Here is a 71,906-nt window from a genome sequence, read left to right on the forward strand (position 1 = left end):
AAAGCCCCTCATAGGGACGGGCTGAGACCCGGACTCTGGCTCATCCAGAGTGGAGACCTGCCATCTCTGCTCCAGCAATCTCCAGTGTTCTCAGGCATCCAAACATCTCTATTCTTGAAGACAACCTGGAGCTTGTGGACTTTTCTGTTAGGTTTAGTCACCTAAGTTGAATGCAGCCCTGTGTAGAGTCTGTGGATGCTGGTCTGATGTTCTTTTGGCTCAATTGTCAAAGTCAACACAGATCATGTTCTGGAGAAATTTGTTGTGGCCGTCTGATGGCTCCTTCAAAGACACTGATGATGATGGTTTTTTACTCACAGCAGAGCATGGTGCCCCCTTCTGCATAAATCCGGCAGCGTCCTCAGAGCTGGCAAGCCAATTGGAGCCTAGCCTGGTGTCGAATGATGGACGGGTAGCATTCAAGGAACAAGCGAACATCAGCTACACCTCCACAAGGAGCAATGCTAATGTCAGCTCCAGCACTAACCTTGGGAGAGCTGACAGTAACCAGCTCCAGGTGAGTACACTTCACTACTTCACTACTTCTTCACTACTTCAGCTCTCTGGATACAGTCTCATACTTGCTCACACTTTACCTCTTAAACAGTGGAGGACCATCATACCTCCAACAGCACAAGTATCCACACATGTGCAGCTGTCATCTAACTCCCAGTGTGACCCACAACCACTCCTACTCATGCATCCTCATTAAACTTTCACATCCAACTAAATATTTTAGCTCCACATGTCAGAGCTGTAGAGGGTGATGAAATTGCTCATGCCCACCAGAGGCTGCAGAGTGATTGGTCTTGTCCTGGTCCTGGTCTGCTCGGGTCTGAGGACTCTTCCCCCTATGCCCTGAAAATCATGGCCCCTGGGCTAAAGGCATGTGGAGCACTAACCCACACAATCCTAATGATTAATTTCAAATTAATCATTAGGATTGAACAAAGTCATATTATTATAATACTAAGTGTATATTTTAGGGCCACTGTATGCAATGTTTTGGTCAAAAAATAGACCAAAATAAAAGCATGTCTTCATTTTGGTTGTTTATATATATATATATATATATATATATATATATATATATATATATATATATATATATATATATATATATATATATATATATATATATATATATATATATATATATATACACCCCCCACACCCACACACACCCACACACACACACAGTGAGGCTAATAAGTATTTGAAGACCCTGTGATTTTCCCACTTAGAAATCATGGAGGGGTCTGAAATTTTCATCTTAGGTGCATGTCCACTGTGAGAGACATAATCTAAATAACCATGACGTCTTAGTGTATTACTAACAGTAACCTTGGAAACGGTGGTCCCAGCTCTTTTCATTGACCAGCTCCTCCCGTGTAGTTCTGGGTTGATTCCTCACCTTTCTTAGGATCATTGAGACCCCACGAGGTGAGATCTTGCATGGAGCCCCAGTCCGAGGGAGATTGACAGTCATGTTTAGCTTCTTCCATTTTCTAATAATTGCTCCAACAGTGGATTTTTTTTTCACCAAGCTGTTTGGCAATTGCCCCGTAGCCCTTTCCAGCCTTGTGGAGGTCTACAATGTTGTCTCTTGTGCATTTTGACAGTTGTTTTGTCTTGGCCATGTTAGTAGTTGGAGTCTTACTGATTGTATGGGGTGGACAGGCGTCTTTATGCAGCTAACGACCTCAAACAGGAGCTTCTAATTTAGGATAATAAGTGGAGTGGAGGTGGACTTTTTAAAGGTGGACTAACAGGTCTGTGAGGGTCAGAATTCTAGAGGATAGACAGGTGTTCAAATACTTATTTGCAGCAGTAACATACAAATAAATTATTTAAAAAATCATACCATGTGATTTCCAGATATTTTTTTTTAGATTATGTCTCTCACAGTGGACATGAACCTAAGATGAACATTTCAGACCCCTCCATGATTTCTAAGTGGGAGAACATGCAAAATCACAGGGTGTTCAAATACTTATTTGCCTCATATGTATGTGTGTGTGTATATATATATATATATATATATATATATATATATATATATATATATATATATATATATATATATATATATATATATATATATATATATATATATATATATATATATATATATAAAATCCAATCCACAGAGGGTGTTCTGAAGTATGTAACTTTCTTGGGGGGACATGTTACCTGCATGATTCCATGGAAATGGAAGTTAAAACCATACTATAGATTACAGAGAAAGTTGAATACTGTATGTTTTTGGACTAAATTATTCTTTTGTCCTTCACATTCAGTAAAAGGAAAATTAAATGACCTAACATTGTTTCTTATAAGCATTGTCACATTTTAAATGTGACACATTTTCTTTTATTGGTGTCGAAATGCTTTACTGTATAATTTTCTATAAGAAATTTCCACCACCATAACAGATGTGTACTGTATGGTGCTCACTAGCACCCAGAAAACCAGATTCCGAATCTATGGTACTCTGCTGGTTATTTACTCTGGTCTCTGAGGATTCCTTATGTGTTCTGTTATGTACCTGGCCTATGGAATGTCTGCAGCTGCACCTTTGTCGCAGTCCCTGTGGCACAGTCAGAAGTCATTGTTCCATCAGAGTAGGTCTACTGTCTGTGGATGGAGTCTGCTGGAGACATGCTGGGCCTGCTTTCCGTTACTACAGTCACCATGGTGATCAGGACATGCTGGGGTGTAAACACAGAGCTTCAAGTCAGAGAAATCTCACTGTAACACTGTTGTTTTCCCGGTTTAGTCCTGGGGTTTCATTTATAAAGCTTTTTTACATACATTTAACATGAAAATTAGCGGTTCACTCCAAAATCTCTGAACCTTGTGTGCCAGGGATATCATTGTTGATACAGAAGGAGGTCTGTGCTCAGAGAGATGAGAAGTGAGCAAGTTTGAGAAAGTCTGTGGAAATTTGCATTTTGTCTGTATGTACACTTTTAGTAATATTTTTTAAGTTTTATAAATGAGACCCTTGGTCATTATGAGCAAGTATTACTAGGGAAATGTTCTAAACTTCTCACTGGTTGATTTGGGGTCTCAGGCAGACTTGTGTCCCCTTGACCTGATGTGCTTGTCCTCCCTTGCTGTCCGACTGTTGGCATAACATAAACATAGGGTACAGTAGGTCCATGAGGGTGAGAGTAGCTGAGTGCAGCCGGACACACACTCAGAGGAAGGACCTATCGACAGGAAACAGCCTGTGTTTATGTCCGCATCATTTCCTGTTCCCACACTGCTCTTTGGTTCTCTGCTCTCTCACACAGTCTGAGACTCTCTGGGTTTGGGGATTCTGGTGCCTGGATTTGGATTTATCTGGAGATTATGTGGTTTGGTTTTTCGGAGTAGCGCTGCTGAGCTGAGACCCCCCTCACACCTTTAAGACTGAGGGAGCTGTTGGAACTTTGCTGGATCCTGGATGTGTTTTTCACTGAATATGAAACTGCTGTTCTGAGATGTACACCCTGCACCGCCTGTGTCACACCTGCATCAAACAGAGCCTGCCTCAGGTTTGCCCTCACCAGCGGAACAGCGGAAACTTACATAGCATAGGTTCTTCAAGCTCATAGGCGCAGTAGGCTCAGTACACTTTATAGACTGGCCTGTAGGCCTCATGGGTTCTGTAAGTTATGTGTTCTTTGAGTTCTGTAGGCTGTGTGTTATGGGCTTCATAGATTCTGTTGGCTTAAGGCTCTTTAGGTTCTGTGGTCTCTGTAGGCCTCATGTTTTTCAGGTTTTGTATGATTCTTAGGTTCTTCAGATTCTATTTCTCCTTAGGCTTCATAGGTTCTGTGAGCTCTGTGGGTCTCATAGATTCTTCTGGTTCTGTAGCCTTCATAGTTTTTTGAGATTCTGTTAGCTCCATAAGTTCTTCTGGGGATGTAGGCCTCATATATTATGGAGGCTCTGTAGACTATAGGTTCTTTGGGTTCTGTAGGCTCTGTTGGTCTTATAGGTACTTAAAGTTTTGTAGGCCTCATACTTTAGTTTCTGTAGGCTTCTGAGGTTCTTCAGGTTCTGTAGTAGGGATGGGACGATATAAAAATTTAGACTCACGATTATTGTGACCAAAATAATGACGATTAACGATATTATCACGATAATTATTAACCTATTAACATTCTGACGGCCCGGGCCTACATTACATCTCTACAGCAACACAGTGGCTTGCAAAAGTATTCATACCCCTGGAAGTTTTTCACATATTGTCACGTCACAGTCACAAATTTAAATACATTTTCTTAGCATTTTATGTAAATGGGCAACACAAAATGGCACAAGTGTGAAGTGGAAGGAAATATTTGATAAGATTTCCAATTTTTTTTTTAAATATAAAAACGTTGCCTGATGATTTTTGAAAGATTGAATGTTGACCTACCTACCCTTACTAAAAAGAGTCCACCTGTGTGTCATCTTGTCTCGGTATAAATGCAGCTGTGCTGTGAAGGCCACAGAAGTTTGTTAAGAGAGTGTTGTGGCGCAAACCACAAAATGAGGTCAAACGAGCACACCAAACAGGTCAGAGAAAAAGTTGTGATGAAGTTTAAAGCAGGGCTTGGATCTAAAAAGATTTCCCAAGCGTTGAACATCTCAAGGAGCACTGTTCAATCCATCATCCGGAAATGGAAAGAGTATGGCACAACTGCAAACCTACCCAGACATGGCCGTCCACCAAAACTTACAGAACAAACAAAAGCACTCATCAGAGATGCAGCCAGGAGGCCCATGGTGACCCTGGAAGAACTGCAGAGATCCACAGCTCAGGTGAGGGAATCTGTTCACAGGACAACTATTAGTCGTGCATTACACAGATCTGATCTTTATGGAAGAGTGGAAAGAAGAAGCCATTGTTGAAAACCATCCATAAGAAGTCTGGTTTACAGTTCACTAGAAGTCATTTGGAGGACACAGCAAACATGTGGCAGAAGGTCCTCTGCTCTGATGAGACCAAAATCAAACTTTTTGGTCTAAAAGCAAAACACTACGCGTGGAGATAAACTAACTCTGCACATCACTCTGAACACACCATCCCCACAGTTAAACCCGGTGGTGGCAGCATGGTGCTGTGGGGGTGCATTTCTTCAGCTGGAACAGGGAAGCTGGTCAGAGTTGATGGGAAGATGGATGGAGCTAAATACAGGACAATCTTGGAAGAAAACCTGTTGGAGTCTGCAGAAGACGTGAGACTGGGGCAGAGGTTCACCTTCCAGCAGGACAACGATCCTAAACATAAAGCCAAAGCGACAATGGAATGATTTAAAGCAAAATATATTCATGTTTAACAATGGCCCAGTCAAAGTCTGGACCTAAATACCATTAAGAATCTGTGGCAAGATCTGAAAACTGCAGTTCACAGTCTCCATCAAATCTGACAGAGCTTGAACTGTTTTGCCAGGAACAATGGGCAAAAATTTCAGTCTGTAGGTGTGCAAAGCTGGTGGAGACATACTCCAGAAGACTTGCAGCTGTGATTGCAGCAAAAGGCAGTTCCACAAAGTATTGACGCATGCTGCACTTTTCAGTTTTGTATTTTTTTTTTTTTTTTTAATCTGGAAATGATGTATAATTTTCTTTCTACTTCACACTTATGTACCATTTTGTGTTACTTGTTCACATAAAATTCAAATAAAAAAATATTAAAATTTGTGGTTGTGACTTGACAAAATTTGAAAAAGTTCCAGGGGTATGAACACTTTTGCAAACCACTGTACTGCTGCGTCACCAACACAAACAATCTACACATCAAATGAAAGCTACGGTGCTCGTCTTTCCAAATATGCAAACCATTTACACCTGTAATCACCACAGTGCTGACAGGAAAGTAGTTTTTACAGAAAAGTCAAAAATTTGAATTTGGAGTTCACTTAACTTTGAGGACTCTGGTTCTGTCAAACATCAACATATTCCCAGAAAGTTTGTCTCATCCATTCCATATAGGTCCAGAGAATAAAATCCAGTGAAGAAATTATGTCCACAAAATAATTCAGTTCCTCCATGTCCAATCTGCTGCACTAAATTATTTCAAACGTGAAATCTGTTTTTTGTTGTTGTTGTTGTTGTTGTTGTTCTTCTTACAATGCCAGCTTTGTTCCTCAGTGCTAAACAAACATGTTAGCTTGTGATTGACACCAATGTTGGCTAATAAAATGGGGGTTGTGGGTTGCTGGAGTCTCAGACAGCAAATCAGTGCTACAGATGACTTAAAGTTTACGCTCCACTCTCCCCCTTGTAGAATCAACCAATTACGTTTCACACATTTAATGACATTTTCTCCTTACAGCCAATGAAACGATGTATGGCATGCCATGCTTTTCCATAAACAGACAAAGTATGACAAAAGCCAAGTAGATTTGTGCGTAATGCATGCGCATTTTATGCACTGTTGTTTTGCGTTCTATACATGACGAAACGGACAAGACAAGCACGTACGAAGTACGTGATCGAGGACACTGTGGATCCTTGTACAAGTTATACTAGAGGCATCTCTGACCTGGAGCGTTTAGTGGCAAAGAGTGAAGATGACTGAGGACTCAAGGGGTAGAGGACCTTATTTTTTGATGGATTGGATGCTGTATGCGATCAGGAAGCGTGGTTTATTCTGCTATTGACATAACTGTAGGTAAAATATATTGCGTGTGTCTGTAAAATGCTGATGATAGCAAAGTCCACACAAACATGTGTCATTATTAATACAAATCCAAACTGACACAAACTGCATTCAGTAGTTTATTTCACATGGCATGTTACTTACGATGGATATTTTCGGCTCAAGTTTGGCAAACAATGCAGGATAGTTGTTTCGTAAATGCGTGTGTAAGTTGCTCGTGTTTACCCTCAGAACTACAACTTTTTTTTTTTGGCTGGGTCATCCATCAGAATAGGCGCAGACGCTAACACTATGGCAGAGGCCCCTCTTGTGAGCGATTATAATCATGCGCGATGATCACAATTATTAAAAAATGCCACGAACGATTAATTGCGGACCTAGCAATATTATCATATATCATCCCATCCCTACCCTGTAGGCTATAGGCTCTTTGGGTTCTGTGGTCTCTATAGGCTATGCTCTTCAGATGCTTCAGGTTCTGAAGGCGCTTTTGGCTGTAGTCTCAGGTTCTGTAGACTATAGGCTCTTAAGGTTCTGTAGGCTCTGTAAGCTTGTCTGGTGAGATCAGTCCTCACTGTTGGATGGATCTGGTCTGGGCTCAAACACATGCAGAAACATCCATTTGGTGCATGTGTTATTCATGGTGCGAGTGCAGGAGCAGGGACAGCGGTAAATATAGTGACACAGGTCAATGTTTGATGAGCTGAGTCTCCCAGGAGCCCATGAGGCACTCAAAACATGCACACACGCACACACAAACCTTGGAGGTGGGACTACCTACCGTCATTGGACTCTTTGACTTTTCCACTGTTGAGGTAGAAAAAACTGTTGTAAAATAGATTCTCAGGATATCCACTGAAAATTATAGTTACAATTATTTTGCCAACTGACCAGTCTTAATGCAAAGATTTTCAATTATACAATGGGATCTGATGTGATGGGATATAAATTAAATGGAATTTAATTTTCTGGTAGGGATCTACTACCTGCTTGTCTCCATGGAGATGTTCTTGCTTTGTCTGGAGTTTTCCACAGTATGGCATTAAATCCATTTATTTTGCATGTGTTAAATTCCATGTATTTTTATTTTTCAAAAATACCTTGAACAACATGCATTCCTATTGCGAGTAGGGCTGCGTTGTCAAAAGTATTGAAAATCAGATTCCAATCCATGCTACAACTAGTATTGAAACTAAATATTCATTTGAACAAGTAGCAATACTAAATAAATCACATTCACAGGACACAGAAATAGACTCTTCCTGAATAATTTTAAAATGATCTTGAGCCGTATCAGAACAAGTATGAGGCAGCATATACTAGTATACACTTATGGACCACTATGGAATGTACCTGGGCAATTGAGGAATTACACAGATATACGGCCACATGGTAATATAAAAAAAAAAAAAAACCTTTTTATTGACGGGTACAGTCCAAAGCCACAATAAAACAGAGACAAGTTAGCGCCACCCTTTGCTGATCCTTGTGATATTGGAATGGAAAAATATTGTATATCAAGTCTCTTCCCTAATATTGAAATAGAAAGCTTCAAATTTTAGTATCTGTTCGCCTCTCCACAAATCTGACCTGTTATTTGTCCTGGTGACATCATCTGCTTGTCTCTGTGGGCAAAGGTAAGTTGTAAGTACTGTGGAACATTCTAGGCAAGGCAATAACATTTGCATGGAGACAAGCAGAAAAGTTGCATAGCCCAGCTTTAACAAATTCTGGTTTTAGGATTAAGATTATGATGGCTGTGAGTGCAGTGTGATGTTTGTAAATATTTATCCAGGCTGATTCAGGGCTGCTCAGAGTTGTGTTGCCAGTTTGGGCCTTTTGTAATGGTTTCATACACACCTGGCCATATCCTTCTTAAATAGATTGTAATCAGTTCTCTCCCATCCAAAGCTGTGTGGGTCATAGTTTACTCTCTTCAGGTCCGTTTAAAACCATGACCTGAGCAGAGGCCACTCCTCTGGCTCTATTCCTCTGGCTCCGCTCCTCTGGCTCCGCTCCTCTGGCTCCGCTCCTCTGGCTCTGCTCCTCTGGCTCTGCTCCTCTGGCTCTGCTCCTCTGGCTCTGCTCCTCTGGCTCTGCTCCTCCGGCTCTGCTCCTCTGGCTCTGCTCCTCTGGCTCTGCTCCTCCGGCTCTGCTCCTCTGGCTCTGCTCTTCCTCCTCCACGCTGTCTCTCACCACTCAGGCTCCATTGTTGAGGAGTTGAGTATGTCATGTTTGTGTCAATTATTCATGTGCTTTTTTCTCACTTGAATAAACCCATCACACACACTTTACTGTCCCACCCTGAGAGAGCCTACAGCACTACAGGCTCAGAGGCTCGGGAGGAAGAGGCACAGAGACAAGAGCAGCCTGGATATATTACTGCAGGTTATTTGGTTTGTGCTTGAAAGGAGGTGTATGGGCCATAGAGACAAAAATGTATATATTCTTTGAAAATGTAGAGGTTGAGGTTCAAGTATTACACAAAACATAACTCATGACTCATGACATTAAGTGGTAATACAGAAAAGGCTTAATACACCTTCACTATAATCATTTGGATAATTTGGGCAAACGGGAGCAAATTTTGAAATTGAAAAATTGTATTTAAAATTTCAGGGGTTGAATTCTTCCTCAAAGAGCAGAAGAGAAAGAATAATAATAATAATAATAATAATAATAATTATTATTATTATTATTTATTTATATATATATATATATATATATATATATATATATATATATATATATATATATATATATATATATTTATTTATTTATATATATATATATATATATATATATATATATATATATATATATATATATATATTTTTTTTTTTTTTTTTTTTTAGCAAAAACAATATATCTGTTAACATTACAATGACATACGTTTTTTGAAAACTCTCAACGTTACTGTGGCATCACCGTGGGGTCAATGGCGACATGACACATTAGTGTTTGTGGGCTTCGTCCATTGACTCAATGTTAACAAAAACAAATATGCATATCCCATGCCTACGGCATGGTGTGCTTGGATACTGCAGTCAAGGCGCGGGGTGAGATAGGGGGCGAAGTTGCATGCTTCACGTGAGTGAAGATGTTTTCACTGCTCATCCAAGCCGCTTCTTCAGTTCTGGTTAGATCACTGGTGGACCCTTATATCTATCTGAACAGAGGAGCTAACTACACTGAAACTAAAAACATCTATTGTGAACAGTTTCTAGGTAGCTAAGTCTATTGAGCTATACTGAGTGTGCGCTGTGCCTGAGTCATACTTGGCAGAATCATTCAAGCCCCTAATGGGTGCTTTCATAACTAACGTCCTGGCTAGCCCTATGGTTTTCTTTATTTTGATTTGGGCTTGAGTATGGAGTTAAAAATAGGAGATAGATGATGCCTAAGCCCCCCGATTCCTGTTCAAGGAAGGGCAAACAAAAATTGCTTCTTTAACTTTTCTTTTCTTTGGCTAAGATCTGTACCTCACTATCCTCACTATCTTCATAGATAAATTTAAACCACAATAATGATGTAAATCTGCCTTCCTCATTAGAAAACTACAGTGCCCAATGGGAGCGAACGTTGCTGTTGGCATCTCCTACGGATAGCTGCAGATCATGCTAGCAGGCAGGGGTTTTTTTTCATTTGTACAAACATGACTACCCAATTCTGCTGAATCCTGCATGTATCACCAATTAAAAAAATTAAATTGGAGAAAGAAGTACAGAGTAGTGGGTGCGTACCAGTGGCAGTGAAAACGGGGATTGATGGACTATATGAATGAAAATAAGCGATTGAAAGATTGCTCGTACATGCATGAATCATTCCAATTATAACTCTGAGAGGATAAATGAGAAGGAAACAACTATAACATGGTTATGCTTTCAAATGTCTATTTTGCAGAATAGGGTAGCGTTAAATAAAACAAGTAAAAGTAAGTAAGTAAAAAACATACTGTTCAAAGCAGACAGAGTTAGAGGGAGTAGGCCAGTCTAATAAATATATCAGACAACACAACTTTAAGATGCAATAGAAAAAGGCTGAGTAGAAAACCACAGTAAAGACAAAATAACATTTACATAGACTCAAATGCTTGTGTTACTTTTGGCTCAGCTGCCCCTCGGAGCAGGATTATAGGTCAGACTATTGTCCTGGCCTTAAGCACAGCAGCAGTCCACACAGTCTCCACAGAAACTACACAAGTATCTGTGTAACCTTTAGAGACAGCTGAATCTCACACAGATCAGGAGCAATAAGCAGGCATCTGTCAGCTGTACTCCAGTGGTGAGAGCCAGAGGAGCAGAGCCAGAGGAGCAGAGCCAGAGGAGCAGAGCCTGCTCCCTCCATCCCTCATGGTAGAGACACTTTGGTCTCTCCTCCATCTAGGATCCTCCTCCTCTCTCTGCAGCACAGGGCCTTAGACAGAGGCCACAACATTCATATGCTTTAGGTGACAGGATAGAGAGCAAGCATGTGGGATCCTTTCACAAACACTATTACTTGGAGTGCTCTGGAGTACTGGGTGACCATGCACACCCCTGAGTTATAGGTGGTCAAAAAACACATTAAAAAAATCTACATTAAAATAAAATCTATTCTAATATTAAATTTAAATATAATATTATATTGTATTATAACATTACATTACAATATAATATAATATTGTATTTTCTCCTCTCTATTGTGAAATACCTTGAGTACCACACTTGGGTGAGACATTTAACCTGGTGTCTGTACACAGGTGTGTGATTGCATGAGTGAATTTGTGGTATTGAGCGCACAACAGAAAAGCACTATCAAAATGTGACCAGTTGACATTCCTTTAGGATCAGAATGTAAGTAAGTGTAAGTAAGGATTGGGATATTAGGAAGAATGTATTTTAGTACTTTATGAGTATGTTTAAATTCCCTCCTCCCGCTTCTGATAGTTCACATGTCATGGTTATTGTGAGGCTAACAAATAACAGGAGAGGGGAAGTGTCTGTAGCAAAGGGCTGTTTAATACAGAAAAGCATAAAATAACAATCTCACAACATCACCTCGAAACTTCTGGTTTTATCATAGTATAATGTGTAACTGTACTTTCTTCAGTCTCCTTTTGTGTTTCAGATGGTCATTGGGCGTGGTCCAGATGGGTTTGGCTTCACCATCTTCTCGGACTGCCCAGTGCGTGTGCAGGACGTGGACTCAGGTGGGTCCAGTTCACTTCCGTCTTCAGCTTGTGAACCTGTTTGTGTCGGCGCCTGCTTTAGTAACAAGCTTGTGTGGTTTTATTCCGCCCAACCCACTTTTGCCTCTAAATGCTCCTAAACTGCAGTTTCTTTGTGGTGGCACTTCCAGGTAAGAAGGAATCCCATTCATGTTAATGGAAAATTTTTGAAGTTTTTGTGCTAAAATATGATATACCTTAGTTTGATTTGTGTCAAATATTGAATGTTCCAAAGTGATCAACAAGTCAACACTGCACTGATTCTCTAGGAGGCTTTAAAACAGCTTTGGAGTCCATATTGAAGATGAGATCAGCCACCCCATGCAAAATAATACAACCCAAATGACAATGGCGGTGCTCAGAATTGATTCTTTGCAGCTGATGTCATCAACATTCCCAGGGGGTGTGACGCTTACTGAAGATGCTACTCAATCTGAAGTTCTGTGACCCAAATTAGATTATAATCTGTCTCTCACACGTAAAATTACAGTCAGCAGGTTTTCAGTCACTTTCACCTTTGTGTGTTGAAACTCAAACCCCTAACATGGATACAAGACTGTATTGGTGACCGGGTACTGAAAATGCATTTCTTGCATTTTCAAACACAAAATCTTTTTTGACCGTGTTTGTTAATGTGTGCATTGAGTCACATGGTAACTACATTTAGAACAACCTGTCAAGATCCTAGTCTACCTTGTGTTGTATGCTGTTTTTCCCCTCCCTTCTGTGTCAAAGCCTGGAGCTGGGCAGAGATTCGGGCTCCTTCCATGCACAACTGTAAGTAATTGTTAATCAAGTTGGACCTGGGGAGGACAAAGGGAGCCAGGACCTGACACTCAGTGCCAGACTGTCCATGTATCCACAGTGGTGCAGCTCTCCTTGGCTCAGTCTTTTGTTTTTATATTGGCTAATCTTTTCTAAGTTGGATGTTTTTGCTCCTTGTCAGATTCTGCTCCCTGGACCCGCTCAGCTCCTCTGTCTCTGACCCAGCTCTCCACGACCAGTACAAACCTCACACCCCCCAACCCAGCTCACCTCAACCGGTACAGCTTATCTTGTCTCTGACCCCGCTGCCCATGATTTACTACTGCAAACAATCATGCTCTCAACTACCTGATAAAGCTACCTTCATTTGCACATGTCAAGCTATAAATAAGCCTTGTTAAATTGTTCCCCGATTTCTGTATCTTTGGTCTCCCTGTCAGTCGTTACGGCAGAACGATCTGGCCAACATGGACCAATCAGACTCATGGCAGGATCAAACGCTACACCGGGCGTTTTCGCATCACGGAATCATCAATGGGCAACATGAATAAACCATCCAGACCCTTCTTGAATCTAACCACACTGACCCACCATCTTCTCGGACTGCACGGTGAGCGTGCAGGACATCGACTCAGGTGGGTTCAGTTCACCTTTGGAGAGTTATGCAGCTCTCCAAACAGGTCTCTGCTCTGCTCAACTCTGGCCTGCAGCTCCCACAGCCACCACCACCACCGTCTCCGGGACCACCGCAGCGCTGCGCCCTCAGGAATCGAGAGGCATATTCAGGTCAGCCCAGCCTCTGACGGGGCTTCCTTTTTCAATGCACCTCCATGTTTCAACAATGTCCAGCCTTTTTTACATCAGACGCTGCGAAAATACGGTACATGTGTGGATTATTGAGGGGGAGAGCACTCCAGGGGGCAGAGGCAAAATTTCCGAACGCTATGTTAGAGCCTGTGACTTTTGATGGGTTTGTGGGAGAGTTTAAATTAGTCTTTGATCAACCACAGTATCAACCTGATGCCTCGCTACACCTATAAAATGTGGTCCAAGGTTCCAGGCCTATGGCAGATTATACCATTGATTTTTGGACACTGCCGGCAGAGGTGGATTGGACTGACAGCGCTCTGAACGCTGTCTTTGTGAAAGGATTAAGTGACAAATTAAAGGATGAACTGGTATCACGAGATGACCCACCTGACTTAAAATCTTTGATTTCCCTCGCGAAACGTGTAGACAGTCATTAAAGGGAGAGACGCCGTTTCCCTGTCTGTGAAACATTCCGCCCTGCTGCCACCAGTCAACCTTCCCCCAGCAACACCCCCAGCAGAGGAACCAATGCAACTGGGTTGTGCGCATCTGACTGCAGAGAAGCGCCTGCGACGCCCCCAGGCTGGTGAGTGCCTCTATTGTAGAAAATAGGGGTGTTTCCTCACAACCTGCCTGGTTCGCCCAAAAGGGGGCGGCCATCAGTAGGACTGGGAGTGCTGGTGGGTCAGCAACACATCTCAGAGAAGAAAAATAATAGATTTCAGCATGATGCTACCTTGTGCTTTTGTACTGTTACTCCTGTCTTGGCCGTCATTGACTCTGGAGCTCCCACTACGCCGCTCATTCTGGGTCACCCCTGACCTACAATTGACTGGGTTAGGGGAAGGGTGTTGGAGTGGAGTCCCTTTTGGCATGCGAACTGCCTACATTCTGCCCTGGCTCGAGCTGGGCAGTAACTGAGTGGCCTACGCCCAACAAGACGAAACAGCTACAAAGATTTATTGGGTTTGCTAACTTCTACAGACATTTCATCGTTGTGGTTGCTCCCCTCACTAAACTCACCTCTCCCTCCAGACCTGGACCCAGGAAGGCCAGTCTGCCTTTGAGAAACTAAAAGACCTATTCACCTCTGCCCCATTTTACGCCAGCCTGATCCCTCCCGCCAGTTTCTTATGGAAGGGGATGCCTCAGACACAGGTGTTGGGGCAGTCCTCTCCCAAAGGTTTGAACCACACAATGGTTTATATCCTTGTGCCTTGTCCCTTTCACCAGCTGAGAGCAACTACGATGTGGGGGATCGAGAACTGTAGGCGGTCATGCTTGCCCTGGAAGAGTGACGCCACTGGTTGGAAGGGACAGGGCATCTGTTTCTGGTTTGGACAGATCACAAGACCCTAGCTTATATTCAGCCAGATAAACATCAACACCAGGATCCCACAACATCAAGCCGGATGCACTCTCGCACCAGGGACGGATGCTACCACCCCTCTGGAGCCCATCATAACCCCTACCTGCGTGATCGCAGCTGTCCGCTTGGAGACTGAGGATCTGGTCTGAGAGGCTAAACACACTCAGCCTGATCCAGGTACTGGCCCACCTGGTACTCTCTTTGTTCCAGATCCTGTCCGCTGGGTCCACTGCACTCAGTTCGCCTGCCATCCAGGGGTCAATCGCACACTCTCCCACCCACTGTTCCCTCTAAGCTGCACACGTGCACAATTGCGCACTGCTGACACGGTTTCCGCGCACAGAAGATCTGTGCTGCGCACAAAAAAATCAAACCGGAGTTGAAAATAAAATAAACACACAACAATTCATTCTGCGCTATTTTTCAGTATGAGTCAGTGAGTGTGACCGGGACGAGCTGCTCCAGACAATTATATGATTCACATACGGATTTGCGCAGCTCATCAACGTCATTGACAGGCTCCTCATGGGCCGCTATCAGAGTTTTAGCCGATGTGGCCAACATGAAGTGAAGACTCGCTAATGATTCTAAGGCCATGTCCCAATTCGCCAAACTGGCCTTAGGATCACCATTGGAAGTGTGTATCAAAGGGCAGTTACGTAATTTCCGGCGCGACAAGGGCTGTCCCAATTCAACGCACCCTACTGAATGCACCCGACAAACCTGCCCTTCCCTTTCCACCGTTTCCATGGAGATCGGACGTACCTGAAGCGTGCATGTGTGCACACTTCACGCACTTCTATATCCCATCATGCACCGCGACTACGCAAGAAACAGAAGAAAATGGAGTCCGCTGCGCAATATACGTTCAAATGTTCGTACTGGTTTACCTCATCTACAACAGAGTGACATGAAACTGTTAAATCTGAATAAAGATCTGTACAGTGTGTGTGATGATTAAAAAGGAGGAGAGTTACATGGAATAAAGGAATGTGCAGTTATTGCTAGACAATAAGAAAACATTATTATCATTAGAAATTATTACTGCAATAAGAATAATGTAAGAATGCTTGTTTCTATTGTAAGCGTCAAAGACCAAGAGACGTCAGAAGAGTTTAATGAGTTGCACACAGGTAATGTGAACAATGAAGCAACGGACTCTGAGGAAAGGACAGAACAGAGTCCTGAGACGGGCACAAAATCTTCATGTGTTCCGGTACATTCCATAGGTCTGCGCCCCCTGGTGGGCACGTGTCATTTACCTTAGTGTTAGTAAATCAAGATACTAGATTGATGTAGCGCTGCACTGCTAGAAAATCCCTCACAATAGTAATATGGAAAGAACTGGCACGGCATAGAATGGAAACAGCGCCCTCTACTGTTATTAAAGTGGTGTAGCCACTGGCCAAAATACCGAACCATTAAACTGCAATATCCCACTATATGTACAACTAATCAGTGTTCTCTGGTTTATAGACTATGAATGTGAAAATGATATTTTTACCTCTGTCTCTGTTCTTACGTTTTCACAAGGTTTATTTAGTTTAAGTTATGAAGTAGCTACAAATGAGAAAAAAATCACCTTGAACGTTATAATTGCCTATTGATATTCAATCTAAAAAAAAAAAAGAAACGGTTGTGACGACGACATCTTGACTTTTCTTCTATTAAATAATACATCATTAAAAAATAACATAATGTGTGTATCGTACGTTCAAAGACAGAGGTGGAAGTGCGGTCCGTGGTGTAGACCTGTCCCACTTCAGCAAGATGGAGACTACACTGAGGAGGGCAGATTCTCGACCGGAACCTTCAAACTACACTTTGAAGAGTACTTCGAAGGGACCCTTCAAAAGGTGCATTTGGCGAATTGGGACACGGCCTAAGTGTTTAACCCCTTAACGTTCCGACGGCCCGCCCTCGGGCAAAGATGCGCACGTAAAATTATGCACGCGTAATTTTACGCACTGTTTTGCAGCAGTTTTGCGTTTTAAACATGACGAAACGGACAAAACAAAGGAAGTACACGACCGAGGACACTGTGGATGTTTGTACAAGTTAAACTAGAGGCATCTCGGACCCGGAGCGGTTCATGGAACCAAGTGAAGATCTCATGATGGACTGAAGAGTAGAGGACCTTATGTTTTGATGGACTGGATGCTGTTCAGTCTTTCTGTGTGGAGTTTTTCATGTTTCTCCCCGTGTCTGGATGGGTTTCCTCCGGGTACTCCGGTTTCCCCCATCAACCAAAACATGAACGCCCTTCGAGACAACTGTTGTTGTGATTTTGGGCATTACAAAAATAAATGAATTGAATTGATTTTGAATTGTTCCTGATCGGTAAGCGTGGTTTATTCTGCTATTGACTTAATCATGGGTCAAATGTGTATCATGTGTAATTATTAGCATTGGCTAATGCCAATCTGTGCCCCCCGACCACCACCAATCATCACGCACACACCACTTGGGCGAAGTGTCTTGCCCAAGGACACAATGACAGAAGTTGGTCCGAGCGGGACTCGATCGTCCAACCTCTGTCACAGAATGACTCACACTGTCACATGTACAGTGTGTTTTTAGTTTCCAGTGTGTTTGTTTACATTTTGAAGTGTGTGTGTTTGTTCACTGTTTGCAGTGTGTGGTTTGTAAATATATATTTATTTTGACCCATACCACTTGTTTTGAATATATTTTATATACAAATACACATTATATATTGTGTTTTGATATGATATATAAATGTACAGTAATAGAGCAGCTGTGCAGATACAGATTTCTCTCAGTGTGTGTTGGTCATTGAATACTGTCACTACTTTGAGTTGTGAACATCAAATGATCGGGTCATATACTGAAAAAGAGTTACCGGACCGTCTCCGAGACACAGTAGGACAATCTCACTCAGTGCACAGTAAAAGCTTCACACAATGGCTTATACGTCAGAGCTTTATAATAAAAATGTTAAGTGTGTTTTCAACATTGGAGTTTACAGTTGGCTTGGTTTGGTTGGAAGCTCGTGTTTTGCCATAGTTAAAATTAAATATTTATACTTCCAATAGCATTAACATACTACACAGGTCATGAGCAAAATTTTTGTCATTTTCATTGTATAAGTGGCTAAAGCACTTAATTAAAAGTCTTATAACAGAAATGTAAATGTGGTAATTTGATTCTTTTAATAAACCATTTAACTTGGATGGATGCGATGCAGCATGACCACAGTGCACAGGTCTGATGTTGCTCACAGTGGTCCATGGGACCGCTCAGGGAGTTTGTGTGTTTGCTCAGACTCGTGAAAAATTTGAGGGAACATTGCTCCCACCTGAGATGTCACTTCTGGTGGCCCACGGTCGACAAAGACACCGGGGCCTATGTGTTGGCGTGCCAGGGGCAAAGACTCCCACTCGCCACCTTCCATCTGCTCCAACCGGTACCAGGTCCAAAACGCCCTTGGTCTCACATGGCAGTGGACTACGTGACTGGCATTCCTCCATCTTAATATAACACAGTCATTCTCACAATTGTTGACCGGTTCTCTAAGGCAGCCCATTTTGTCACCCAACCAAAACTCCTGACTGTCAAGGACCGCTGACCACTTAACCAACCATGTGTTACGACTCCATAGAATCCCGGCAGACAGCCCAAGTTTGCCGGCCCTTCTGTGGGAGCTTGGGCGCATCGGTGAGTCTTACCTCTGGTTTTCACCCCCAGATGGACAAACTGAGCGGGCCAACCAAGACCTAGAGACTGCGCTACGCTGTGTTTTTTTCCTTCAGTCTCTCTACCTGGAGCACATTCTTGCCATGGACTAAATACTCCCACAACCTTTTGGTGAGTTCTGGTACCGGCCTTTCCCCCTTCCAAGCCTCTCTAGGTTACCAGCCTCCACTCTTCCCATCTGAGGAGAACGACCTGGCAGTGCCCTCTATCCAACACCATCGGCAATGCTGCCGCAGGGTCTGGAGAAGAACTAGGGTGGCCCTTCTCCAATTCAAGGCCAGGATGAAGGCAGCCACGGACAAGTATCATACTCCTCAATATCAGCCAGGTCTGTTTGGCTCTCTTAAAAAAAATATTCCCCTAAAAACAGATTCTCAGAAACACTCTCCTTGCTTCCTGGGGCCCTTAAAGATAATCAAAATCATCAGCCCATTGGAAGTACGCCTTCAACTCCCTCCTTCTCTCTGCATCCACCCTACGTTACATGTGTCCCAACTCAAACCTTTCTGACCGCTTTCACTGTCAGCTCATTGATGTCCGCCGACAGGGCAGGACTACATTATCTTGTGGACTGGGAGGGGTATGGCCCTGAAGAGTGCTCCTGGTTGCCCAGGGTGCGCATTTCCAGTGATGGTCAGAGGCTTTCATCATGCCTGGTGGTCCACCAGGAGGTGTCCCTTAGGATGATGTACTGTCAAGATCCCAGTCTGCCTTGTGTTATGTGCTGTTTTCCCCCTTCCCTTCTGCATCAGAGCCTCGAGCTGGGCGGAGATTCTGGCTCCTCCCATGCACACCTGCAACTAATTGTTAATCAAGCTGCACGTGGGGAGGACAAAGGGAGGTGGGACCTGACAATCAGTGCCAGATCGTCCGCATGTCTGCAGTGGTACAGCTCTGCTTGGCTCAGTCTCTCATTTTTGCATTTGCTATTCTTTTCTAAGTTGGATGTACACCTCAGCACACCTCAGCCGGTACTGTTTACCTCATCTCTGATCCCGCTGCCCGCGATCTACTTAAGGACTACTGCAAACAATCCCGCTCTCAACTATCTGATCAATCTACCTTCATTTGCACATTTCAAGCTGTAAATAAACCTTGTTAAACTGTTCCTCGAGTTCTGTATCTTTTATCCCCGTCAGTCGTTACGACACAACCCCAGCATGATGTCACTGCAAAGCATCAATAAGGTAGATACAGGTGTCTCACATGTGTTGTTTTGTTTGTGTGCAGGAGGCCCCGCCCATTCTGCCGGCCTGTGTCATGGCGATACAGTTCTCCAGCTAAATGGGGTCTCTGTGGAAACCTGGGGATGTGGTCAGCTCGCACATGCCATCAGGTAACCCAATCTGAGCCACTCAGAAACTACCACCACAGGCCACATAAAACTTTCCTCCTTGCATTTATGGTGACAGTATTGTAATTTACATGTTTTGTTGTGCAGACATCACAATGGTCATAATTCTTTTTACAGCACAAATCTCCTCTGATAGACCCAAAATATAAATTGTGTATTGTGTATCTCTAACCATAGCTCCTCACAGTGCGACCATAGGCCTTCATTCATTCATACATCTACAGGTGCTGCCCCGCCCACATCTCGCTGGTTGTCTGGAGAGCCCCTGCTGAAACCACTCCCACATCATGGCCCCGCCTACCTCTCCAACAGGTCAGTTCATTCTACAAATGCACAGAGATGGTTTGGACATGGGCATTGGAGGAGTAATTGTTACATTGTTCATTGGTCAGATGTGGCGTTCAGAGTTGCAAGGAAACAGGAGGCCTAGACCAAGGGGAGACAATGATGTCAATGTCAGATGTATAACAACAGATGCTGAGGAGAGGGTCAGATGGAGTAGAGGATACAGGGGAGAAAATCAGATGGAGCAAAGAATATAGAAGAGAGATTTGGATGGAGCAAAGAAAGAAGAGGAGAAGATCAGATGGGGCAGAGGAAGCAGAGGAACGGGAGGGAGGGAATGTAAGAGTGAAAGGTTTTTGTTAGTGGAACTGTAGCCCCTCTCCAACCCTCCAACTGTGTTTGTCTTTCCCAGAGCAAAGCAACAAAGGGACAGCAGTCTGGAGCAGAAAACAGGAGGAGAGGTCAGAGGCTGCTGTGGCGGCAGAGTCAAGACAAGGGGGTGGAGCTTAACCCCTCAGTCAGAGAAGAGCCCATCCTGAGCAGACCTGTGATGAGCGGGTTTGGAGGGGAGGACTACATCCTTCTGTCCTCCATGGAGCAGAGCCTGAGTGCAGGCCGGGCCACCACCATAGGTACTCCACAGTCCTCTAACTACAAACACGACCATAGGTACTAGACCTCTTGAAGGCCCACTTTGGATATCCACAAGCAGAGAGGGCTTTCTCCACATGTTGTTCCTCTTACACTTTTCCCACTGTGTTTGTGGGCACCACTTGAGCTCTGTTGTTCACATATGGACGTTGGTACCCTTTAGTTAATGAAAGAAAAACTCACAATGGCCACAGAAATAACTTGAATCTGACAAAAGTAACAATAAATAAAAACTCAAAGGGACATGTTAATTCAAGGTGTGTTCACTAATTAGCATCACAGGTGTCTACAATCTTGTAATCAGTCAGTGGGCCTATATACAGTGAGGCAAATAAGTATTTGAACACCCTGTGATTTTGCAAATTCTCCCCCTTAGAAATCATGGAGGGGTCTGAAATTTTCATCTTAGGTGCATGTCCACTGTGAGACACATAATCTAAAAAAAAAATAAAAAATCACATTGTATGAGGTTGTATGAGTATGTAATTTTTAAATAATTTATTTGTATGTTACTGCTGCAAATAAGTATTTGAATACCTGAATATCTATTAATATTTGGTACAGTAGCCTTTGTTTGCAATTACAGAGGTCAGACGTTTCCTGTAGTTTTTCACCAGGTTTGCACACACTGCAGGAGGGATTTTGGCCCACTCCTCCACACAGATCTTCTCTAGATCAGTCAGGTTTCTGGGCTGTCATTGAGAAACACACAGTTTGAGCAGATTTTCTATTGGGTTTAGGTCTGGAGACTGGCTAGGCCACTCCAGAACCTCGATATACTTCTTACGGAGCCACTCCTTGGTTATCCTGGCTGTGTGCTTCGGGTCGTTGTCATGTTGGAAGACCCAGCCACAAGCCATCGTCAATGCTCTAACCGAGGGAAGGAGGTTGTTCCCCAAAATCTCGCAATACATGGCCCCGGTCATCCTCTCCTTAATACAGTGCAGTCGTCCTGTCCCATGTGCAGAAAAACACCCACAAAGCATGATGCTAACACCCCCATGCTTCACAGCAGGGATGGTGTTCTTTGCATGGTACTCATCATTCTTCTTCCTCCAAACACGACGAGTGGAATTAAGACCAAAAAGTTCTATTTTAGTCTCATCTGACCACATGACTTTCTCCCATGACTCCTCTGGATCATCCAAATGGTCACTGGCAAACTTAGGACGGGCCTGGACATGTGCTGGTTTAAGCAGGGGAACCTTCCGTGCCTTGCATGATTTTAAACCATGACGTCTTAGTGTATTACTAACAGTAACCTTGGAAACGGTGGTCCCAGCTCTTTTCAGGTCATTAACCAGCTCCTCCCATGTAGTTCTGGGTTGATTCCTCACCTTTCTTAGGATCATTGAGACCCCACGAGGTGAGATCTTGCATGGAGCCCCAGTCCGAGGGAGATTGACAGTCATGTTTAGCTTCTTACATTTTCTAATAATTGCTCCAACAGTGGATTTTTTTTTCACCAAGCTGCTTGGCAATTGCCCCGTAGCCCTTTCCAGCCTTGTGGAGGTCTACAATGTTGTCTCTTGTGCATTTTGACAGTTGTTTTGTCTTGGCCATGTTAGTAGTTGGAGTCTTACTGATTGTATGGGGTGGACAGGTGTCTTTATGCAGCTAACGACCTCAAACAGGAGCTTCTAATTTAGGATAATAAGTGGAGTGGAGGTGGACTTTTTAAAGGTGGATTAACAGGTCTTTGAGGGTCAGAATTCTAGCGGATAGACAGGTGTTCAAGTACTTATTTGCAGCAGTAACATACAAATAAATTATTTAAAAACTCATACACACTCTCTCACAGTGGACATGCACCTAAGATGAAAATTTCAGCCCCCTCCATGATTTCTAAGTGGGAGAACTTGCAAAATCACGGGGTGTTCAAATACTTACTTGCCTCACTATATAGGGCTACAGGTCGTCACTGTGCTGTTTGGTGACATGGTGTGTACCACACTCAACATGGACCAGAGGAAGCAAAGGAAAGAGTTGTCTCGGGGGGTTGGAAAGAAAATTATAGACAAGCATGTTAAAGGTAAAGGCTATAAGACCATCTCCAAGCAGCTTAATGTTCCTGTGACTACAGTTGCACATATTATTCAGAAATTTAAGATCCATGGGACTGTAGCCAACCTCCCTGGACGTGGCTGCAGGAGGAAAATTGATCAAATCAAAGAGACAGATAATATGAATATGATAACAAAAGAGCCCAGAAAAACGGATCGCACCATCTGTCACTGTTTGAGCCAAAGTGGACTTAATGGGAGACGACCAAGGAGGACACCGTTGTTGAAAACAAATCATAAAAAAGACAGATTGGAATTTGCCAACTACATGTGGACAAGCCACAAAGCTTCTGGGAGAATGTCCTATGGACAGATGAGACAAAAATGGAACTTTTTGCCACGGCACATCAGCTTTATGTTCACAGACGGAAAAATAAAGCATATCAAGAAAAGAACACTGTCCCTACTGTGAAACATGGAGGAGGCTCTGTTATGTTCTGGGGCTGCTTTGCTGCATCTGGCACAGGGTGTCTTGAATGAAATCTCAAGACTATCAAGGGATTCTAGAAAAGAGAAATGTGCTGGCCAGTGTCAGAAAGCTTGGTCTCAGTCACAGGTCATGGGTCTTGCAACAGGACAATGACCCAAAACACACAGCTAAAAACACCCAAGAATGGACAAGAGGAAAACACTGGACTATTCTAAAGTGGCCTTCTATGAGCCCTGACCTAAATCCTATTGACCATCTTTGGAAGGAGCTGAAACATGCTGCCTGGAAAAGGCACCCTTCAAATCTGAGCCAACTGGAGCAGTTTGCTCATGAGGAGTGGGCCAGAATACCTGCTGAGAGGTGCAGAAGTCTCATTGACAGTTACAGGAATCGTTTGATTGCAATGATTGCCTCAAAAGGTTGTGCAATAAAATATTAAGTTGAAGGTACCATGATTTTTGTCCAGGCCTGTTTCATGAGTTTATTTTTTTAAATAATTCTCTTGAAGCATGGTTGAAAAGCAATGTCTGACTTTCATTGGATAAATTTCATGTAATTTTTATTTATTATTACTTTTGTCAGATTCAAGTTATTTCTGTGACCATTGTGAGTTTTTTTTTTTTTCATTAACTGAAGGGTACCAACAATCAATTTCGGACTTGAGTGTACCCGAATATAGCATGTAACGTGAGATATTTACAGAGACAGAGGGTACACAGAGGTTTTTTGAGTTTTAACTTTAGATGTGCCTTTTTTCAAACTGTGCCTGAAAATTGGCACCAAAACGCCATCAACACAGGATGCACATACCTGCATGTTTAGAAAAAAACATCAGCCATCAGCCATCAGCCATGTGCTGTTATTTTCTCTGAAAGCTATTGTCATCTTTTTACATTGTTCTTCCCGTTTCTGCCTCCAACAACGCACCATCAGTTCACTGATGCCAAGCTTATGTGCAATGGCTCTATTTCCTTCTTTGATGGCCTGATCCATTGCCTTTAACTTAAAAGCTGCATCCTATGCATTTATTTGTGTGGTTTGCATGATGAGGGTGTGTGCATGATACACAAAATGACAGTTCAAAATCAAAACTAGTGTATTCTGGTGCATAATCTTTCCTCACATCTATCTCACTTTTGCATTTACTGTTAGAGAGTGCCCCCTGGTGGCTATTAGCGAGTAAAAATGATACAATTTGCAAGTGTCTAAGCAATCACCTTTCTTGTTTTTTTTTTTTTGCTGAAGTGAAATTAACAGTGAATTGAGAGTATTACATACTCAATTAACATTTAAAACACTTGATGTTTTAGTAGTGTCCATGTATTTTTTTAATTGTATCATAAGAGGTTTAATATATTTTACCCTGATTATTATTTTCCACATTTATTACAACAGCAATAACCTACATTTCAGAAAATGTAAATCAAATTGACAAGTTTTCTCTATTTAGCCACAAAACAGGCTTGTTATAACTGGGCTCACAGTAAGTCAGTCCACTATGAATGCGGACCATTTAAAATTGGTTAATAATATTAAATTACAGGTATTCAGGTTCATTCATGGTTGGTGTAAAACCATGTGCTGCTGCTAGCAAGCTTTGCAAAATGCTATTCAGCTAGCTCTAAAACACTGGTAGCAAAGTTGACACAAACACGTACCGTTATTCATACAAATCCAAACTAAGACACACACATTTAAATACATACATACATATATATATATATATATATATATATATATATATATATATATATATATATATATATATATATATATATGGTCCTGTTCATTATATTTATGGACAGAATTTCTAGGCGCAGCCAGGGGCCGGAGGGGGCCTGGTTTGGGAACCACAGGATTTCATCTCTGCTGTTTGCAGATGATGTTGTCCTGATGGCTTCTTCGAGCCAGGACCTGCAGCAGGCACTGGGGCGGTTTGCAGCCGAGTGTGAAGCGGCTGGGATGAGAATCAGCTCCTCCAAATCCGAGGCCATGGTTCTCGACCGGAAAAAGGTGGTTTGCTCTCTCCGGGTGGGTGGTGAGTCTCTGCCCCAAGTGGAGGAGTTCAAGTATCTCGGGGTCTTGTTCACGAGTGAGGGAAGGATGGAGCGGGAGATTGACAGGCGGATCGGTGCAGCGTCTGCAGTGATGCGGTCGCTGTATCGGTCCGTTGTGGTAAAGAAGGAGCTGAGCCGGAAGGCGAAGTTCTCGATTTACCGGTCAATCTACGTTCCTACCCTCACCTATGGTCATGAGCTCTGGGTAATGACCGAAAGGACAAGATCGCGGATACAAGCGGCTGAAATGGGCTTCCTCCGTAGAGTGGCCGGGCGCACCCTTAGGGATAGGGTGAGGAGCTCGGTCACACGGGAGGAGCTCGGAGTAGAGCTGCTACTCCTACACGTTGAGAGGAACCAGCTGAGGTGGCTCGGGCATCTGCTCAGGATGCCTCCTGGACGCCTCCCTAGGGAGGTGTTCTGGGCATGTCCCACCGGGAGGAGGCCCCGGGGAAGACCCAGGACACGCTGGAGGGACTATGTCTCTCGGCTGGCCTGGGAACGCCTTGGGGTCCCACCGGAGGAGCTGGAGGATGTGTCCGGGGTGAGGGAAGTCTGGGAGTCCCTGCTTAGACTGCTGCCCCCGCGACCCGGCCCCGGATAAAGCGGAAGGCCACCACATGAGGTCTGGGTATGAAACTGGATTGGTTGACTATATTAAGGACACAATAATCCGTACGGTATCCCTAGTGGTCTCCTATCCAAGTACTAACCAGGCCCGAACCTGCTTAGCTACTGAGATGTGACGGGAGCAGGCTAAGGATAAGGAGGTTTGTCATATTACACCATTTCAGGTTCTGTTTTCTGTCACAGGTCGCTGGTACCACCCCTCTTCCTCCACGCGCCCCTCATACACTTCTGCCACACTGCCCCCTCAGCTGGCCAAGACTTTGGACTGTTACAGCAACTATGAGAACTGCACCATTGTCCAGTCCCACCTTTGTGGCTCCAATGCGCCCAAAACTCTCATCTTTCCAATACATCTCAAGGTAAGAGCAAAAACAGGACTGAGCCAGGATTAGACCAACGTTGGACTAGGACTAGATCAGATCCTGACTGGGACCGGTTGGGCCCAGACTGGACTGGTCAGGACCAGACTCGACACAGGACCTGGACTGATCGGGAGCGGACTCGCCACAGGACTGGCACTGGTCGGGACCGGACTGGGACCAGTTGGGTCAGGACCAGACGGGGATCGTCTGGTCCAACCAATACAAAACCTGTACTGCTCCTTTGTGTTAAATAACTGTTCCTTTACAGCCTATAGATCTGTGCAGCCCTAACAGAAATCTCTTAATGTCTGAAGACTTGATCCTGCACCAGCCAGAGCTACTGCCTGCCAAGGTACAGCCACAGTCTCTGATCTCCTCTGTAATTATGTGTTTTTCATCTTGCCAAAGGCCTCTGTGTGATCAGACCTGGCTCATCAAACTGTGCTCTGGAGCAGGTGACAGTGATGATCTATACCGATCTTCTGCTCTTCACTAAAGAGGACGAGATAGGCCGATACAACATCCTACAGAGCCCCGTGTACCTGGACACTGTGTCGTTCATCGAAGGTAACCACAGTAAACCTTCAACTCACTAATGTAGAACTGACCTACGACTGACCAACCCACGATTGACCTACTGTATTATACTATCACTTAACTTCCACTGACTAGGGCTGAATGATTTTGGAAAAAAAAAATCTAATTTGTCCATAAATCAATATATGAATAATAATAAAATACCAATCAGGTGCCTCTTTTCCCTGAGATCTGCTCCCTCTCTTGTTGATTGCTGTGATACAAGCTCTTGGGATTTCAAATATGAAACTCACCTCCAAATTAGCCTCTAAAGGTTATGGTTGATGTCATACTCGCCACAGATCTACAACTGACCTATGGCTGACTGGCTTACGATTGGCCTACTACAGATCTACAACTGACCTATCAAAGATCTGCTACTGATGTACTGAAGAAAAATATCTACTTGTAATTTTACTGACAAGCATTGCAATTAGATATGCTATTTGTGTTTTAATAATAGAAATTTACAAAAAGACTGAACTCTGATATGACAAACTAATACATCAATCACATTTCAGGACATGTTTGTACAGATCTAAACTACAGGATTAGCAGTTTTATGCAGGATAAGACAGAAGATTTTGTTGTTTGTGGGGAAAATTATTGTAGTTTAAAAATTGCATCCTTTGCTTTCATTGTGATTTTTGATTTGATTGTGATTAATCTTGAGTTACCACTAACCTTAACAGGGCTGAACCTAACACCAAGCTATGACAGGCCAACCACAAAACTACCAAGGCTGACAGCAGACCCACTGACCAACCATGGGCCTAGCAGCACAGCAGATGAGCAACTGAGTCACCAACGACCTACCACAAATCTGATGCAGACCTACAACATTGCATCCACTGACACCTCACACACAGACCTTCACCTAAACATCTACTGTAGATCTACCACTGAGCTACCAAAGATCAGCCATCACCTACCTCTGAGCGGCCACTGAACTACTACCACAAACCTGACACAGATCAATATTAGACAAACTATTAGCTCACCACACATCTACAACAGACCTACTAGAGATCTACAGCAGGATCCATCCATTTTCTTCCACTTATCTGAGGCCGGGTCGCAGACGCAACAGTCTGAGCAGGGACTCCCAGTCTTCCCACACCTGGGGCCTTGCCACTGAGGTGGAAGCAGTGCGTCCCCCTCCTGAGGCGTCAGACGGTTTGCCAGAACTTCTTTGAGGCCATCCAATAGTCCTCCTCCATGGCCTCTCTTAACTCCTCCCAACTCTGAGTTTTTGCCTTGGCGACAGCACGAGCTGTGGCATGCTTGGGCTGCTGGTACTCATCGGCTGCCTCAGCCCTACCACTCCCCTACACTTTCCACCGACTCACACTAGCATTATTACTGTTGTTCTTGACAGTTTCATTCTTATTACTGTTGCAGTCAGCTCAAAGCCTCTGCACCTCTTCTTCCTGAGAACGGCTCATGGCTCCGTCCAGTTTAGCCTGGAAGTGTACAGCCTCCAGCAGAAGCATCGCCTCAGCATCTGTCTCCATGACAACATGCATCATCTGGCTTCCATGGAGACACAGCACCTCTTGCTCCATGACAACAGCCCAACTGCCCTGGAAGCCAAACAGGTGAAAGTCTCATTACATTTAATGGTGAAACGTTTCAACAGTCACTCATTGGCTCGGCTCTATAAGGAGGTTTCCTGTTGCTTTGGATGTGTCACATTCTGTTGAGCATTGACAGAACCAACATCCACAACCCAACTTCTTTTTTTTTTTCTTTAGGGGCATGAAGTTGTCCAGGTGGGCTCCATAGCAAAAGAAGGTTAAATGAGTTGAATTGACTTAAAATGAATATTCACATTTTACACCTTACTCAACAACACCTTCAAATCTCATAGTGTCCTTCAGCTCCAAAATGACAATTATAAGTCACCTTTTAATGTATTTTCACGGCGGGGACAAAAACAGTCCAAAATGTTCAGGCAAGTTTTGGGGACTGGCTGATTGCATGCAGTTTAGCTCAGAGGAATGCTGAGGAGATTATCAGGCTGTTTTTGGGGAGATTAACTGTAGAATCTGTGTCTCCAGTCACCAGAGGAGTGCTCTGATTGGCCCATGCTCCATTTGCAAAATTCTCTTTTCACCTGCATTTAACTCAACTTAATATCAAACAGCGAAAATCTGTGATTGTCATAACGACTGACAGGGGGACCAAAGAGAAAGGACTCTGGGAAAAGTTTAACAATGTGTAGTTTTAAATGTGCAAATGAAGGTAGATAGATCAAGGAGTTGAGAGCAGGATTGTTTACCATGGTCTAGGAGTATAGTGTGAGCAGCAGGGTCAGACAAGGTGAGCAGCACCGGTAGAGATGAGCTAGGTCGGAAGATGTGAGGTCCATACTGGTCGTGGAGAGCTGGGTCGGAGACAGAGGAGCTGAGCGGGTCCAGGGAGTGGGATCTGACAAGGAGCAAAAATATCCAACTTAGAATGAGTACAAAATGCAAAAACATGAAACTGAGCCAAGCAGATTTGTACCACTGTGGAAACACAGACAATCTGGTGCTGAGTGTCAGGTCCTGACTCCCTTTGTCCTCCCCAGGTGCAGCTTGAATACGCATTAGATGCAGGTGTGCATCCACTTAAGGCAGACACTCCCCATCCACCCGAAGAGGCCAAGCCACATTTTTCCATTTGAGAACCATGCCCTCAGATTTAGAGGAGCTGATTCTTATCCCAGCCGCTTCACACTCGGCTGCAAACTGTCCTGGCTTGATGAAGCCATCAGGACAACATCATCTGCAAACAGCAGAGATGAGATCCTGTGGTTCCTGAACTGGACCCCCTCCGGCCCCTGACTGCGACTAGAAATTCTGTCCATAAATATAATGAACAGAACTGGTGACAAAGGGCAGCCCTGGCAGAGTCCAACATGCAACCCAAATCTCCGCCCAGCTCCAGGCTCAAACACAAAAGGAAGGGGGAAAACAGTTCAACAAAGGCAGGGCAGACTGGGATCTTGGCAGTGACGTTAAGTCAAGATGCAGTTAGCTTACCTTCATTTTAGCCTTGTGTAAATCCAAACATGTGTGTCCCCATCCGTCTTCTTCCACTTCTCTGGTGCCAGATCACGGAGGCAGCAGTCTGAGCAGGGGCTCCCAGACTTCCTCCACCTCCTCCATGAGGACCGCTAGGCTTTCCCAGACCAGCTGAGAGACATAATCCTTTACATAGGTCTCCCAGTCGTGTTGGCTGTGGCTTAGAATGAACCACCGCTTTGCCATCTGCACTTTCCGCTGCTTCCATCTCTTGCCCTTCTCATGCATGTGTGAGAGCACGTATTTATTTCTCATCCCCTGGAGTGCACCAGAAAAAGTTTAAGAACCACTGCCATAGACAAAACCAGCTAATCTTTTTTTATTATTAGGTGCAGTGCTTTTAATATGACCTAAAAATATCGCTGACTAACATCTCAAGTCATCTCTACACAAAGAAAACAGCTGTCTGATTTGTGCACAGTTCAGAGGCTGCCCCTCGGAGCTGCCTGTCCCGCCCCCTGTCCCGCACTTCTCCCTGTGCAGTCCAGTGTGGAAACCCTGGAGCACAGAGCACCAGGGACCGGGCGAAGAGAGACCTCCTGATGCTGTTGAACCAATGCCTCTCCTCTCAGAGCCACACAACCCAAAGCCTGTGCTTTCACAATCAGAGGGCACCTATGAGGAGCAGCTCAGAAGGACATCGGACCCCTCAGGTGCATCACTCTTCTGTCTATTTACCAGTTGGCGGGCATTTCTGATTATCAAAGGAGCATTTTCACCCACTTTTGGAAATCATGAAGTGTTTGTATAAAATATTGCATTGTACTGTGTACTCAGCCATTATTCAACAAAACTTTGTCTTGTTAAATAAATGAGAAATAATTGACCATAACACATATCTGACATGTAAGTGTCACCTAGTGGTGTCACCTGCTTGTCTAAGTGTAATCCTTAGGAGCGGAAAGTTACATAGAGTACAATTACTTTTACGGGATTTTATTTTATTTCCAGAAACAGAAATGCTGCATCCACTTTTGTGCTCCGTTGTGATTCTAAGACCATAGAATGACAATGACTAGTCTTGAATGCAAGTGTTGTCCAGTGCTGACAGCTTGTATGCTCCCCTCATCAGGCCTGACCCGCTCTCTGTCGGAGGGCTCACTGCTCCGTTCCCCTCACCTCCTTTCCCACAGTCCTGTCCTAACATGGCCTCTGAGAGCCAGCCTGGCCCCTGAGACCTCTGGGGTGCCTCGGCCCTCTGTGCTCACCCTGAAGAAGCACTTAACTGAAGGAGGCAGTCTGCACAGGGCTCTGGAGCTGCTCTATGGATCTAAGGTAGGGCTGTGTTTTGTCTTTTTTTTGTTTTTTTTGTTATTTAGACAGTACATTTCCATTTAAATCACATGCATTCCTATATTCAGCAGGATTCCAGGATTTGCTTGTTTTTTACTTTTTAAGCCCTTTGTTAATATGCTGACAGAGAGACATTGAACTTTGTGTCAGATTTTGTTTCATGTTGGTACAGTATTTACAGATATATCTACCATACAGCAGGTCAAGACTTTTAATATTTGCTGTTGAACTCTCAAATGCAATTCTCTCCATCTCAGTATTTGTTATAAAAAGGTCTTTTTAAGTGTGTTTTGGGGTCTGTATTGATACTTTGCAGTGACATCTGGGAGTGTTCTACATTTATCTGTAATATTCAGCAGTTACCATGGAGACACAATGCTCACATTAGCAAACACAGTCAAAAAAGTTTAAAGATCCTCTGAAAGCTCAAGGAAAAAAAAGAAAAAAAAAAAGATATTTAAACATATTTTCCACATTTGTGGTCCTGTTTAGGTGTTTGATTTTCACCAAAATTGGTGAGGGTGGTAAACTGAAAAACTTGACTACTGCTGGCTAGCTTATGACTGTAATTTTATGTCCGAGAGACTTGTAACAGCATTCACCTCAACTTACCTTTTGTATTTCCAATTAAATCAGTTCTTTTTAGGAGATTCTTTTAAAATATAGCTCAGTCTAATAGAGCTTCTGACAGAGTCGTGCCTTTAGTTAGCATCACGCCCTCAGGGAATGTTGATGACATCAAGACAAGGAAAGGCAAGTTTATTTGTGTTGCACACTTTGTACTCAAAGTAATTCAAAGTGCTTTACAGAGTAAGAAAGACATTAAAATCACAATACAACAAATCAAAGCGTAAATAATCATCATGAAGTTAACATTAATGTTAAGTCTTGTTTAGTCAAGTCAGTCATGTTTAGTCCTGACTCTGGGCACCAGCAGGAGGCCAGTCCCTGAGGTCCTCAGAGTGTGAGATGGTTCATATGGCACTAACATGTCAGAGATGTACTTTGGTGCTAGGCCATGGGGAGTTTTATACACAAGCAGAGTTGCTTTAAAATATATTCTCTGAGCCACAAGAAGCCAGTGCAGAGACCTGAGCACAGGACTTATGTGCTCGTACTTCCTAGCTCTAGTCAGGACCCGAGCAGCAGCGTTCTGGATGTACTGCAGCTGTCTGAACGCTTGTTTGGAATGGAGACAAATGCATGGATAAGTCTCTCTAAGTCTGGTTTTGACAAAATACCTTTGATTTTTGTGTTTTTAGATGGCAAAAAACTGCAGATTTTATTGATTTGATCTGGCTATTGAAGTTCAAATCTGAGTCCATTATTACCCATTAATTACATTTCTAGCCTGATTTGAAGGTTTTAGAGAGAGATGCAAAGGATCAGTAGTACTGATTAGTAGTACAATTAGCAAAACACAACTATGATTAATTTCTGTAGTCGACTAGCCTTGATTAGCCAATTCACATCAAATAAATACAAGCTATTTGTGAAAAACCTGCTTTTGTTTATACAGGTTCTGGAGGCAGGACCTGGACGACTCAAAAAGCAGAACAAAAATCTGTAAGTGCAGCAGTAGCATCTAATTGGCTGAAAGGTGGGTGGGGCTAAAATCTTTGTGTATGATGTCATCAGGGTGAGCCTGACCTTTCTCCAGCGAAGGAAAAACAATGGCTTCTTCAACAGCAACAGTTTGGAGAAGGCCCTGAGGAACAACAGGTGACCTATAGTTTCACACCTCACTGTCATTATGTGCTCCAACACTGTCCGACCACAGCTTCTGTTTCAGACCGGCCACAGAGCAGGTCCAGAGATGGTCTGAGTCACTGGAGGCTCTTCTGACCAATCAGTGTAAGTGTCCAAACAGAACAGTCAGAAATGGCATTTAAAGGGCCTATACGTATACATTTTCTGTGTTATAATGTTTCCCAAAACATGCCTGGAGTTTTGTTTCATTTGTAAATGTTTAACACACAAATTCTGCATATTTAGGCCGAGTTCTTCTCTCAGAGTCCCAGTCCTCTGAGAAAACTTTGTTCCACTTTCTGATGTCTTGTGTTAATGTCATGTGCTCCACTGTGGTTTTTAAACTCCATACGCCTTCACTAGAATCATTTAGACAATTTCAGCCTTAGAATCGCCAATCTCTACTGAGCAAAAGTTAAAGGATAGCTGTTAACTTGAAAACTAATACTGCATGACATCACAAGATGGAACAGAGCATTTTGAGCTTTGGAGATGCAGACAGACTAATAATGAAGGGTTACTCAAATATGTGTGAATGAGACTAAAGACAACATTCTAACATAGCTTAAAGCTCACAAGAGTAAATTTGGTTTAAAATAGAACATATACTATATGAAATTAACTTGTTTCACCTTTTAAATAGTTTATAATTTCTCGTTAACGTTAGTTGCATTTTGTTTCATTTATGCTTATTTCATTAATCCATTAATCTAAAATTTGTCCTCTCTGAGCACTCAAAAATGTTGTTTGCTCTCCCGTTTATTTGCATAATAAATGGACTTCTCCTAACTTATAAAATGTGTACTTAAAAGAGAATTGAATCTACAAGAATGCATCAAATGTGTTCTTTAGAGCAGAACTAGGTAACATTTTTACCAAATTAAACATCTTTTTTAAGTCCCTGTGATGGTTAAATGTATTTTAAGGTAGTTTGCTGCCTCTATGCAGAAAACCAGCCTTACATTATGGCCTATAATGAAACCCTCTTTTTAATATTTGGGATGTTTTTATGTGATCATATAGCCTTATTTAATTATTTTTTTTAAAGGGGGAGTGGATAGGGGAGCTCTATAGCTGAAAGTTACTTAGCTCTGTTTTAAAAGGCAACAATAACAAAGAGAGAAACATTTGTAAACCACGCCACCGGGCTGTGATTGGACCTGTGAGAATGCACCAGAAGTCCTCAAATGTCCATGGACAGATACTTGACAGACCTTTTCAGGCTCCTCCATGTGCAGACTGCTGTGTGTTTTAAAATTGTGTGGGCAGGTATCACATTGCGGGGAATATAATCTGTATGTACATTAACATCATGGGGACCTAAAAATATATTATTAGAGTCTGTGTAATCCCTCAGTCATCCAGGTCTGATCCAGTTTCACTTTTTACTATATTATTAGAGAAGCAAGATGGTTTAATGAATGCAAGTCAATGGAATGTCCAAAAAACACGGAAACCCAACATGTGTGTGTGTGTGTGTGTGTCAGATGGCCTGGCGGTCTTCCGGCACTTCCTGCGCTCAGAATTCAGTGAGGAGAACCTGGACTTCTGGTTGGCTGTGGAGAAGTTTAAGAGAACCTGCCCTCAGAAGATGGTCTTCAAGGCAACCAGGATTTACAACGAGTTTATCTCCTGTAATGCCACACGACAGGTCTGTACAACACCCCCTGCAGCACATCATAATGTTAGCTTGAACTGAAATGTGTTTTTCCAGGTCAACATCGACTCCGCAGTCCGAGAGCTGACCAATCAAAGCCTTTCTCTTCGTATTAGCCCCTCCGTGTTTCGGCTGGCCCAGGAACAGATATACAACCTCATGTTGACAGACAGCTACCCACGCTTCTTGAAGTCCCACCTTTATACACAGCTAGCCAATCAAAACCTACAACAGGGCCAAAAACTGCCATGACTGCAAACCTGTTACAGAATGAACATTCATTTATCAAGGGCTGATCAAAACAAAGCAGTAACCTTTCAGATCAGATTTATTAACATATGAAACTGTATTTATATTGTGTAACTTGTTTGTATTTTTAGTAGTTATCAAACATTAATTTTGTTGCACAGTATCAGAGCACAATGTAATATGCCTGGGTGTGCACTTTGTGAAGTCTTCATGTCCATGTGGTATTTGTAAATGTTATTCGGATGCTGGATACCTGGACCTGCCTCTCTCCAGACCCCAGGAGCAGGTTTGGACCCTGTTCACACTCCAGGAGCAGGTTGGGACCAGTACTTTTAAGCTAGGATAGGGGTCGGAGGGGTAAATCCTGGTTTACTGGTACTATAAACCTGGGTCCCTTTTCATTAGGGAAGATCATGGTGACAGAGCCGTTTTATTGGACAGTGTTTGTGTTAAGGATGTACCAGTACTGGTATTGAATATCGGTACCGATTCTTAAGCAGATACCCTGGTCGGGCCTTTGGATGTAAAACAAGTATTTAAAGGCTGATTTTGTCCTAGAAAGTTTCATAATGTTTAAACTTAAAAAGCTGTTCAGTAGTTATTTGAAAGTTTATTAATGCTGTGAATTCAAACATCAAGTTCACATAGGAAGGCCAAGGAGAACAAACTGGCCTTCTTAGATTTTGCAGTAACTATAGGAGAGGACCGGCGACTCCAGACTCCAGGTAGAAGTCTTCAGGAAGCCCATACAAAAGCAAAACGTCTTTACTCCTACAATGATTTGTCCAGCTGACAGACTTTTTTTTTTTTTTTGTTTTTTGCTACGGATCAGACCTGGACGACGGAGGGATTACTCAGATAACTGTTGCACAACACAATTTCATCTCTTGTGTAATATGTTAACTTGTATTTTAAGGAAATAAGTGCTATATTTCATCCCTAAACTGGTATGGGTTAATACTGGGTATCAGCAGATACCAGATTCAAAGTATCAATATCAGTATCAAAACTGAAGAAGCTGGATTTGTGTTGATTGATTTGAATTATTTTAATATAGCCACCTATTATGAAATCTATAGCAGAATCTGATCTTGACCTGTCACATATGGAGCCATATCCCTGATTGTGCTCTGGGAGGAGATGGTAGAATGATGGTGGTGATGCCGTTAAGGGAGGGAATGGTACCAAAATATTGCTGTGCTTTAATGCTGCTCAGGGCACAGAAGGAGATGGCTTTCATGTAGAGATTTTACTTCATTATAATAAAAGTGATCAAAATCATCAAAATAATTTCTTGTTGTTCAAAAGTACAAAATCAGAGATCAGTGTGGTGTTTGGTACAGGCTCATTTAACTTCAGGACACTCCACCTGTCTCGTGCCCTGATAGTCATATCTCATTCTGTTTGTTTATCTCACGTAATGTCTGCACAGAAAATTACCAGTGTGTCCACTGTGGCTGCCTTCTGTTGTTTCCAATACTTCCACATGAATTGTTTCCTGTTTTTAATTGTTGATGTTTTGCACTGGAGATTTATGGTTCCAAGCGTGCTAGCGTGGGTAGATCCTCACCACAAGCAACCATCTCTAGACCTCGTCATGAGCTCTGAACAACTCTGCAGCAGTGTTAAAACATTTCATGAATTTATGCCTATTTAATGGTCCTATATTACACAAAATTTATACTTGTGAGCTTGAAGGTATGTTAGAATGTTATTACCTCATCAAAAACATACCTGAACTACTGTTTTTCTTTCATTCACACATGGTTCCTTTTGCCTTTAGTTCAACAGAGACTGGAAATTCCAAAGCTGAAATCATCCAGATGATTATAATGAAGGTGTATGGAGTTTAAAGTTTATGGAGCATTTCCTGTATTACCACATGACATGAAATTTGTGAAACAGAGTGTTTTCAGTTTGAGAAGAACTCAGCCTAAAAATGCAGGATTTGTGTGTGAATGAAACAAAGCTCCTGGCATGTTTTGGGAAACAACAGTATAACATAGGTCAGAAAATACTCTAATATGGGCCCTTTAAAATTTCAAGCAATTCCCGAAAGACTGAAAAGCAACAACAAGGCCAACAATCTGATGGCGTCTGAGTCATGGGGAGAGGTTGTCAACAGATATGAGTGTTATGTTTGGTATGCTTCCATTCACCACCGTGCTGCCCAGTGTTACCCAACATCCTGAATCTCCTGCATCATCCCTCCACCCCAGCAGACACGCACCATCCAGGGACTCTCCGGCAGCTTCTCCCTCTGCCCACACAACAGTCCAGTTCAGGATGCTATAAAAGCCCCACAGGAGTCCAGGCACCCAGACTGGCTAACACTTCACAGTGACGGAGACTCTAGGCTCAGAAGGACAGGTAAGATTATGTCCTCTTCCCCCCTGCATGTCCCCCAGTGACTATAGCTTAGTTTTACAGATTTATTTATTTTAAAATGCATTACTCAATTGTGGACACATCTATTACCTGTCCACCCTGATTGAGTCTCTGATTAGTCCTGGTTTAGTCCTGGTTCTGTCTCAGACAAGTCTAGAGCCTGTCCACTCTGGTTTAGTCTCTGGTTAGTTCTGGTTCTCTTTTCCTAGTGTATTTCTCTTGTTGAGAAAGAGGGTCTGTTTTGCTGTGTAGACTGTTGAGTTTGCATGTTCTCCAAGGGTGCACTCACTCTTGTCCTTGTTTGGTCTTGCTGTAGACTTGGTTTGGTTGTGTTTACTCATGGTCTGGTTCAGGTAGAGTTTAGTCCAAGTGGATTTAGACCCAAAACCAAGAGCCTCAGACTGGTGATCACTTGGTGACTTGTTGGTGACATCTTGGTGACTGCTTGGTGATTGATTGGTGACCACTTGGTGAGTGCTTGGTGACTGGTTGATCATTTGTCCTTCTGCAGAACAGTGGACAGAAGATGTCGCTCTTGACCTGTGTTCTGGTGTGTGTACTCCTCAGCAGCGCCTCTGCCAGCCCGGTAATGACACTACCACTAAGAATGCAGATGTATAAGTCTTATTTCTAACATTTATAATTGGATTTTGAAAGTCTGAACAATTTTATGCATCATTCATAGCACAACATTCACATGCAATGTTATTTAAGTCATTTTAAAGTTACAGTACCTTTTTGGTAGAGGTGTACTTAGTCATATTTACTCAGCTACATTTACTTGAGTAACTTGAGTAATTTAAAGATTTAAAAATTGTACTTTTCAGAGAATATTTCTTGCAGCATATTTTTACCCCTGCTTGAGTAATATTTTTATGAAGGAGCAGTACTCTTACTTGAGTTTTGGTCACTCTTTCCACTGTGAGTAAATCTACACGTGACAAAAGCATTATGTTGACAATATGAAATGATTTCAACATTTGTGTTTCTTCCATTGCTCTTTCTGATATGATTCAGTTTGTCTAATTTTTGTGTCTGTTTGAAAATGCCAGATTTTCTGCATTGTTTAATGTTTTGACCAATCGCATTCATTTCAAATTGTAAATCGGATGTTACATCTGAGCAGTTACTCTGTAAATTACTCTTACTTTAGGAGTACTTTTCCCAAATACTTGTTTACTCTTAGTTGAGTAATTTCTTGGACCACCACACAGTACGGACGCGTGTTTTTCAGTGGAATAAAAATAACCAAAATTAAAAAAATTATATATATGCCTTTATATTAGTTTATGTTTTGGTTTGAAAGTTACCTACTGTGGCTTTAATGTTTTGAAAGAATACATCATAAAATTTGTTCTGCTTTTATAACACATGTTTAACCCAGATTTCCATGTCTATCCTCAGGCCGGTCTGCCGCAGCACCATGACGCAGACATTGGGGATTCAGACTTGGTCCAGGATCTGGACCAGGACTGGACAGACATGTGGATGAGGTCCTACATAACCATGAGGTCCTCCAGCGAGTCCCAGTCCTCTGAGGAGTCTTCAGAGGAAACACACCTGACTCAAGCTTCTTCCAGCGAGTCCCAGTCCTCTGAGGAGTCTTCAGAGGAAACACACCTGACTCAAGCTCCTTCCAGCGAGTCCCAGTCCTCTGAGGAGTCTTCAGAGGAAACACACCCCTCTCAGGTTCCTCCCATGACGACAGGGCTGTCTGGGACAGACCTCCCCATTGTGGACAACAGCACGTTTCCTGAGCTCTGTCCCACCACAAGCTGTGTGACTGTGGACATTCCCACAGAGACCCCTGTCACTGGCAACAGAGGGGATGCCTAGCATCTACTAAACATGACCTCACAGACTTCCTGTTTCACTGGTCCTTTCAGATGTTAACTCATTTATTTATCATAAAAAGTGATAAAAATGTGTTTTTTAAATAACCAAAACCAAAAATGTACCACTGAGTATTTGGCTTGACGACCCCACAGCCTGCTCCTGACAAACATGTGTTCAAAAGAAAACTTGGAGGGGGTATAGTTCAAAATTGACTTTTTGGAGCTTTTGACCATGTCCACTCAACAAACACATGCCTGTTTTATATGTCATCCATGCAGGTGTGACTAATCTTGCAATCTCTCCCAAGCACTATTTAAATCCTCCTTGCGGTTACAAAAATGAGCCAGTAAATGGTTACACGGTTATCTAAACATGTTATGTGCTAGCAATTTATGCCCCAAAGAAATGTAGTATCCCCGCCTTAAGCCCTTTTAACCATTATATACCATTACATGTGAGAATGTATACACACATTTTATTTTCTAGCAGTGCAGCGCTACATCAAACTGGTATCTTGATTTACTAACGCTAAGGTAAATGACACGTGCCCACCAGGGGGCGCAGACCTATGGAATGTACCGGAACTCGTGAAGATGTTGTGCAGACCAGCGTAGGCCTTATGAAGACGCCGTGCGAATTAGAAGGACCCTTCTCACACCCACACACACATTGGGTGTCCCTATAAAAGCTGTCAACATCCACATCTCAGGACTCTGTTCTGTCCTTTCCGGAGAGTCGGTTGCTTCGTTGTTCACTTTACCTGTGTGGAACTCATTAAACCTTCTGACTTTATGTTTCAGACTCTTAGTCCTCTTTGACGCTTACACCAGAAACGAACATTCTTACATTATTCTTATTATTGCAATAATAATTTCTAATGATAATTATGTATTCTTATTATTATTGTCTAGGAATAACTGCACATTCCTTTATTGAATATAACCCCCGCATAGGCGCGGTGCATGATGGGATATAGCAGTATGTGATGCATGCTTCGCTTTCGCACGTTATGGCCGATTTCCGTGGAAACACTGGAAACCCAGGGCACGTTTGACGGGCGCAATCGTTGGGTGCATTGAAATGGGACAGCCCTTGTTGCACTGGAAGTTACATAACTGCCCTTCGACGCACACTTCGAATGGTGCATTTAAGGGCATTTTGGTGAATTGAGACACAGCCTATATACTGTCAATAAAATCCTCTGAATTTAGCTGACCAAACCAAACACTTTTGTGAATGATTTCACACATGCACACACAGTACATGGCCTTCTCCTTATGCATGCACAGCTCTGAAATCCCAAGTTTACGTCACAGTGACAGGAGTCCGTTTGGGATTAAAAGACAGCAGAGTGACAACCTGAAAACGATTTTGTATATTACACTGCTGTGTTTACATCACAAATGAAACACATTTAAGCCAAAATTCAACTGTATATTCTACATCCCAATTCCAATGAAGTTGGGATGCTGTGATAAACTTAAAAAAAAATACAGAATACAATGATTTGCAAATCCTGTTCAACTTATATTGAACTGAATAAACTACAAAGACATGATATTTAATGTTCAAACTGATAAACTTTATATGCAAATATTCAGTCATTTTCAATTTGATGTCTACAACATGTTCCAATAAAGCTGGGACAGGGGCATGTTTACCACTGTGTTACATCATCTTTCATTTTAACACCAATCAATAAGCATTTGGAAACTGAGGACACTAAATGTTGAAGCTTTGCAAGAGGAATCCTTTCCCTTTCTTGCTGAATGTACAACTTCAGTTACTCAGCAGTCCGGGGTCTCTGTTGTCGTATTTTGCGCTTCATAATGCGGCACACATTTTCACTGGGAGACAGGTCTGGACTGCAGGCAGGCCAGTCTAGTACCCTCACTCTTTTAGTATGAAGCTGCACTGTTGTAACACGCGCAGAATGTGGCTTGGCATTGTCTTGCTGAAATAAGCAGGGACGTACCTGAAAAAGACGTTGCTTGGATGGCAGCATATGTTACTCCAAAACCTGTATGTACCTTTCAGCATTAATGGAGCCTTCACAGATGTGCAAGTTACCCATTAACACTAACACACCCCCAGACCATCACAGATGCATCACAGAGGCTTTTGAACTTTGATAACAATCCTGATAGTCCTTTTCCTCTTTGGCCCACAGGACACGACATCCATGATTTTCAAAAACAATTTGAAATGTGGAGTCATCAGACCACACTTTTCTGTCTCAGGTAAGCCATCTCAGGTGAGCTCGGGCCCATTTCTGGGTGTTGTTGATATATCGCTTTTGCTTTGCACAGTACAATTTTAACTTGCACTTGGAGATGTAGTGAAGAACTGTGTTAACTGACACTGGTTTCCTGAAGTGTTCCTAAGCCCATGTGGTAATATCACAGCCTTGCTGCTTACATGCAGAGATTTCCCCAGATTCCCCAGAATCTTTTGCTGATATTATGGACCGTAGATGATGAAATCCATAAATTCCTTGCAATTATATGTTGAGAAACATTGTTCTTAGCCTGCTGGACTATTTGCTCATGCAGTTGTTCACAAAGTGGTGAACCTCGCCCCATCCTTGCTTGTGAATGACTGAGCCCTCGGGGATGCTCCTTTTATACCTAATCATGACACTCACCTGTTTCCAATTAACCTGTTCACCTGTGGAATGTTCCAAACAGGTGCATTTTAAGCATTCCTTTCCCATTCTTTTATTGCCCCTGCCCCAGCTTTATTGGAACGTGTTTGTCATAACCACTGTGAGGGGGACCAAAGATTCAGAACTCGGGTGAACAGTTTAAACAAAGTTTATTTACAGATAACATAATGCACATGAAGGTTGACGGAGCAGATAGTTGAGAGCGGGGTTGTATGCAGTAGTCTTCGACTGGGTCGTGGGCAGCGGGATCAGAGATGAGAATGTCTGTACTGTTTGGGGTGAATTGGGTCGGAGGGTGAGATGTTTGTCGTGGAGAGCTGAGTCAGAGGCGGAGGCGCTGTGCAGGTTCAGGGAGCAGGACCTGGTGAGGAACATAGGTCACTGGAACGAACGGGTTTGAGCTGGGACCATGGAACTTAGGGTGGATGCGGAGGGAAGGAGGGAGTTGAAGACATACTGCAGACAGGCTGATGATTTTGGTGATTTTGAAGGGCCCCAAGAAGCAAGGAGAGAGTTTCCGGGAGTCTGTTTTCAGAGGGATATTTTTAGAGGAGAGCCAAACTGACTGACCTGGCTGATATTGAGGAGCGGGAGAACAATGCTTGCAGCTGCCTTCATCCGGATCCGGATTGGTGAAGGGCTGCTCTAGTTCTTCCCCAGACCCTGTGGCAGCGTTGGAGGTGGTGTTGAATGGAGGGCACTGCCAGGTCCTTCTCCTCAAATAGGAAAAGTGGAGGCTGGTAACCTAGAGAGACTTGAAAAGGGGATAGACCGGTAGCAGAACTCACCAAGGAGTTGTGGGAGTATTCAATGCACAGCAGAAATGTGCTCCAGGTAGAGGGACTGGAGGAAACAACACAGTGTAGTGCAGTCTGTAGGTCTTGGTTGGCCCACTCAGTTTGTCCATTGGTCTGGGGGTGAAAGCCAGAGGTAAGACTCACTAATGCATCCAGGTCCTCACAGAAGGACAGCCAAACTTGAGCTGTAAATTGTGTTCCTCGGTCCGACACAATATCCGCTGGGATTCCATGGAGTCGAAACACATGGTGGGTTATGTGGTCAGCAGTCTCCTTGGCGGTCAGGAGTTTCGGTAGGGTGACGAAATGGGCTGCCTTAGAGAACCGGTCAACAATTGTGAGAATGACTGTGTTACCTTGAGACGGGGGAAGGCCAATCACGAAGTCCACTGACACGTGAGACCAGGGGCATTTGGGAACTGGTAGCAGTTAGAACAGACCAGAAGGTGGTGAGTGGGAGGCTTTGCCCCTGGCACACACCTGGCACGCCAACACATAGGCCCTAGTGTCTCTGTCGACCATAGGCCACCAGAAGTGACGTCTTCTGGAGAGCGTGTGATTGACCACTGGATGGCAGGTGCACCGAGAGCAGTGGACCCATTCAAGAACCTTAGAGTGAACAGGATCTGGAACAAAGAGAGTAGCAGATGGGCCATTACCTGGGTCACAAACATACAATGATTGAGAGAATCCATGTTGTTGATTAAAGCTTGGAAGATGGCTGGGGCAGTGGCCAATTGGAAAGGCATCGCTAAATACTCAAAATGTCCCAGAAGAATTTTGAATGTGGTTTTCCATTCATCCCTTCCCTTGTGCGCACCAGATGAAAAGCGTTTCTGAGATCTAACTTGGTAAAGATGGTGGTCCTGGGAAGTGGCGTGAAATGACATAGAACCGGCTGGTTTCATGGTGATTACCGGACAAGACTAAGGTAACAGGCTCGGTAATATGTGCTACCCTTCAGTGGCTCCAACCCTAGTCCTCCTTTGCTCCAGAGTCAATGAGGGCAAAGACGGGTAGGGTAACAGTTCTAAAGCACAGGATAGTGTAGTTCAGGTGTGCTTGACGGTCACACCCTACAGGCCAAGTGGGAGAATTTGCAAAAGAAATATAAAGTATGTACATGATCTGAATGTGTACTGTTTTCATTTGTACTTATAAACCATTGTGTTAATCTTGTTTTCACATGTCTTGTATTAACATTTGTTCTGTCAAAGGACTGCAAGTATCCCAGGAGTGGAAAAGGTGTGGGGGGAAGGCCACTGCTGAAACTTGGTGTTGGGGCAGAGGGCCTCCATCAACCCACCTGTCCTCATCGCCTCTATCCCTGAGGACACACCAGGGCCAAGCACTGCCTGGCAGCAGCCGCTGAAAGAGGAAGAGGAGAAGGTGGAACTGGAGCAGCAGGAGGAGGACGAGCAGCAGCAGCAGCAGCAGCAGCGAAGGAGACAAGAGGAAGAGGAAAAAGAAAGCAAGAGAGTGACATCGTCAAGCTCTATAGCAATGGTTCTTAACGTGGGTTCGATCGAACCCTAGGGGTTCGGTGAGTCAGTCTCAGGGGTTCGGCGGAGATCAAGACACGCACCAGACTTATATGATTAGCGGACTGTGAGCGTCTCCAGACGCTGGCCCAATTCAACAAATGCACCCTTTGCTGTGCCTATCAAAGTACCTGCCCAACTTAAATGAGCCGTTTGAACGGCATAAAAACATAAAACGACATAAAAACGAAGAAAAGGAACAGACTTTGTTGTGAAAATGACATGAGAGTGGCCAAGGTGAAGCCATGCGTTTCTGAACTGGTCTCTCAAAGGCAACAGCAGAAGTCACACTGATTTGCAGTAAATATTCATTATTATTCTAGCCTGATGGAAATTAGGTGATGGGTGTGTGTTAAAATGTTAAAAATAATAAATACAATCTTCTAATCTTTGTAAAAAGGTATGTATGTAATTTGTTGAGTTCATGCATTGTACTGGTTTATTCTTTGAACACAGTGATGTTAATGCACAGTTCATTTTGTGCACCAGTAAAACATGCATATGTCTTGAATAAAATAAATAAATAAATACATTTTTTTCAATAATCAAGGGTTCGGTGAATGTGCATATGAAACTGGTGGGGTTCAGTACCTCCAACAAGGTTAAGAACCACTGCTCTATAGGGAGGACTTGAGGATGCAGAGGGAGCGAGATGAGAGGGATGGGGAGGAGAGGAAGGAACATTTTGAAAGATTATTTGGTTTATTGGAGAAATTACTTGATAAAAACTAAACACTTTGACTTTGAAACATTTATGACTTTTTATTCACAACTATTTTATTTATCATTGTCATATGTCTCAAACAAAAGAAAAACAAAGTACTATTTACAATATATTAATGTAATAACTTTAAACACTAAAGTAGCTGTCAAAGTGCAAATCAATAAACCTGAGTGTGCCAGTGCCAGGTTTTAATCATGAAGACGCACTTCCAGGGACCTTGGCAGTGCTAATCAGCCTTCTCTGCCTGGACTGACTTGACAGTGCTGAGATTGAGGTCTTCATCTTCTGGCTGGTATGTGGGGCCCTCACACCGGGTGCTGCTCCATTGTCCACCACATCGTTTATGGGCTGGGTTTGCAGGGCTGGCTGGGGAAATAGATTGGCATGTCACTTTAGAAAAATCGGAAAGAATATTGAACATGAGTACTGCTCATGTTACATCACATCTATTTACAGTTACAGTGTTTACAGGTAATCACCCTGAAACACTTTCAATTGCAAACTTGCTATTATGTAAATACCTAGATATAATCATGATCCATGGGAACCTCCTCCAGGGCAGAGACCTCAGCAGACAGCTGTGCTCCAGTGACGGCCTCGTCCTCCACTACATTCTCCTCTGGCTCGTCCTTCAGGGCCACAGTGTCTCCTGCCCCAAGGCAGATGTTATGGAGGACGGCAGAGGCAGTGATGACCTATGACAAGAAAATATGATTTAGTCTTTCACAATCACATATTTCATAATATTTAACATTTCACTTACGTGTGGTGCAAAAGTGTGGTGGACTTCCAGTGCATGAAAAAAGATGGCCCTGAATCTTGTTTTCATCATTCCAAAGGCACGCTCAATAATTGAACGTGCCTTGGAATGATGAAAATTGAAGCGCTGGGCTCCCACACCTTGCACTGGCCGCTTGTAGGGAGTGATGAGGGGGAGTGGACGCTGGAGACAGGGGTACCCTCCATCTGTGAGGATGAAGTGCCCTGTAGGAGGATACAGTCCTCTCTGGTACAGAGGACTGTATTGAAGCACTCTGGCATCATGAACAGAACCAGGCCACCCCACGTAGGTGTCTATGAAACGGCCCTGATGGTCACAGCCTGAAGGACAATGCTGGGAAACAATTTCCTGTTTCTGTAGCTCTGACCATCAGGGCCACTGGGTGCCCTGATGAAATTAACCGGCATGGCATAGAAGGTAAACAGTGCCCTCTACAGGTATTAGTGATTTAGCCATGGATCAAATTAAACCTGGTCCAAATACTGGACCATTATAAACTCTGGTTTATAAACTATGAATGTAAAAATGATATTAGTTACCTCTGTCTCTGTTATAACGTATTAACAAGGTATATTTGGTTAAAGTTATGAAGTAGCTACAATTGGGAAAACAATCACCTGGAACCTTAGATTTACCTATTGATATTCCACAGAATACATGAATCACTTACTTCATTCAATCTAAAAAAAAACTGAACGCCTGCGACGACGACACCTTGACTCTTCTTCTATTAAATTATGAAAAATGAAAATAAAAATATTAATTTAGTGCCAATTTTACACCTTTGGTCATACATCAATGGCATACAGCTCATTAGTCACCAGCCATCACAGTTAGTAGGCATAACGTAAGCTACGTAACATACGCTCAAAGACAGCGGTGAAAGTACAGTCCGTGGTGTAGGCCTGTCCCATTTCAGCAAGATGGCGGCTACACTGAGGATTACCCATTCTCGTCTGGACGCTTCGAAGTATACTTTGAGGAGTACTTCGAGGGGTACCTTCAAATGGTGCATTTGGCGAATTGGGACTCAGCCACAGAAGGGAGGGGAGAAAGTGCAACAAAGGGCAGGACTGACAGGGATCATGACGTTTTTTTTTAAAGTTTTACACAGCATCCCAACTGTGGAAATGGAGTTATAATTAATGGAAGTACTCAGCAATACAACTTTGCAAAACCTTCTTAAGTAATTATTTTATCCACAATTTGTCAACAAGAAACAGCATATGCCATCACAAAATCTCAGTCACAACAACAAGGGAAGTTTCCAATGAATCAGCAAAGATAATCAAGTTATGCAAATGTGTGTTATTTTTGTTGCTGTATGTGCATTTCACCGGCTGCTCCCATAAAAGCTGAGATTTTGGGATATCGAACGATTATGTAGCTATCTCTGAGTGTCTGAAATTGCATGAATGTAGCATTATTGACTCAAATATGACAAACCAGGACTATCTCTGTTAGTGATGGAACTTCAGCTCCTTTGTGGGATCTGAAGCTTTTGGATCCGTTCTCTTCAGAGAGCCGGTCAAAAGACTGGCTCTTTTACTGTTTATTCATATAACAAAGGCCAATTTGAAAACTCATTTTATTTACAAACTAATCACAGAGACAAACAACCAAGATATATTTAAAATGGTTCAAATTCTTTATAGGTTTACATTTTGAAATTTTGTCTTCTCCCTGTGGTTATAATGTCTCTGGTGGACATGCTCAGCGGGGTAAGATGCACAGCAACATGTTCAAATCAAATAGCTTTTAACAATTCTAATGCTGATTTAGTCTGCTACATGCAGTTCCTTTAAGATAATTTATTGTGAATATTATGATTTATGATTAAATACAACATGGACAATGAATACACTTCGCCTCTTGCCTTAATGGCTTTTGAGGTATTACACAAACAGCATGTTACTACAGTAGGTCTACAGGAGAGAGGGATTCAGCTGTGAAACAATTAAGTATACACACAAATTGTCAAGTTTCAATATGATTTTTATATTTTGTGCATTCTTTTGCACCATAGAGTCTGAAGTGTGTTTGTGTCCACATGTGACTGATGTGTTGGGCTGAGGTAAGAGACTATGTTTATACAAGATCCACTCATGTTGAATCCAATCATTACTAATATTTCTGGATTTTTAGTAATGTTAGTGACATCAGTCTTGAATGACTGACCAGTCCCATAGCTTTTTAAAAAACTTCATCTGGGTTTATCTGTAAAGCACTTTCAATTACTTTGTGTACGAATTGTGCTATACAAATAAACTTGCCCTGCTTTGCCTTGCTTTGTGCTATCAGAGAAAGCCTTAGAATCACTTTTGCCATTACTGCTGTGCCTTGACAGTAGTTCTCTGGACACACTACTGCAGTGATAAGTGCTTGATGACATCACACAAAACTGTCCAGATTATAGCCAGATTTTTCTGATTATGAACACTTGGCTGCAAGGGCGGAGTTTGAAGTGTAGATAACTATTAGGCCAATCACACTGTTCCTTATATCTCTAGATCCCGCCCCTCCACCTCTCTGACTCTTTTTTTTTTTAGCACTCCAGGTACCGCCCAGTTTAGCAGCTCTATTTGAAATGTGGTTGCGGGCGGAGTTTAGGTGTTTACTCCCACTTTAAATATATATACTGCATGTGTGCTGCAAAAAAAGCATTCAATTTGGTGAAATGGACAAAAGACAGTGACTGACGATGGCTGTTCACAAATCCAAGAGGCTTCTTCAGTTCTGACAGGGTTCTGTAAGCCACTGCCTTATATCTGTCTGTAGTTGAAACAAACACACCCTAACTTGTTTACTGCATATGCGAGATAAAAACAGCAAATATATCCAAACCATATTTATAAAAAAATAAAAAATATGAGTGCCCAAAGGAAGTAAGTGCATGATGCAAAAACATATGACAGAAGAAAAAGTATTTCCATATTCTATTAATGCAAATTTCTGCATAAGAATTACATCTCAAAAAATGTTGTTTTTATAGGAGAAAAAAGTTGTGTGTGTACTCTGTCCTGTACCTTAAAGAGGGGGTATTTTACTTCTATGGGGTATTAACTGCTAACATATGACATATTTAGATCACCATGTTACCCTTTGTTGTTTTGAAAATGTCATATTTGCCAAAAACAATGCATTAACATGTTTTATATATTTCAGTGTCCACTCTCGTTGCCCCCTGCAGAGCAAGTCACTCATCCTTCACAATACAATCAGCATGCATCCCACTAATGAAACTACTGCACATCACATCAGGTTTGTGACGTTGTAGTGTTTTGTTTTTTTTTAATCATATTTTTGTATAGTTATGGAGAATTGTCAAGCGGGAGCATGGTTGACATAGGCTTGTGGGCAGAGCGTTGGACAGAATCTAACAGCTAACCGTAAGGAAGGTTCAAATAGTGTCTGGGAGAGATTGCTAAAATACTCAAAACATGCATGGATGACATGCCTCTACCTCTTCAGGTAGGTTTTTGATGAGAGAACAATGTTATAACTTCTAATGGTAAAAGGTCCAAAAAGTCAGTTTTGCATAATACCCCCTCTTGAAGTTTTCTGAACATCAGCCCTCCATAACATAAGTCTGTCTCTGATGCCTTTCAGACAGATATTTCTTCAAACAGATTGGTGGTTATATTACATAGATAGTGTTCTTAAAATAAATATATCATGATGCATACAGGCTTCTCATTAGCTCGTTGGTGTAAATGAGTCTGTTTGTAGATTGTCCATGTGGCTTATTTGGCAGTGACGACCATGGGTAGGTCGGTGGTGATCTCGGGCTGCTGTGTGTCCTCCTCTGATTGGCTCTCTTTGCTCTCGTCTGATTGGCTGTCAGCAGCACCTGGTGTAGGGGTGGCCTCCTCACTGCTCTGGCTCAGGCTCTCCCCCTCCGGGCTTTCATCGCTGGTACTGGCGCTCTCCTCATGGGTGCTGGTGCTATCGGAGCTGATGCTGTCCGCTCTGCGTGCACACACACACACACGTTAGGATTCACATTCAGGACGCATTTCCTCATCTTAAAGACCCTGTACCCACATTTTTCACATGTATTTGAGCAAAACATTTCTTGCCCCAGTACAGATATTGCATAAATAGCATTTGAGATCAAAATAAGACGCCTTATCTCATCTAATATATTTAATACTGACTCAGAAATTATAATAAATACTTATATTACACTTTTTTCTTTTTTAAAAAAAAAAATCTGTGTTATAATGTATCCTTGTGTTCACACATGTTTCACACACTAACCCTGCATATTTAGGTTGTGTTCTCTCAAACTAAAACCACTCTTTTCCACCTTTTGATGTCATCAAGTGGTAATACAGGAAGTGGTCCACTATGTTTGTCACTCCATACACCTATATTAGCCAGAAGATATTGTGGGCTTTCTGTGGCAATCTCAAATGAACTAAAGGTAAAACTTTTTTTTAAGGCAACAACTTCAACAACAAGATCCTATATTACACAAAATTGACCCTTGTGAGTTTTAAGACATGATATAATCCTGTTACCTGATCAAAAACATACCTGAAGTTGTGTTTTGTTTCATTCATGCATGATTGTGTCATCCTTTCTTATCTAAATCTCCAAAGCTCAAAATGCTCCGTTCCATGTTGTAGGGGTGTAACGATATCCAAATCTCTTGGTAGCTTTTTTCACCATATGCATCTCACAGAATAGCTAACAAAATGGTGAATATACTACTTTTTCTTTTTAAAAATGCCTCGACAAGCCTTTGGATTGCCACATGACATCACAAGGTAGAACAGAGTGTTTTGAAAGAAGATTTGAGTTTTAAACATGAGAGAATGAAACAAAGCACAACTCCTGGTCTGTTCGTGATGAAGAATCAACATTATAACTTGGATCAGAAAATAGTGTAATATAGGTCTTTTAACTAATTTTAACATGCAGAGATAATTTTTGTTACACTGAATTGTCATTTGTCTGTGGGTCTCACTTTGCCTGGCCGTCCTCCTCAGTGGTCCTGGAGCTGTCACTGGTGCTGTCGCTCACACTGTCACTGCTACTGCTCTGGCTGACCTCCGTGTCTAGAGAGGCCTGTCTGGGACTCAGGTCCTGGCTCTCCACCTCTGGGGTGCTGGTGTCCCCCTCTAGCAGCTCCTGGTGAACCTGCACACCCTGACACACACACACACACGGACACACAAGCACACACACAAAGAATGTTGTTGTACTTAGAGGTGGGTTGTACTCAGTTACATTTACTTGGGTAGTTTTTTTAAAGAATGTGAATTTTTCTGAGTACTTTTCTAGCAGCATACTTTTACTTCTACTTGAGTAATATTTTTATTCAATTAACAGTACTCTTACTTGAGTGAATTTTTGATTACTCCCCCCACTGTAAATCTACAAGACAAAAGCTATATGTTGACAATATGAAATGATTTGAACATTTGTGTTCCCTGCACCGCTCCTTCAAATATCTTTTAGTTTGTCTAATTTTTGTGTCTATCCTTTAATTTTATCTTGCTCCATGTTATTCCATGTTTTGTCCATCACATTATCTTCAAAATTATAAATCAGTTACAGTTAGTACTTTTTTACGTAATTTCTTGGACCATTACATTATCCTGCAAAAATGGTTGGTTGTTTCAATCAAGTCCAAGTCCAAATGATGTGAGGTGCAGCAAAGATTGGTTTTAGGACCCCTTATGTACAATGTACTGTATGTTAAAGAGGGGCTATAGTACAAAATTTACTTTTTGGAGCTTTCTACCATGTTATAACGCTACTCCTTCATCAAAAAAGTGTCTGAAAAGGTTTTATATGCCTTCTGTTTCAGATAATCTAGTGATCTTTTTTGGGCCCTATTCAAACCCTTGCGCTCTGAAGGGGGAATGAGTTAACGCAGGGTTCAAAGGGATGGGGACTCAGAACATTAAAAATGACAACATTTTAAAAACAAGGTAATGGTGATCTAAATATGTTATGTGTTAGCAGTTAATACCCCATTGAAGTGTAATATCCCCTCTCAAATGATATGGGAATATAGGCAGAGAACAGTCATTTATGTCTATTTAAACTACTCTGGCTGGGCAGACATTCACAGTTTTTCTAGAGGTCATCTGTATTATGCAGCCATTAGAGACACATCATGTGTGCTTTGTAAAGAGTTGTTTACCTTGTACACCTTGAAGGCCTTGTGCACCTCATTGCCGTATTCTGGCTCATAGGTGCTCTTCTTGCTGGTGTAGTCCCAGGACTTGTGTGGTTCAGGCACTTTGTGGTAGGACTTGTCCTCCACATACACAATGCTCTTATACTCGCTGGGGTATGAGCCCAGGCTGTCCCCTCGCCCTGAGTCCGCTGTGTCATCTGTCACAATGGTGGGGTCAATGGGATCAGGAGTTATGTTTTCCACTATGGTTGCTGTGGTAACATCGTCGGTCACAATCACTGGAGACTCAGTAGCTGTGGACACAGTGGAGGCCTCACCGGACTCAGAGCTCTCAGACTCCTCAGTTTCCTGAAATGAGTTTTCAATCAATCAAAATCACTTTATTTGTCCCCAAGGAGCAATTTAAGCAAACTGAGCAGTAAAATACAATAATAACAGAAAAGCTCAAACAAAAGTCCCAGTTCAGCTCAACAGGTCATCAGATCCAGTGTGAGGGTTTCTGGAGAGTAACAGCCACCAGGACAAAAGTCTCCCTCCTCTGCGTCCCCTGTGCCCTGCAGCATCACTGCAGGGTAAAAGGGGGAGCCAAGTGAACTCTGGACACACAACAGGAAAACCTATTCTAAGCCTCTGTCTCTTTCCGCTCTGTTGTTTTGGTCAGTGATGAGATAGGCCATTGCCTCGAAGTGTTTCCTCTGGAAAAGCTTCTGCCATATTTGGTGTAGAACGCCTGTTGCATTGTTGCAAAAAATCTGTAGTATTTCAGAGCTAGCTGGTAAGCATATACTCACGTGGACAAAATTCTTGGTACCCGTCGGATAATGAAAGAAAAACTCACAATGGTCACAGAAATAACTTCAATCTGACAAAAGTAATAATAAATAATAAAAAAATCTATGAAATTTAACCAATGAAAGTCAGACATTGCTTTCCAACCATGTTTCAACAGAATTATTTTAAAAAATAAACTCATAAAACAGGCCTGGGCAAAAATCATGGTACCCCTAACTTAATATTCTGTCAATGAGACTTCTGCACCTCTCAGCAGGTATTCTGGCCCACTCCTCATGAGCAAACTGCTCCAGTTGTCTCAGGTTTGAATGTGCCTTTTCCAGACGGCATGTTTCAGCTCCTTCCAAAGATGCTCAATAGGATTTAGGTCAGGGCTCATAGGAGGCCACTTTAGAATAGTCCAATATTTTCCTTTTAGCCATTCTTGGGTGTTTTTAGCTGTGTGTTTTGGGTCATTGTCCTGTTGCAAGACCCATGACCTGTGACTGAGACCAAGCTTTCTGACACTGTCCAGCACATTTTTCTTTTCTAGAATCCCTTGATAGTCTTGAGATTTCATTGTACCCTGCACAGATTCAAGACACCCTGTGCCAGATGCAGCAAAGCAGCCCCAGAACATAACAGAGCCTCCTCCATGTTTCACAGTAGGGACAGTGTTCTTTTCTTGATATGCTTTATTTTTCCGTCTGTGAACATAAAGCTGATGTGCCGTGGCAAAAAGTTCCATTTTTGTCTCATCTGTCCATAGGACATTCTCCCAGAAGCTTTGTGGCTTGTCCACATGTAGTTTGGCAAATTCCAATCTGGCTTTTTTATGATTTATCTTCAACAATGTCCTCCTTGGTCATCTCCCATTAAGTCCACTTTAGCTCAAACAACGATGGATGGTTTGATCTGACACTGATGTTCCTTGATCTTGAAGTTCACCTTTAATCTCTGTAGAAGTTTTTTCTGGCCTCTTTTGTTACCATTTGTATTATTCATCTCTTTGTCATCAATTTTCCTCCTGCGGCCACGTCCAGGGAGGTTGGCTACAGTCCCATGGATCTTACATTTCTGAATAACATGTGCAACTGTAGCCACAGGAACATTAAGATGCTTGGAGATGGTCTTATAGCCTTTACCTTTAACATGCTTGTCTATAATTTTCTTTCTAATCTCCTGAGACAACTCTTTCCTTTGCTTCCTCTGGTCCATGTTGAGTGTGGTACACACCATGTCACCAAACAGCACAGTGATGACCTGTAGCCCTATATATAGGCCCACTGACTGATTACAAGATTGTAGACACTTGTGAGGCTAATTAGTGGACACACCTTGAATTAACATGTCTCTTTGGTCACATTATTTTCAGTCTTTTCTAGGGGTACCATCATTATTGTCCAGGCCTGTTTCATGAGTTTATTTTTTTAAATAATTCTGTTGAAGCATGGTTGAAAAGCAATGTCTGACTTTCATTGGTTAAATTTCAGAGAGTCTTTTATTTATTATTACTTTTGTCAGATTCAAGTTATTTCTGTGACCATTGTGAGTTTTTCTTTCATTAACCGAAGGATACCAACTATTTTGTCCACGTGTGTAAGCGCTATGCAGGGTCTCCATGGATGCAGGAAAAACAAACTGCTCAAATCACACAATACAATAATAATCCTTCTTTGAACTAAACATGTGTCATAATCCCTGTCTGTCCTGCCCCTTTTTGCTCTTTCTCCCCTCCTTTCTGTGTCTGAGCCTGGAGCTGGGGCCGAGATCATGGCTCCCAGGTGCAGCTAATCTACAATCAGCTGTACCTGGGGAGAATAAGAGGAGCCAGGGCCTTGCACTCGGTGTCAGATCATCCGCATTTCTCTGTGGTACTCTCTGCTTGGCTCAGTTCATGTTTTTACTTTTTTGATCTTGCTAAACTGGATACTTTTGCTCCTCACCAGATCACGCTCCCTGGACCCGCTCAGCTCTCCCGCCTCTGACCCTGCTCTTCTCTACCGGTACTGTCCGTCCCGTCTCAGACTCTGCTACTCACGCTCAACCCTTGGACCACGACAAACACCCTGCTCCTGACTCACGATTGATCTACTGTCATTTTTGCACTTGCACTCCTGTAAATAAACACTGTTAAACCTTCCCCGAGTTCTGTCTTTTTGGTCCCTCCTGTCAGATGTTACAACAACATGCTACACTTCTTAGTTGTTCAGACTTCTAAAATGTTAAGTTGAAAATGTAAAATACAAATTTTAAGCATTTAAAATTGCTCATTGTCCACAATAATAATAATAATAATTAATTATTCATCATTTATTTATTTAACTTAATCTTTCAGGCACAAGAGAACAGATGATGTGCTTGTGTGGACTTACGCTCTCCTCTGTGTCATCGTCATCATCATCATTGTCATCATCACTGTCCTCACTCTCAGGGCTCTGGGTGGAAGCAGAGGCCATGGCAGACACGGAGTCGGACACAGAGGCAGATTTTACCTGCACTGCAACATCTGCAGCCACCTGCCACAAAACATTACATGCGTCTAAAAACACGCTTTACTTTCTCTGTATATTCACTAACCCTCTTATAGCAAGTGGAGTTCACGTGAGGATTGTTACCATAGCAATGAACTTTTTAACCTCAGCTGCCACACTGTCCACTGAGAGCCAAACGCGGCCCACAGACCAATTTTTATTGGCCCTCAGGTCAATTGGCCCAATGGATCATAGGCAGCACTTTCAACTCCAAATTTAAGTCATTCTACCACTATTCACCTTATTCCAAAAGTTGCCGTGGGCATCATTTAGGTTGTATTATTTTGCATAGGGCTTGCAAGCTTGACAGTAAGGTTATATACTGACATCTGTGTAAATCATCCAGATCTGATCCATTGCAAAAGACGAAGTTTAAATCTGTAAACTGGACAAATTGTTGTAGGACTGAAGATGTTTCACTACTCACCCAAGCTGCTTCTTCAGTTCTGGTCAGATTGCTGGTGGACACTGCCTTACAGTATATCGATCTGAAGGGAGGGGCTAACTACACTGAAACTGTAAACAGCTATTGTCTTTAGTTTCAGCTGAAACTAACCTATTCAACCTTTAATGACCCTGCTATTGTTCTCATTGTTTGGATCTGAGGATGGAGTTATAAAAGGGGGATAGATGATGTCTAAGGCCTCCATTCCTGTTTATATACTGACTACACGTTTAAACCCCCTGGGAATTGGTGCATTCTTGACACAAATAAACCTACTTTATGTGGCCCTTGGTGAAAAATGTTTGGACTTAGTTTAGGTTAGAATAAACTCATTAATAAGTCTAGTTAATGTTAAGGCTTGAGGGGACTGACCTGTTCTTCAGAAGCGTCACTGCTCTCATCAGAGTTGCTGGACACTGACACATGCTGAAACAACAGGAACACAACATTTTGGTGGATATGAGTTTCTGCCCTGCTCTGTGCGTCAGTATGCTTTGGATCGACTCTAGTTGCCACCATTCCTATTTGGTGACAATGGACTAGTGAAACAATCCATTGAAAACGGACAATCTTAGGAGACTTGGGCAATTGGACTATTATCATTGTTGTCATGTGTATGTGTGTTCTCACTGTCTGACATGTAATCAGACTAAACTGTTACTATTTTAGGTCAATTAGGATTATCAAAATTATGTCTATTTGCTAAATGCCAGAATAATGAGAGAAGTATTTTTTAGAAAATTTTTCACTACTTTCATCAAAGTCAGAAGTTTACGTACACTGAGATTGCTATGCATTTGAAAGCTTCTGATCGGTTTATTTACAACATTTGAGTTCATTAGAGACACAGCTGGATGTATCTAAAGGCACACCTGAAACACACTGTTTCTTCGTGTAACATCATGGGAAAGTCAAAAGAAATCATCCAAGATATGGGGTATATGGGTACAACATCCAGATACCTGAAGTTGCCATGTTCATTTGTTCAAACAATTATACGCAAGTACACTACCTGACCAAAAAAAAAGTCGCTACCAAAAAAAAAGGTCACATACTCTAATATTTCGTTGTTGCGTTGTTTGTCACAAGATTTATTTCCATCCAGTGTTGTATAAATTTTTCACCAAGATGTTGCATTAATGATGGTAGAGTCTGACCGCTGTGCAAAGCCTTCTTCAGCACATCCCAAAGATTTTCAGTGGGGTCCCTGAACCACTCTTTCACAATTTAAGCCCAGTGAATCCTGGCATTGTCATTCTGGAATATGCCCGTGCCATCAGGGAAGAAAAAAATCCATTGATGGAATAACCTGGTCATTCAGTATATTCAGGTTTCAGCTGACCTCATTCTTTGAGCACAGACTGTTGCTGAACCTAGACCTGACCAACTGGAGGAGACTTGTACCTATTTGCTTAGTTAAATCCAGGTGGTGACTTTTTTGATCAGGCAGTGTTTAAATATCATGGGAATGTCCAGTATAAAAGTATGCAAAATTGCACCAAAAAATTTCACAAAATAGCAAGGCAACAAAAGGTGAACCGTGATATAGTGAGGGACAACTGAACTAAAAAAGAAACATAAAAAAGCAAACTCCAGTTTGCCAATGCACACATAGTCATACACCTTCATTTTTGAGACATGTCCTTTGGTCTGACAAAACTAAAATTGAGCTGTTTGGCCATAATGAGCATTGCTATTGTTGGAGGAAAAGGGGGGAAAGGTTGCTGCAGGAGGGACTGGTGCACTTTATAAAATAGATGGCATCATGAGGAAAGAACGTTATGTGGAAATATTGAAGCAACATCTCAAGACATCAGCCAGGAAGTTAAAGCTTGGGCACAAATGGTCCTACCAAATGGACAATGACCCAAAGCATACTGCCACACTGGTAACAAAGTGGCTTAAGGATAACAAAGTCAGTGTTTTGGAGTGGCCATCACAAAGCCCTGGTGTCAATCCTATTGAAAATTTCCAAGCAGGCATGTGCAAGCCAACTTGGCTCAGTTACACCAGTTCTGTCAGCACAAATGGGCCAAAATTCCTGCCAACTATTGTGAGAAGCTTATGGAAGGATATCCAAAATGTCTGACCCAAGCTATACAGTTTAAAGGCAATGGTACCAATCACTAATGAGATGTACGGAAACATCTGGCTTTAAATAAAGTTATGAAAAACTGTCTAAAGAATCATCCTCTCATTATTCTAGAATTTAGCAAATACAAATAATAAGAGTAATCCTAACTGACCTAAGACAGAAAAAGGTTTAGGTTGATCATGTCAGACAGTAAGGGCAAAAACGCGTATGTGTCTTTTTTTATGTACTGTTGTGTATGTAAACTTATGGTTTAAACTGTCTATAGAGATACACAGATGTAGACAGTGGAAAATCAGTTTTAATATTTTGATTGTATTTTGTAATTTTGTAATTATATTTTGGAGTGGGAGTGTCCGAATTTAGTGGTGATTCTTCTGGTGGTTGTAATTTTGTTGTTGTTTATGCTTAAGTATCCCTCTCAGGTGAAATCCCTGGGGTGGTGTTGTTGGGTGTTTGGTACAATTAATGCCAATTGATTAAAGGTTATCCAGCCTATACTCCACCGCTCCTGCCACACATACAAACTCTTTAAAGGTTCTATATTATGCAAAAGGAAACATTTAACATAGACCAGAAAATGGTGTAATATAAGTTCTTAAAAGTTATCCTGCTTTACTAACCTGTACAGAGGCAGACTGGGACAGAGACGCCAAGGCTACTTGTCCTCCGAGTGTAGCAGTTGGACGTCTTGCCTGGGGGACACAAAAAAAGCACAGGGGATGTGTCAGTGTGTCCGTGTCTCCACTGTAAGGAACACTGCAGAAAAATGTGTGCGCTCACCTCTTCAGAGCTCTCTGAACTGCTCGGAGTAACCTTTCTCGCCTGAAACAAAGACACAAGTCTGAGTAGATGTTCCTTGGAGCTTCTTTATGGTTTGGTTTGGGGCTCAAGGTTTGAAGAATGGAACTTGGATCTTGTCTTGTTTCATTCCTTTCATTCACAACTTTGACAACTAAAGCGTTGACAACTTTTTGTCAACGCTTTAGTTGACAAAAATATCAAACTTGATTTTGATACTCAATACCATGATGATAACAAAAAAAAAAAGATTTTCAATATTAAATTGTAGTACTTTTTTATATTAGCATGTGGCCTTCTATCTGTGTAATCTGTCAGTCATCCAGTCAAGTTCCATGGAAGTATACTAGTCTGTGGTTTTATACTTGTTCTGATACAGCTCAAGATCATGCTAAAGCTATTTAGGAAAGATTCATTTCTGTTCTGCGAATGTGACTTTTTAGCCTCCTGAAATAAGTATCTGGTTTCAAAGCTAGATTTAATATTGATAAGTATCTGATTTCCGATGCATTTAACAAACCTATGATCATACATATACAAATACATTGTATTTAGTTTAATTCAGCAAAACATTGACAAAAACTAGAAATATCAAAATTAACCACTTTCCCAAAGTCTACAAATACTCGAATTCCAGTGGTGAGTCTCCTCCATAGCCTGACAAGTCTGACCGTACTTTGGTCACTTGTCTGGCTGTCCCAGAACACACTAAACACAGAGCCAACAGTCCAACATCACAATCCTGGACTAAGCTCCTCCTCCTTCTCTTCACCCCCTCTGCCCCTGCTCCTCTCCTTCCGCATCTCCTCCGCTCCACCTCTCCTGCTCCCCCTCTCATTGTGCACCTCCATTACCTAGTTTACCCTTCATGTTTTGAGAGGCAGACCTCTGATGCAGTTAGGGGTGAGGGGTGAGTCGTACTAGGGACGGTAGTGGTCAGGTCAGGGTATATGCAACAATACACAATAGTAGGTAGTATAACTTGGTGATTTGGACATAGAAGTCAAGACACGGGGACATGACTTACTGGTGGTCTGACACAGTGGTCACACCATAGTGGTTAGGAAAATGAAAAAGAGACCAGGGCTTAGATGAAACGACAAAGTAGGGCACTTGACATAGGGGGCAGGATAATCCATTAGTTGGGTTAAGAGGTAGAGGTCAGAAAGTAGGGCACTTGACATAGGGTTAGGATATAAAGGTTAGGGTGTAGGGGTCAGAAAGTAGGGCATTTGGCATAGTGGTTAGGCTATAAGGATAAGGGCATAGGGGATGACATAGGGGTCAGAAAATTAAGAGACTGACCGGTCGACAAAGGACTGTGGTAATGAGCAGAGCGATGAGCAGTGGCACCTTCATCCTGTCACACACAAACATGAGACAATGTTAAACTTACAGTACAACACATGGAACTCAACCAGTACTAAAGCAGGTCGAAATCAGGACTAACCCAGGTCTAAACTGAAACTAAAGCAGGCCTAAACCAGGCCTAAACCAGGTCTAAATCAGGACTGAACCGGGACTAAACCTGGCCTGCATGCGGCTCTCTTGTAAATATAGCTGTATGCAGGGCGTGTGGAGCCAGAGAAGGCTGTGGCTTTACATGCTTTCCTCTTTTAACCTGCTCAATTACACAGTGAACCCGAGTCATTATAGAGTCCTACAGCACTCAATCGCACCATGGCCTCTGACGAACCACAGCCCTTGAACACACTGCAGTCCTAAGCAAACAGCCTCCAGGTTTTATGGTGTAGATACAATCATGGCCACCCTGGTGTCCTCGTTTAGTGCTGGTTTAGTCCTGGTTTAGTCCTGGATAAGCCCTGGCTTAGCCCTGATTTAGACCATTTAGTCCTAGTTTAGGCCTGGTTAGCCATTTTTTAGTCATGTTTTAGTCCTGGTTTAGTCTTGGCTTAGTCCATCATTGGATATTGAATTTTGTCGTTGTCCATCATTGTACTATAAAACTTAAAGTTCAACTGTCGGGCAAGTGAATTGATTAATCACAGCTAATGGATTACTGAATAATCGGAAACTGGCTCAAACCCAGCACACACTAAAGGATTTTCCAGTCTTAAATGATTTTTAAAAAGTGCAGACCACAGACACAAAGACAGTCTTATGATTTTAAGTGATATGGCAGTGGAGACACAGCATACCATAAGCTAAAAGTTGTTAGCACACCTCTCGTCAGCTGTTTCCTGTCTACAGTAAAACAGCTCACTTTGAGACTCTAAAGTGCGCAACAGATCAGAGCAGTGGACTTTGAGTTTAGACACAAGTTAAAACTGCATTACTGTGTGTGAAATATGGTGCAATAGTTCAGATAAATGCTTTTGAGGCGCAGAAGGCTGGCAATAAACCACACAGGAAGTAGAGTCACTGTGGCTGATTCCTGCTGCTTGGATAAAAACAGAGACACACGTGAGGATCTACTCTCGCCTTTTTACTTTTTAAACTTTTTTAAATCTTAACCTGGCATGTTCTACAATATTGCATTAACCTTATTCTTCTCCATGCAAACAAGCAGGAGGCACTACCAAGTTACAGTTCAGATCTGTGGAGAGGAGACACAGTAAGAATACATGTTTTTTGTAAGTAAATAAATGCTGCACTTTAGAACATTCTAGTCAAAACAATAACACTTCAAATGAGACAAACAGCTAAAAACCTCACTAAAAATATGTTTTTAGAACAGAATAGTAGCCCCTCCTTCCACACTGTCATTTCTGCCTACAACTTCCCCCTGCTAATCATCCAATCACAGTCCACCGCCCACCGTGCCCCTCGGGCCAGCTGTCTGCTACTGTATATTCTTTAAAAAGAAACGTTCATTTTCCGGCCTTAAGTAAAGCCTTTGCATAAGAGGAACATCAGTGCAAAAACAGGACCAAAGCCAGGCTAAAAAGGGGTGGGAAAATTACACTACTTCCCAAATCTCCACAACTCTGACAAATACGACCAGGTCAAGTGGGAAAACCAGGAAAATATCAGAAATCCAAAATCAGACATGGGTAATATTCAGTTACATTTAATCAAGTAAATTTTTTAATATATTGTACTTTTCAGAGTACTTTTTTTTGGCAGCATTCTTTTACTCCTACTTGAATTGAAGTAACAGTACTCTTACTGAAGTTGTGGTTATTCTTCCCACTGTAAGTAAGTCTACGAGTGACAAATGTTTTATGTTTACAATATGAAATGACTTGAACATTTGTGTTCTTACACTACTCCTTCAGATATGATTTAGTTTGTCTCATTTTGTGTCTGTTTGAAAATACCAGATGTTGTGCATTATTTAATATTTTGTCCATCAGATTACATTAACTTCAAATTACAAATCAGATGTCATGTCCCAACAGTTACTCTTTAAGTTACTCTTATTTGAGTAGTACTTCCTAAATACTTACTTACTTCTACTTGAGTCATTTCTTAGACCACTGCTTTATACCTCTACTTGAGTAACTGGTTTTCCTGGACTGCAATATGTTGCATTTATTCAATCACAGGTGTTATCATTGCTTTAAAAACATATTCTTACTGCAAGCAGACTCTCATCTCCATAGATCTGACCTAACACTTGGTCTGGCTGGTAACATCACCTTCCCATCTCTATGGAGATAGATAAATTCAATACCATACTACGGAAGATTTCAGGTAATTTTACATCTCCATGGAGACAAGCAGGTGACAGATCTAACACTAGAAAAGGTATTGGTATCTTGAATCTAAAGCATTAAATAGTACATGACAGGTACAGGTGAACAAAGGTACAGGGACCTAACCTAAGACTTAACCTGGAACCAAACTTAGACTAAACCAGGACTAAATCAGGTAGTAAACCTAGAACTGTGACTAAACTAAAATTAAAGCAGGAATACAAACCAGGACTTAACATGGAAGTTTACTAGGACCTCTCTTTGTTTTTTTGGTCCTGTTCCAGTTCTGGTTTAATCCTGGTCTAGCCCAGGTTTACTTCAAGGCTAAGTCTTAGTTTAGTAACAGCTTTGATGTGGCATATATGCATATGTAATATCTAAACTAAATAGAGACTAAACCTGGAACTAAACCGGATATAAACCAATACTTAACAGGATGAAACTTTAGAATAAACATGGACTAAACCAGTACACCTGTAACTTTAAAAGGCTAGGACTAAACCAGGTCTTAAACTTGACTAAACCCGGACTAGCACTGCTGTAGAATGCACCTGGACTGCAGTCTTCAGTCTTCTTCTTCAGCGGACGTCAGGTTCCTCTGGTTATGGTTCTTGTGGGTTTCTTGGATGGCTTCTTGGAGGACTTCTCTATGGACTTGTATCCTCAGACTCCAGATGCTGTTTAAAATCTCCAGCACAAGGTCCTCTTTATAAACCCCCCAGTTCTCCCAGCAGCCAGTCAGCACGCTGCACACTCACAGCCTGCAACCAATCACAAATGGGTGCGTGGGGTCATGTGGTAAACCGCAGCTCTCCCTCTCCCTACGCACATACTGTGACTATACATCTTCACAGTTGTTAGAGAACTGGGTTAGACCTGGGATTGTCCGGGGTTAGACCAGGTTTGACCTGAGATGGTCTAGGATTAGTCCTGGTTTTGATCTGCGATAGTCCGAGGATAGATCTAGAATAGACCTGGGATCGTCCCGGATTAGCCCTGGGTTAGTCCTGAGATAGCCCTGGGATAGTCCCAGGATGGTCCTGGGTTAATTCTAGGATAGTCTTGGGATAGTACTGGATTAGTTCTGGGTTAGTCCTGGGTTATACCTGAAATAGCCCTAGGATGGACCTGAATTAGTCCTGGGTTAGTCCTACATAGAGCTTGGGTTGAACCTGGCATACTCTACACCTGGATAGCTGAAAGACACCTGACCAAAATGAGTCCTGGGTTAAACATGGGACAAATCTGGACTAGACCCAAGTTAGACCAGGATTGGACCAGAGTCTGACCTGCTTTTCCATTGTCTGACCCTATCATGTATCTGTATTAGACTTGAACAGTGTTTAAACATCAGTTGTTATTAGCATCCTGGTCTGTTGATAATGATAAAAACACAGTATGGAAAGACAGACAATGATGATGCAGACTTTCTAAAGCCTGATTTTGTTGTGATGCTGAATCACTTCTCCAAAACGCCTCCAGACAAAACGTCAAATGTCTCATGGTTTCTGGTCATGTTTTTGTATGCCAGTGGATTGTAAAACTTGAAGTTCTATATGCAAGAATAGTGCCTGTGCCTAAGTGGTAGAAAATGTATGAGGAAAATTAAAAGAACCTGATTACAGGCACACAATATTGAATTTTGGATTAGTTTTATTTTTAGCTGTATGCTAGTAAACATCACATTCCAAGGTATAACCAAAACTAGATGGAATTATTGCTCTTTCATATTATGTAAAAATACATTTAAAAAAAACAAAAAAAACAACTAAACAACTTCAAACAAAGATAAACTGAAAAACAATTATATAACAACATTACATTGTTTAAAGGTTCACATGAGCTCAGTTTGGTGAATGATGCTATGGCTAACTGTAGTCTGACAAATGGTACCCAGACACACTCCTGCACCTCCTGTGAGCCTCTCCTGTTTCTCCTGCTCCTTCAGTGAGACTCTCTGCCTCCTCCTCCTCCTGTGAGCTGTTCCTGCTCTTCCTGTGAACTGCTCCTGCTCCTCATGTGAGCCCCTCCTGCAAGCTGTAAAATGCACTCCTTTGAGTCACTCCTGCTCCTTCTGTAAACTGCTTCTGCTCCTCCTGTGAGCTGGTCCCACTCCTGCTGTTCCTCTTGCTCCTCCTCTGAGACACTCTTGCTCCTCCTGCTCCTCCTGCTTCTCTTGTGAGCCACTTTTGCGTCTCCTGCTCCTCCTGTGAGCCAATCCTGCTCCTCCTTTGGGTCGGGGGGGATAAACAGACCTCCAGACATATTGTGGTTTTGTGGCAGTGAGCAAGAGAGTTTGTCTTTGTCTGAATCACTCTGAAACTGAGTGCCAAAAGGAATGTGGGAACATGTAGCGACACATAAGCCCAAAGCGTTTGCTTAGAGCCGAAAACAGATGACTAGAGTTGACTGCTAGAGCAGACAAAGTTAGAACAAAGAGCAGACGGTTAGAGCACAGAGCAGATGGTTAGAGCAAAGAGAAGACGGTTTGAGCAGAGAGCAAACAGTTAGAGCAGACGGATAGAGTAGAAAGTTAAAGCAAACGGTTAGAGCAGACGTTAGAGCAGACAGCTTGAGTAGACAGTTATAGCTGAAAGCAGATGGTTGGAGCAGACAGTTAGAGCAGACAGTCTGAGAAAACATTAGAGCAAACAGTCAGAGCAGATAAGAGCTGAGAGCAGACAGTTAGAGCAGACATTAAAGCAGATGGTTAGAGCTGACAATTTGAGCTGAGAGCAAACAGATCAGACAGTTAGAGCTAAGAGCAGACAGAGCAGACAGTCAGAGCTGAGAGCAGACAGAGCAGACAGTTAGAGCTAAGAGCAGACAGAGCAGACAGTCAGAGCTGAGAGCAGACAGAGCAGACAGTTAGAGCTAAGAGCAGACAGAGCAGACAGTCAGAGCTGAGAGCAAACAATTGGAGCAGATGGTTAGAGCAGACGATTAGAGCAGACGATTAGAGCAGACGGTTAGAGCAGATGGACTGGAACAGTCTTCCTGAAGATGTGAGACAGGCCTCTACTTTGACAATGTTTAAATCCAGGCTCAAAACGGTTCTGTTCAGCTGTGCATACGACTGAAAGGTTTTTATTCTGCACTCTTCTCTTTTAATATTAATTTTATGATGATTATTTGTGATTATTTATGTTTTGATTTGTGTGATTGTAATGTCTTTCTTACTCTGTAAAGCACTTTTAATTACCTTGTGTACGAGTTGTGCTATACAAATAAACTTGCCTTGCCTTAGAGCAGACAGTTTGAGCAGAAGGTTAAAGCAGACAGTTAGAGTTGAGAGCAGAGGGTTAGAGCAGATGATAAGAGCTGAGAGCAGATGGTTAGAGCAGATGTTTAGAGCAGAGAGTAGATGGCTAGAGGAGATGGTTAGAGTAGATGGTTGGAGCTGATGGTTAGAGCAGAGCGTTAGAGTAGACAGTTAGAACTGAAATCAGACAGTTGGAGCAGATGTTTAGGGCAGACAAGTTGAAGAGACAGTGAGAGCAGACAGTTAGGGCAGATGGTTAAAGCAGACGGTTAGAGCTGACAGCAGACCGTTAGAGCAGAAAATTAGAGCAGATGGTTCGAGCAGACGATAACAGCTGAGAGGAGACAGTTAAAGCAGATGTTAAGAGCAGAGAGTAGATGGCTAGAGTAGATGGTTAGGGCTGAAAGCAGATGGTTAGAGCAGCCGCTTAAAGCAGACACTTAGAGCAGATGGTTAGACATTAGAGCAGACAGAGCTGAAAGCAGACAGTAAGAGTAGACAGTTTAAGTTGAGAGCAGACAGTTAGAGCAGAGCGCAGACGGTTAGAGCTTAGAGCAGATGGTTAGAGCAAACGGTTAGCACTGATAGTTAGAGCAGACAGTTAGAGCTGATGGTTAGAGCAGAGGGTTAGAGCAGACAATTAGAGATGAGAGCAGACAGTTAGAGCAGACAGTTAGAACTGAGAGCAGACGGTTAGAGTAGACGATTAGAGTAGCCAGTTAGAGCAGACAGTCAGAGCAGACAGTTCAGAGCTGAAAGCAAATAGTTAGAGCAGAGAGTACACGGATAGATCAGACAGAGCAGAGAGCACATTGTTAGAACTGAGCAATGATGGTTAAAGCTGAAAGTAAACAATTAGAGCAGATGGTTAGAGCAGACACTTAGAACTTGGGGTAGACGGTTAGAGAAGACAGAGCAGACAGTTAGATCTGAGGGATAGAGCAGACAGAGCAGACGGTTAGAACAGACAGAGCAGAAAGTTAGAGCTGAGAGCAGATGGTTAGAGCAGACAAAGCAGATGGTTAGAGCAGACAGTTAAAGCTGAAAGCAGATCAGATGGCTAGAGCAGACAATTTGAGCTGAGAGCAGATGGGTAGATAAGAGAGTATATGGTTAGAGTAGACAGTTAGAGCAGAGAGCACACTGTTAGAACTGAGCACTGATGGTTAAAGCTGAAAGCAGACAATTAGAGCAGATGGTAAGAGCAGAAAGTTAGAGCTTAGGGTAGACGATTAGAGAAGACAGTTAGAGCAGACAGTTGGAGCTGAGAGCAGATGGTTAGAGGAGACTGTTAGAGAAGATAGTTAGAGCAGAGGGTTAGAGCAGAGAGAGCAGATAGAGTAGAGAGTTAGAGCAGAAAGTTAGAGCAGACGGTTAGAGCAGAAAGTTAGAGCTGAGAGCAGACAGTTAGAGCAGACATTAAAGCAGATGGTTAGAGCAGATAGTTAGAACAGACAATTTGAGCAGAAAGCAAAAGGTTAGAACAGATAGTTAGAACTGAGAACAGACATTTTAGAGCAGACGGCTAGAGCAGACAATTTGAGCAGAGAGCAGACAGTTAGAGTTGAGAGCACAGGGTTAGAGCAGATGGTCAGAGCAGACTGTTAGAGCACATGGTTAGAGGAGAGAGGAGATGGTTAGAACAGAAAGCAGGAGGGTGAATAGCTGAGGAGCAGAGAGTGGGAGCTGAGAGCTGAAGACAGGATGGAAGGACTGGAGCAGGAGCAAATGTGGAAAATTACAGCTCAAGGACACAAGGTGAGGAGCAGGAGTAGAGAGCAGGAGTTGAGGAGCAGAGGACAGGAGGTGGGCTGAGGAGCAGAAAGCAGGAGCTGAAGGGCAGAAGCAGAGGTGATGAGTTGACGGAAAGATTAGAAGAGCAGAGAGAGTGGTGGGTTGGCTCTGTATTGTGCGAGCGTCAGCACTTTCCACATAAATACTGGGCCTGTATTTGGTTTGTTTGGGTGGAATTTGGTGTGGGAGTAGGAGGTTTATGGTTATTGTCACAGCCGTGGTTTGTTGCAGTAACTGGACTCAATTTGTCCTGTAATCTGTTTGTTTATGTGCATGTCCTCTGGCCTGTCCTGAACTAAGTCACTCATCTACAAACACTACAACAAATAACTGAGACGGGATAAGGCCATTATCCAGAGGTGGTAAAGTAGATCAAAACTGTACTCAAGTAAGTTTAACATTACTTCAAAATAATATTAGTCAAGTAGAAGCAGTGGTCGAGTAGTGGTTCAAGAAATTACTCAAGGAAGACTGTAACATATGAGTATAGTATTTTGTAAAATATAATCGTAACATATAATTTGAAGCAGGGGTGAATAATAAACTGAAAATCAGAACTATGCTTCAAAGGGGGTTGTAATGATACCCAATCATAAATTCAATAGCTATGTTATTATGATTAAGCTATTATTAGCCTACTAGCGACTACTTTGCCATTTAAACAATAAAAATAAATAAATAAATTTAGTAAACAGTTTATTTGCAAAGAAACTGTGCATGCAACTGTACAAAATACTTTTGGACAATGCGAAAATATGAAAACAAATCAACACAACTCCTTTCTATTTTTGTATATTTAGAAAAAAAATCAAATGTCTAACTGAACACAAAATCCAGTGTCTGCTATTAATAGAGGATATTATGGACAACTGAACACACAAAGAACGTCTATTTAGCTTTGGGTAGCCATCAAGACAGTCACTAACCTCACCAGTCAGAAGCACATCCTCCAAGTTCTTTAGGGTCTTTAGACTTCTTTGGTCAAAATGGGACCAAAACTGGACCTCAACTGCATCTAGAACTTGACAAAACTCACTCTTGTACTGGTCAAACGCAGTACCACAAAATCTGCGGGATGTAGCATCAACACTGTCAACTGCTTCTACTGATTTGGCCATAGCATATGCCTTTCCATTCAAAATCTGAAAGCTAGCATCACATTTCTTTGCCTTAAGTGTGAACACAGTTAAAAGTAGACAGCATGCCTGTAACAGTCATAGTTCTTCTTTGCAATGAAGTGTTAAAACATTCGAGTTCTCCAATGACAGCAGATCCAAGCATGAGCCTTAGCACTGTCTCGCCTCTACAAAAGTGCTCATGCAAACCACTAGCAGTCACAGCACTGCTAGATGTGCCTTTCCCTTTCTCATACAGGCTGTCCAGAACAGGTTCATACAGCCCAAGAACAGCCAAGATTGCACAGCTTCTGACAGTCCACCTTGTTGGACACAAAGGTTTTAAAGTAATCACTGGTGAAAAGAATCCCCAACTGATACACCCATGATAGACAATCCCCGAGTAACCAGCTTGGGTGATTAGATTTACAGTGTGCACCACAGTGGACATATAGGGCCAATGGTTGCTCCTCCTCACAATGGCTTGTGCACCATTGTACTGCCCTGAAATATTAGCTGCACCATCATAGGTCTGCCTGCACAATCCAGACATGGGCAGATTGAGGCGTAGAAGCACATCCAGCCAGGCCAGTGGGCTCTGTGACCTTATGAAGTCCAATGAACTATTTGTGAGGAACCAAGTCCTTATCAATATACCTTAAACAGACACTTTCCTGCTCTGTGCCAGAAATATCATGTGTCCCATCTACAATAACAGAAAACTGGATAGTTGTGAGAGACCTAATTTCATTTGACATGTCACAAATTATAGATGTTCAGAATCTCATTCTGTGATTTAGAACTACTGTACATCACAGTGCATTTGGTTAACCATTTTTGCAAGACAGGATCAAGCTTCAAAAGCTGGCACAGATTGCTACTGTCCTCTACATGTCCTCTAAGTGCCAGTTCTTGTCTTGATAAATGTCACACAGTGCTAATATATATGTATTTTTTCAAACATTGTCTTGCCTTTTCCTGTTGATTTGCCCAGGCAGTAGACAACTGAGCAGAGATTGGATGTGTTGGGGTTGGGTTGTTTGGCTGTGGGTGGTTGGGTGGGTTTGGTGGGTGGGACTGATTTTAATGCACTGTAAAGCACTTTGTGTTACATTTTTCTTGTATGAAAAGCGCTTTATAAATAAAGTTTGTTGTTGTTGTTGCTCTCTCAGTCACTCTCTCTGTCACCAGCTGTGGCTGGGTGGATAAACCTGCATATCTCTCTGCTCCTCTCTCTATCTCACTGTCTGTGTGTCCATGACCTGACCCTATCATCCATCCATTTTCTTCCGCTTATCCGGAAGAACCACCCCAGTGCCTGCTGCAGGTCCTGGCTCGAAGAAGCCACCAGGACAACATCATTCACAAACAGCAGAGATGAAATCCTGTGGTTCCCAAACCAGACCCCCTCTGGCCCCTGGCTGCGCCTAGAAATTCTGTCCATAAATATAATGAACAGAACCGGTGACAAAGGGCAGCCCTGGCGGAGTCCAACATGCACCGGGAACAGGTCTGACTTACTGCCGGCAATGCGAACACAGCTCCTGCTCTGGTCATACAGGGACCGGACAGCCCTTAGCAAAGGGCCCCGGACCCCATACTCCCAGAGCACCCCCCAAAGGACACCACGTGGGACACGGTCGAATGCCTTCTCCAGATCCACAAAATACATGTGGACTGGTTGGGCAAACTCCCATGAACCCTCAAGGACCCGATGGAGAGTATAGATTGGTCAGATTCTCCTCTCCAGTACCCTGGAATAGACCTTACCGGGAAGGCTGAGGAGTGTGATTCCCCTGTAATTGGAACACATCCTCTGGTCCCCCTTCTTATACAGAGGGACCACCACCCCGGTCTGCCATTCCAGTGGTACTGTCCCCGACCGCCACGTAATGTTGCAGAGACGTGTCAGCCAAGACAGCCCAACAACATCCAGAGACTTGAGGTACTCAGGATGGATCTCGTCCACCCCCGGAGCCTTGCCACCGAGGAGCTTGCCAACCACCTCAGTGACTTCAGCCAGGGTGATGGACGAGTCCGCCTCCGAGTCCCCAGTTTCTGCTTCCTCCTCGGAAGACGTGACAGTGGGATTGAGGAGATCCTCAAAGTATTCCTTCCACCGCCCGACAACATCCTCAGTCGAGGTCAGCAGCTCTCCACCCTCACTGTAAACAGTGTTGGTGAAGCACTGCTTCCCCCTCCTCAGGCGTTGGACGGTTTGCCAGAATTTCTTTGAGGCCTTCCGATAGTCCTCCTCCATGGTCTCCCCGAACTCCTCCCAACCTATCATCTTGAACATAATAAACACAGACATTGTATCATTCATAAATGCAATCAGACACAGATTTCATTTTTTATCTACAAGGCAAAATTGCTTGGTCCACTGTATTGTGTTCACAGAGCATTATTTCAATAAACAAACACTATGGGAGTTTAGGTTACTTATTTGTTGGGCTGGGATACAGGGTACCATTTTTTTCAGACTAGTACCTTAACAATATAAATTTTTTGATGCTGATACCTGAACAGTTATCTTTTCAGTGCCTACATTTTTGAAGTGTAAATTAATAGCAAATATTAAATAAAAATATTATTCAAGCTTTTAGTCACATTATGACTTGTAATCGCCCGGATAGCAACCTTAGTGGTTCAATGAGGAACAGAGCAGAGCTGAGACAGTTTGTCCAGTGAAGACCCAAGTGCATTTATTTGAACACCAAAAATATTTACAAAAATAAGAAACATTTTAAAAGAATCAGCATGGCAGTACATCCCATACATACAGCACCCTCTCCTAACCAACTGAGGTTTGCTCCTTTCATAGAGCACCTCCCTAATTGGCTGAGCCCACTCAGTATTACAGGTAAGTTTATCCACATCCAATTATATTTTAAAAAAATTAGCTCTAATCAAATAGTGTAAATATTTATTCAATTATGTTGTTTGTTAAAATAGAGCTCTATTTTTACTTTATTTGCTTTAACAGTGAACACAAATTAGATATCCAAAAAGCTAAAATATCTGACACCTCTCCTTGTTAGCACCCAGTTGTCTGCCCCGGAACCTTCTTAAGGTGCTTCTCCCGAGCAATCGGGAGAGAAGAGCTTTGGTGAGAGAGGTAAAAAGAAGTGCAAGACACAAGGAGTTTGCAACAACAACAAAAAAAAAAAAACACCTGAAGGACTCAGATGGTGAGCAATAAGATTCTCTGGTCTAATGAGACTGGTCTGATGAGACCAAGATAGAACTTTTTGGCCTTAATTCTAAGTGGTATGTGTGGACAAAACCAGGCACTGCTCATCACTTGTCCAATACAGTCCCAACAGTGAAGCATGGTGGTGGCAGCATCATGCTGTGGGGGTGTTTTTCAGCTGCAGGGACAGGACGACTGGTTGCAATCAAAGGAAAAATGAATGAGGCCAAGTACAGGGATATACTGGACAAAAACCTTCTCCAAAGTGCTCAGGATCTCAGACTGGGCCAAAGGTTCACCTTCCAACAAGACAATGACCCTAAGTACACAACTAAAATAACAAAGGAGTGGCTTCCGGACATCTTTGTGACTGTTCTTGAATGGGCCAGCCAGAGCCCTGACTTAAACCCAATTGAGCAT

At 42.5% G+C, this 71,906-nt stretch overlaps 3 protein-coding genes across 6 annotated transcripts; 2 read left to right on the forward strand and 1 right to left on the reverse strand.

Moving 5' to 3' along the window:
* Positions 1-244: 244 nt before the first annotated feature.
* On the forward strand, positions 245-35,252 carry LOC117391387 (regulator of G-protein signaling 3-like). The gene is made up of 16 exons (XM_033989177.2): positions 245-517; positions 11,750-11,831; positions 19,741-19,846; positions 20,089-20,176; positions 20,562-20,781; positions 26,164-26,339; positions 26,611-26,694; positions 26,798-26,909; positions 28,320-28,516; positions 30,408-30,639; positions 31,059-31,261; positions 32,799-32,845; positions 32,918-33,001; positions 33,072-33,133; positions 34,516-34,679; positions 34,743-35,252. Exons 1-16 carry the CDS (start codon positions 245-247, stop codon positions 34,935-34,937), a joined length of 2,325 nt encoding a protein of 774 aa, XP_033845068.1. The 3' UTR covers positions 34,938-35,252.
* Positions 35,253-37,190: 1,938 nt separating this feature from the next.
* On the forward strand, positions 37,191-40,502 carry LOC129457364 (uncharacterized). Of its 4 annotated transcripts, none has more exons than XM_055231401.1 (3): positions 37,191-37,304; positions 37,834-37,908; positions 38,727-40,502. In XM_055231401.1, the coding sequence occupies exons 2-3, from the start codon at positions 37,849-37,851 to the stop codon at positions 39,156-39,158; spliced, it is 492 nt and encodes a 163-aa protein (XP_055087376.1). In that variant the 5' UTR covers positions 37,191-37,304; positions 37,834-37,848; the 3' UTR covers positions 39,159-40,502. The 4 variants fall into 4 exon arrangements, with proteins under 4 accessions (XP_055087376.1, XP_055087377.1, XP_055087378.1 ...); XM_055231402.1 differs by having other exon boundaries at positions 37,839-37,908; XM_055231403.1 differs by lacking the exon at positions 37,191-37,304 and adding an exon at positions 37,712-37,748 and having other exon boundaries at positions 37,839-37,908.
* An 8,439-nt stretch (positions 40,503-48,941) lies between these two features.
* spp1 (secreted phosphoprotein 1) lies at positions 48,942-62,762 on the reverse strand. The gene is made up of 9 exons (XM_055231400.1): positions 62,674-62,762; positions 59,769-59,823; positions 58,446-58,487; positions 58,286-58,357; positions 55,943-55,996; positions 54,967-55,110; positions 51,824-52,168; positions 50,639-50,820; positions 48,942-49,635 (listed from the first exon to the last, which is right to left on the reverse strand). Exons 2-9 carry the CDS (start codon positions 59,820-59,822, stop codon positions 49,410-49,412), a joined length of 1,119 nt encoding a protein of 372 aa, XP_055087375.1. The 5' UTR covers position 59,823; positions 62,674-62,762; the 3' UTR covers positions 48,942-49,409.
* Between the last annotated feature and the right edge of the window lie 9,144 nt (positions 62,763-71,906).

The sequence above is a fragment of the Periophthalmus magnuspinnatus genome, chromosome 23 (assembly GCF_009829125.3).
Source record: "Periophthalmus magnuspinnatus isolate fPerMag1 chromosome 23, fPerMag1.2.pri, whole genome shotgun sequence".
NCBI lineage: Eukaryota > Metazoa > Chordata > Actinopteri > Gobiiformes > Gobiidae > Periophthalmus > Periophthalmus magnuspinnatus.

Coding starts and splice junctions, on each gene's coding strand:
- LOC117391387 (XM_033989177.2), top strand. CDS start 245: ATGTTCTGGAGAAATTTGTTGTGGCCGTCTGATGGCTCCTTCAAAGAC. Junction 26,910..28,319: donor CACTGTGTCGTTCATCGAAG/GTAACCACAGTA, acceptor TTACTGTTGCAG/TCAGCTCAAAGCCTCTGCAC. Junction 32,846..32,917: donor AAAAAGCAGAACAAAAATCT/GTAAGTGCAGCA, acceptor TGATGTCATCAG/GGTGAGCCTGACCTTTCTCC.
- spp1 (XM_055231400.1), bottom strand. CDS start 59,822: ATGAAGGTGCCACTGCTCATCGCTCTGCTCATTACCACAGTCCTTTGT. Junction 58,358..58,445: donor GTTCAGAGAGCTCTGAAGAG/GTGAGCGCACAC, acceptor TGTGTCCCCCAG/GCAAGACGTCCAACTGCTAC. Junction 52,169..54,966: donor ACGATGACACAGAGGAGAGC/GTAAGTCCACAC, acceptor AACTCATTTCAG/GAAACTGAGGAGTCTGAGAG.
- LOC129457364 (XM_055231401.1), top strand. CDS start 37,849: ATGTCGCTCTTGACCTGTGTTCTGGTGTGTGTACTCCTCAGCAGCGCC. Junction 37,909..38,726: donor GCAGCGCCTCTGCCAGCCCG/GTAATGACACTA, acceptor GTCTATCCTCAG/GCCGGTCTGCCGCAGCACCA.